The sequence below is a fragment of the Copadichromis virginalis genome, linkage group LG16 (assembly GCF_057382275.1).
Source record: "Copadichromis virginalis isolate Kocher_CV1m ecotype Utaka linkage group LG16, C_Virginalis_male_GT1.1, whole genome shotgun sequence".
Taxonomy (NCBI): Eukaryota; Metazoa; Chordata; class Actinopteri; order Cichliformes; family Cichlidae; genus Copadichromis; species Copadichromis virginalis.
In genome coordinates, this window is record NC_140633.1 from 33,137,968 (window position 1) to 33,210,056 (window position 72,089).

The window sequence follows — 72,089 nt, forward strand, 5'->3', positions numbered from 1 at the left end:
CATGGGTTTCTTTCCATTACTGACGTAGGACCATACAGCTGTACCCCCGTGAACATCACCTTTAGGTCAGGTAGTGGAATATAAATCCTACAACTGCAACATTAATTGTACTCTCGTTATAAAAACAAGATCAAGTCAACTTTGACCTTAATATTTCTTAGTTATAGCTTATAGCTGCTAACTTAAAATTTAAGCCCTTTACCCACTATTTTTAGTGACTGGCTCCAACTTTTCTGAAAAAAATTATTTGCCTTGAGCTACCCCTCGTTTCTTTGGATTTTGCTTCTAAAGAGCCAGACTTTCTTACAACTTTTTAAAGTAGTCTTAAGTAATGGTTCTCCAGGCTTTCTGAAGGTCTTTCTTTCAAAACTGACTACTTTTTCACTCATATTCAAGCCATATCTTGTATCTGATAAGTGTTAGAAGTACTTGCCCTAAAAAAAATAAGTTCCAAATTACACAAGAACTAACTGAAAATCAGTGACAACAGGTCTGATGGAGCGAGTCGTCATGTATGGAGCACGGTGGAGGCTCTGTCACGGTTTGGCACTGAGTTTCAGCCAGTGTTGAGGATCTTATAAAAACCGATGAAAAATTAAAAACTACTGTCATATTTTGATCCACCATGCAATACCAGCTTGCTAGAACAGAATAGCTTTCATATACTGTGTTTCCATGCACGTTTCAGTAAATCACCTCATGTATTTCCTATTTTTCTTGCAAAATATTAAAGGAATGAGGGGTGACTCAAGACTTTTGAACAGCACTGTAGATAATATTTTAATTTGACCTTGAGTAGCCTACACAATACTCCTAACTTCAAACCCATTCAGGACCGCTTTAATAAACTGGAACACACACTCTGAGTAAGACCTTATCTAAACACCCGGACATAAGTAATGCTCCTGTGGCAGAATGGGAGCATATCCCTGCAGGAATCCAACATCTTTTAAGCGTTTATCTGCAGTCACTTCCCACCAATATTTGGCAGGAAGATATACTGTATAAATAAAAACGTAAACGACAGAACGAACAAAGAGCGATGAAGTTTGTCCTCTAGAGCAACTCCGCAGTGATAAACATCTAAAAGAAGCCAGTGAAACTGTAATAAAGTCGCCGCGTGAAACAGTCAAAAACAGACATTATTTATTCATGCAGTAAGAAACACAAAGCAGGCAGCAGCGCATCCATAGGAAAAACATTTTATTGAAAAACATTTTCAGTTTGTAACAGACTGGTGGAATGTGTGTCATTTATCCTCACGTTGAACTTGTTTTAAAGTTTTGAATGTTAAAACCATTTTTCACAGCCTGGCCATCTCATACTGCGAGGAAAAGGGGAGAACCATGACATGACTAAAGAAAACCAGGGGGGACGAACAAACAATGCAAATATAATACTGTGTTACTGACAAACCGGACTGAACTCAAATTATCAACAGAACAGAAGAAAAAGAAGAAAGAAACAAAAAGAAACTAATTCAATAAATATTTATGGTACACACTTATGGCACAAATATGCAGCAGTCAGTTTGGCAACTTTTCTCTCTTTTCTTATTTTTTTTAAACCAAATTACAATGGAAACAGTGCAAAAGGGGAGGGAGTGGGGAGGACACGGGCTTTCCATCGAGCGCTAGCTAAAATACATAGCAAAAAATTCAAATTTTATACAAAACATCTTACTTTAAGAGTTTATAAAAATGATTTTATTGGGTTCTGGTCAATATTTACATAAGCTATTTACCAAAAAAGTAGTATGCTCTGTTTTACTGAAGTGAATTCCATTTTTCTGTACTTTTCGCTTCCATTTACGTTCCTAAAAAGGTGAATAAGGCTATTGTAACAACCCAGGATCCATATACAATACAAACATTAATGTATTTACAGTTTCTTACCTACAGAAGTACGGTGCAAAATTACTGAGTCAAGTGACCAAGGGCTGACCATACGAGCAAGGCATTTTACAGTAGCCTGAGGTGCTTCTCTTAGCTTGCGTGCTGAGACTCTCACGGCGTCGCTACGATATTTCCAAGCAGGTCGGAGCACACCTGTCGACGCTGGGAAAGCGTTAGCAAAGCTAAGAAAAGGACGCCAGATTCAAAGAAACTAATAAGATTGTCATATTCTGCCGCAGACAGACAGCAACTAAACAGCCATTTCTCTTTTCTTAAATACCTGTTTGGGTGTGATACATATGCTTTTTAATTGTTTCATTTTTCACAGTTTACCTTTGTACTACGGCACACGGTCAGAACAGAAGAGGTTCAAATAATACTAGAAACGATGCAGGAACTCAAAGCTAACAGCAGGCTTGTGTTTTGTGGTGTTGGTTTGTTGTTACATCTTTCAGTGGTTAAGAACACTTTCCATGGGTGTTTTTTTTTTTTTTTCCTCAGAATCAATTTAAAAAAATAAATAAGAATTGCATATTTGCAGATTTTGTAGCCTCTCAGAGGCACAAACCTCAGATCATACAAGGCTTGGCTTTTTCGGTGAAATTTGATCATGTACGAATGAGGATGATATATGCTCGGGGGCAGGCCTACGCCAAAGATATTCATGAATGTGAAGTCACTGAAATGCACACGCACACACTCGCACAATCACACGGAGAACATGAGGGGTGTGTATGAGGAGATTCGGGCGCACTGGGTGTTCATGGGAGTTATCCTTTGGGAGATGCTACACTGAGTGAGCGTGGGAGACACAGCTACTCTGCCCTTGTGTACACCAATGTGAGCTATTTAGGGTCAGGTTAACTCTCCTCCCCTGGTCCTCCTTCCCAGGACCGAGCCAGAAAGAATACGGGACTCAGATTAAAACCGTTTACTCTTGGTATTCCTTTAACTATCACCAAAAATATACGCATATAACGGCCGACAACCGTAAACTGAGCCGGAAAAATATGGGACTTAGCGGCTGATTCCTGTATTCTTTCCATTCTTTCCATCTTCGCAGTCAACTTGCTAATAATCTGTTAATTCGTAGCTGACTGAGTTGAAAAACTGTGGTGGTCTGTGGCTGACAACAGATTTTTTTTTTTTTATCAAGTGGGTAAAAATCTGAGACTTGGTAGCCAGTTCAAGGGCCAGTGGCCAGCTCCTGGTTTATTTTACTAAGTGGGGGAAAAAAATCCAGGATTTTTTTGGTAAAAATAAAATATGGGATCCGGTAGCCAACTCCTGGGAAAGAGACACCTCTATTCTGGAAAAAATACTATACTTTTAACCGAGTAAGAAAAAGAAAAATAACGGACTCAACAGCTAACTTGTGGAAAGAATACAGGACTTAGCGGCTGACTTGCGGGAAACAACACAGGACTCCCGTATTCTTTTCCGGACCTCAGCAGGATTCCGAGATATTAGATAATCAAAAACCTAGATTGCATATTGTGCACTTATACCATTAATATATTAACATTACTTCTTCTCCTTACCACCTGACCACACCTGTGCTCTGTATGTGTTTATCATAAATAAATTCTGCTTTTTATTTTTTTGTAATTTTTCATCTTTTAATGTTATTTTTTTAAATGTACATCTATTTAATAAAAAAAGGAAATAAATCGAAAACTCACAATATGGAAATGCTAATGAAGGAACAGTAACGATGTAAGTAGATGTCCCTGTGCTTTTTTTTTTTTTACATGTTTTTTTTTTTTAAAGGAGAGCACCGTTCACACTGATTTGGGGCCATTTATTTTAAGGGGGCCCTTTTATTCATCACTGGACCCCTTGGGGTAAACGTTACAGTACCTAGAGCTGTTTCAGCCAGCTAACTTCTGCAAGATCTCGGGCCTCTTGGACTTTTAATTCCATCACTTCTCCGTGTCAAGGCCCAGATCAGAGGTGACTAAATCTGCCGGGATACAGCTGCTCTCCCATCTCCATCTGTCACTGCGAACCTCTCTGTGGACTGCGAAGAGTGGAGGGGCCAAAGAAATAAAAAATAGGGGGTTAAAAGTGCTGCACTATAATGTGAAAGTCCTCCACTCTTCCCAGAAGCCACCTGGGTTTATTTCTTTTTTGGACACTCTTGCCATTCCGAGTCACCTGAACTATACCAGGATATGAAAAACAGTCAACCGTAAAAGGAGTGTGGGCGGGGTCTATTTTTCTCTTAAAACCTTCAAGTAAGAGAAGTGACAAAATGTGGGAATGAGGTGATCCACACTAACACCCAAACAGTTCACATCGAGAGGTGAGACAGTGTGTCTGTGCCCGAGGGTGGATGTGTGTGCGTGATGGTGGGTGGCAGGATTAATGGGGTGATGTCCGTGAGTCACTCAGGAAAAAGTCCCAGAGAGGATTGATGGGTGCGAGAAGCTCCACAGAGTCTTTTTCCGGCCAGTGAGTGTCAAGGGGCGAGGAGGCCGCCGTTTGGTGAGTCCACGGTCAGACCATATCCTCTTTTAATTCTTCACCTCCTCATTTTATTCCATCTCTTCTCCTTCTCGCTTTCCAAGCAGAAGTCTCTCTTTACGCGAGGAGAAAATAATTCCTTATCTCATCCTCCTCAGAAAACCTTCACACCTGTCTGTCCATCTCCAAAAAGAAAAAAAACCTTCCCGATCCCACAAACACTCCCACAGGAATGCCGGCTGCCGCAGTGCACAACACAAGACAACACTAGGGAAAGAAGAGAACGTCTTCTCTGCTTCCCGGAGAGCAGCAGCAGTGGCGGCGGCAGCAACAGCAGCAGCAGCGGTGGGCTTCACTACAGGGCCGCCACGCGTTCCCGTCCATGCCAAATCAGAGCGACAAGGTGTCAGCAAAACTCCCAGAAAGAAAAATAAAGTAGTGACAAAACATCAGAGGAGAGGAGGAGTTGACAGAGTGAGAGAGAAAAAGAGTGTTCATTAGCAGGGTGTGCCGGCCGCGCCTGCCGAAGCCAAAAACCCGCTCTGCTTCGTGAATTGTTCCAGTTCCTGCTTCCGCCTCAGACTTTGTAGTAGATGTTAGCCGGACTCTGAGGCGGCATCTCCTGAACTATGTAGACCGGGTGTCCGTAGTCACCGCTGACCTTCTCGTAGTGCGGGCAGAAGACGCTGTCAGCAGTCCTGAGCGGGATGATGATGTCGCTGGGCTCCGAGCCGTTATTGTTCCCGCCGCCTCCGCTCCGCTTCGGAGTTGCCAGGGTGCTTAGAGACAGCGTCGCTGCGTGTTGTGGTGAGTGCTTGCGGTGCCGCCGCCGGTACTTTAGTAGCAGCAGGACCAGCACGACGATGATGATGATTAAGATGACGCTGCCAGAGGCAATGGCCACAAAGATGGCCACCTCGGAAGGCATGACGTTTGAGGACTTGCCGTCGCTCCCGTTGTTTTCGTTGCTTTCTCTGGATGCTGGACCTGAAAGAAGAGAGAGAGGAAGGAATGATTAAGATGATGTCAGATTATTTGTCGTGCACGCTTTTTTTTCTCAAAAACACAGAAGCGGTAAAACAGCATATTAAGATCATTTTCATTAGCCCTCCCAAAACCGTAACTATGACTACAAATTTTTTTAAACATATTATAGTCTGCCAGATCCCAGGAAAAGCAAAGAAATAGTCAAATAAAGCATTATTAGTAATACTTCTTATAACCTAATGACAAAAATCCAAAAGCTATTACAATGCATCCAACTCTAACATGACACATTTCTGATTGGCTGGCCCTTATAAACAGTAGGTTTCAACAGCAGGTGGGTGGGGCTTCCGTGCCTATGACATCATACAGATCCAAGAATAGAAAAAAAACTGCAGTCTCTAAACTGAGAGCTTTTTGGCCGTCAGTAATAAGAATTCCCATCACGCATATGAGGGAAAATAAGGAAAAGCAGAATAGCTCAATGTTAAAATCGAAGCTGATAAGGTGTTTCTCTTCACCATGCTGCTGCCATGAGCAGCTGAGAGTGAAGCCTATACACTGAAGGCGTTTCTGTAAAGGTCACATTCGATTGGTGGCCATTCAGATTCAGCAAGTGAAAGCAGCAACCTTGGAAGTAGGGCAAACGCAGCCCGATGGGACAAACAACGGTTGGGGAGACGCAGGCAAAAACGGCACTTAGACAAATAGCATTTAGAAAGAAAAAAACAACAACTTAATTTTCCAGACTAATTGCCCTCGAAGGAAGAAAATCATAAAGAAATATTTGAGGTTATCATCATGGCACATCAGTTATGAAAGCCAAGCTGCTCTTACTCCTAGGGAATAGAACTCTAAGGTGAGCGTGCTCCCAAGAGATCCTGTTCTCGAGATGGGAGTTTGTTCGTGGGCAGGCCAGAATAATCGTGTCCCCTCGTCTGTGGCTACTTCCCATAGGGCCTCAAAGTGCTGTGGTAACAAGAGGGAGGTGGATATGGGATGGCAGGCAGCCCAAAGCAAGGACCCTTCGGTTGTTTTACAAGAGGATTATGCTGCCTCAGCCTGTAGCACCCTGACGCCCATATGCTCCGATAGGATGGAAGGATTTGATATTAAAAAAAGAAAATGAGAAACGAGAGCGAGATGCTGACGTCCACAGAGAGCAGAAGCTGAGCAAGGCCACGCCCTCACTGAACCACGACTGCTTATGTAGGTCAGCTTGTTTTTGTTCTTAACTCCTTCCTGTTTTTTTTGTTACTTCACTGCAGAAATTGCCTGATTGCCCAGTCCTGATTTTTTAATGTATCATTTTTTTATTTTTTACATGGGGAGATTGTGCTGTAATAGAGATAAGAGCTGTAGAAACTTGCAAGAACCGAGTCAGAATGGGTCATTAAGACACGGCAAACAGCAATCAGATCATTTTCTCGAAAAATGTCTCTTAATGTCCCGGGTTGGTGCTGGAGCGGGGCCAGTCTGGAGATACTGTGCAAGTCCTTGAAGGGGCCGGAGATGCCTATCAGTTTTAAGGGCAACATTCAATTACTAGCTGACCTTTCATTCCTTCACACAAACACACACTAACTCAGCACTATCTGCTCTGAGATGGGCGAACAATCATGCGCCCCAAATGCCAAATTGTTTCGATAAATCCTCCCCTCGATTACCTCCCTGTCTCTGTATTTAGAGTAATTCTTACTTGATTTCTCCAGCACGTCGTTGGGGTTGTAGGGCTCCTTGTTATCTGGGTGCTTGGGGGAGGAGGGTACTCTGGTAGGGTCTTTGGGTGAGACGGGGTCAGAAGGATCTGAAAAATGCAGATAAGAAGCACAAGGATTAAACCAGGGCTGTTATAATCCAAATCTCATGAGAAAACATGAATTTTAACTCAAATCCTAATATTTTTCTAAATCTAACAGGATAGTTTTTACTGTCTAAACGTATTAATACTTAAACCTAACCAAAAATTTTTTATTACCAGTATTAAACAGTATGTATATTTTTTACCGAACCGCGTGGTTTTTATTACCTAAATAGTGCCATTTATAATACTTTTCGTAATACTTTTAATGGAGAAATGCAAGATTCATTGCACTGCTCTCTGGTGTGAGAAGCAAGATGTTCCTTAAAAGTAAAAATGTAAAAGTGCATTCATATAAATTAGCAGATTTGAGACTGGAACACAAAAGACATCAAAAAGTTCAACTTTTGAAAGCTGAGATTATTTCACGAACATTCGTGAGACTGTGTTGGTTTAAACAAGGTGGTAAAACTAACAGAAGGAGTAATGCTAGGCTATAAAGAGTTTTTTATTTCTCATGGTGGTACAGCCAAATCTTTTCCACTGATTCCACATAAAGGCAAGCTGTTTTCCCTTCATGACTCTGATATGACTGTAATCAACCATAAAGAGCTGCTAATGGTTGAGTTTTAGCTTCCACAATGAACCCATATGGTTTTAAATGCTGATAAAGTGTCTGTCAGCGTACGTGTTTTCTGGTTTAAACGCCGAACACACACTAAATGACGGAGTCATTCGCCGAGCATCTGCTGTTATAATCTCCGGGCTGAACTCTGTGCCGGAACCGCTCTCTGTCGAACATCGCTTTCAATAAATGCAGTGATTTATGCGGAGCTCGCATCAACATTTATAAGAAAACCATTTTCACCGTCTGTTCTGTCTTTCCTTCGATTAATTCCTCCTGACCCTCAATAGAGAGGGTCGACCCCGGGAAATTACCTCTCTGGTGACAGACTGGTGAATAATTATTGGTCCAATATGTCTGAGGTGTTGCATGCAGAGGCTCACAGATCAGAAAACTGGAAAGCCTTCGACCAGAGCGTATAGGAGCAGATGCTACCAGTGCATGGAAGCATACGGGATTACGTGTGTCTGTTTGGTTGAATTAACTTCTGCTAGATTACATTTCCTGGCCCATCACAGCCCCAGGTGTCATGGAGACGATGCTTTAACACACGAGCCTGCAATCCAACTATGAAATACTCACTTTGTCCCACTTTCATGACAATCTTCATGGACTTGGTCTTGCACACGCCACCCTCCTGGTTGTCAATGCCCTCCATGGTGCCGTTAGATGTTGCTGCAGAAAGAGAAAAAGAGAAAGGTCTGAATTAGCCACCAGCGCCAGGGAAAAATCTGTAGCCACGAACGCCTTAAAGCTATCTCACAAAAACAGCCAAAGACAACAGCAGCAGCTCGGCGGCAAGACACGACTCACACCCCCGTTAATAAAAATCACAATTTGCCGTTCATCACCTCCTACAAACTGTATTAGCTCAAGTAAATGCGACAGTAATGTCTCTAACTGTGCTGACACGGAGGCAGTTAGAAGAGGACTGGGATGAGAGGGCCCATGCTGAAAATTCGGAGGCAGGAATATTGTAAGCCGTAAGCCCTTTATTAAAGACGAACACAGTTTTTAGATAGTGAAAGACATTAAATGCTTCAATGTATGATAAAATACTGAACTAAATTAAAGACAATTAAATGATTTGTTCACAAGTACAATTAAATATTTATATTTTAAAAAACAAAAACTGAAATTAGAAACCAAAGTCCCAGTCCCAGAAGTAAAGCTCGGCTTTTCCTACATATAAAAATATTTCGGCACCCACCAAATAGGTTCTGACCTTCTTCCAAAGGAACATCACCAGGACTGTGGGGTGGGTTTTAATTTACTCCAGGTTGAAATACAATGCTGTTTATTAAATACCAAGAAATAAGAAGAACAGGCTTCTATCTAGCTAACAGGCGTAACTATACGTGGACCGGTCGTCCGTGAGAGCAACACCTGGTGAGGGTGGGGATTCAGAACTCCCTTTTAACCATAAAAGGGAGTTCGGGTAACCTCCAGAAAAATTATATTAATTAAGGCATGAAGTAGTTTTTTAGTGCAACTCCAAGTGGCTACACCCCTAAGGCAAGCCTACCTACAGATTTGCTAAAAGGTATATTCTGGCCAAAAATGACTTCTGGCTCCCTCACAGTAAGACTGACCTTCAGAGCGAGTACCTCCTGATTTTTATATAGCTAATGGCAGTAAATATTTGGATGGCTCTCAAATGAAATGAATTACGAGATCTTAAAAAAATGTTTAGATACGAGGAAACAGGAACTCTGGAAAGGTGGACATGCACAAATATGGCCCACTGCTTCACCTCTCCGCTGCCTCTGGAGGACGCTGGCAGAGTTGCCGCTGAATCACAACAGAGAACAGGCAAACACAGAGAGGAGGATGAAGAGGAGGGGTTAGTGGAGCTTGTGGTCTATCAGGTCAGTAACACAGAGAGCTAACGAGCTGCCGGGGCTTAGTAGCTTGGCTTTCGGCCAGCGCTCAGTGGCCCGCATTCAGCGCCACTTACTCCCTGAAAAACATCATCACATCCCGATCGAAACAGGTCTGAAATTTTAACTGTGCCTCCTCCTCGTCCTTCCTCTCTTTTCTTTTCCTCCCTTGCCCAGGCACCAATCATTTTGATCCAAATCCACTGGATTCAATAAGACGGTGATGAGAGCGGACACAAAGAGCATGTTAACAAGGACTCCCTCCTCCTCCTCCTCTCTGGCTGACCTATGGCTTTCCAGGAGAGTCCAAAAAGCACATTACAGACAAAGCTCCTTATAGGCTCCTCGTGAGAGTGTGAGCGCTGATTTTATAAACCTGTTAGTTCAACACGCTTGAGTTTTAGTATCTTCAACCACCGTGAGGCATTAACTACTGTCACCTCCTCTTCTTCTTCTCCCCTTTTTGCCCCATATCACCATTTAACCCATCGGTAGCTGAAACACCTCTCTTTTTTAAAATAAACCCCTTTGTAATCTAATCCCTCTCAAACACGGCTGCACCAAATAAAAACACACTTCAATCTGGAGTCATTTTAAACTTTTAAATTCTTCTTCTTCCCCTTTAAATGTGAAAACACACACTCTCCGTGTGCCAAGGCTGCAGTCCAGGCGAGCCTGACTTGGATTTAAACAGAATGTGATTGTTGAATCGGCTCAGGCTGGCTGAATGACCAGGCCCTCCTCGGCCAGCCCGGCAATTGGCCACTTTTTCCCACTATCTGGCTAGCATTAACCAGCTAATCCATCCTGCTGGGGGTTTGCTTGGTGGAAAGAAGGAGGGGGGGGGGGGGGGGGGGGTGAATGGGACAGACCCCTCAGAAAATTAATTTAGTCACCAACTACCACTAGAAAGAGGAGGTGCGTGACCTTCGGGAAGCACGGGGAGAGAGAAAAAGAGCGGAAAAGGTCAGATTTTCCTTCAGAATTGGCAAAAGAAAGGCCAGACTGTGACAGCTCGTAAAGTCACACACCTTCACAACAAATGGGAGTCGAAAAGAGTCCTCACTCAGTGAAATCAGCCTCAAGCAAATCCCCCATCCTCACCCTCCTAACTTCATTTTCTCCTGTTTATCAAATCAAGAGGGTGGAAAATCACCCCGTGTTTAACGAGACAGTCAATTGTGAGCTGAGCTGCAATCCAGATAAAGACTGTGAGAGCAGCTCTCAGCTGGTTTTAATTTCTTTTCTCCTAAACAGCGAACAGCAGGAACAAAAATAAGGAAACCTTGAGGGCTCCAGATTTCTCAGCTGACTCTATGATAAGCATGTGATGCTTTAGAGAGACCACGAAGAACAAACTACAGCAGAGGAGGGACAGAAGATAACTACCTGGATTCTGCTGGTTCAGAGCCGCTGTGGTTTGACTAATATGAACACATTAGCACAGGGAAGGATGGCGAAAGAGGGTAAAATAGTTCATGTTCACCTCTCCCCAGTGGGTTGAGACAAACGTGTGACATGGCAGGAAGAAGATGCTGAAAACAGACCTAACTTCAGAAAAGAGAACGTCTAAGATGATCCATCTACAACATGATCATAATCTCAGCCTGCCCGAGTGAGATTCTTCTCTGAAACGACACCGTGAGTTTCTAAAGATGTGCTGCACAATGAATGGCCTCATTTAAAAAAAAATTAAAATAAATAAATAAAAAAAGCTGTCTGAGAATGACTCCTGGAAAAACGATGAAGAGACCCTCAGATCCGGAAACACGGTCGATATGTCATCACTCAAAATGCAGACTGGGATAATGTGGCACTATGAGGTCTTGAAGATCATTCAAAACAAAAATGTTCCTCTAATTCCGGATTTACCACTCTTTTGACATTTCCGAGTCCCGATTTGAGCCTTTCCCCTGATCTGGTTTTACGTAACTCTCAGCAAAAAGATTAATTATTTGTATTTCAGCTTTGTAAAACTGTCCCGCTCATGCTGCCAGATTCCCTGAGTATAATTAATACACAATGCACTGCCGAAAGACAAAGCTGGGCCGCCCATAAATAGTAGAACAGAGACATGGCGGCAGACGGCGGAAAAAAACGATGGATGGATGGATGGATAGAAGATGTGATTACCAGCCGTCGTGCAGGTCACGGGCTGGTTGGCGCCCATCACAGCAGCGTGTCCTAATGGATCGTGACAGGAAGGGTCGGCAGTGACCCCCGGAAAGAGGTCGCGGCAGAGCCGGGTCATCGTGAATATCAACGCTCGCTCACAAATACGATTTTAAAAGCAGAGTGACACGAAAAAGAAAAGAATCCACGTTTTGACGCATGCATTCAAATTCTTTCGATCAGACATTTAACGAGGAAAGTCTTTCTCACGAGAAAGAGGAGGAGAAGGGTGACGGTGGAGTTTTGGCTCCTCCTGCCCTCTTTAGCTCATCTTTCCCTTACTCTGTCTGCTGCTATCCTCCCTTTCTCCCTCGTTAGCTCCCTTTCTGCCCCCTTTCCCTCCACATTCATCTCTCTCTCCCTTTCTTCTTCCTCTTCGGCTCATGTAATCATCTCGCTCGCAAGCTTCTCGGCTGCAGGCCACGCTGCCGCAAACAATCACATCAAACTCATCTGCTCCCAACTGCAGCAGCATTGTGTGCGGCTGCTTCAAAGAGGCACGCAGGCCGATACAGGACACACAGCTGCATCTTTAAACGTATCCGACCAGAAAGCCCCGAACGTAAAGAGCGGCGAGCAGGGAGGTCGAACGTGCCTGTCTAATTTCGGCCGAGCTTTGGCACAATACTCAACGCGAGGCAGCGCTAGCTAATCCAATTGGTTGAGACTCCAAATCTGTGGCATTGGTGCGGGGGCCTCGGCAATTGTGAGAAGAAATGGAGGATTAAACAGCGCTTAATTAATTACGTATCAAGCGCTGCTTTCCAAAACACTAATGAAATGCTCGGCGTGAACTTTCCCGAAGCTGTGTCACACTTCGATGGAAGTCTGTATATCAGTTGACAAACACACACACAGGAGCTTTCAGTTTAAACAAGCCAGACTGCAGGGCTACTTTAGGCCCAGCTATGGCACTTGTCAGGCATGACTCCAAGAAAACTGCAAGTATGGGCCACATTTGGCCCTAACATTCAGTCCATTTGGACCAATTCCAAGTCCAAAGTTGGTCCAGAGGTGGACTAAACGACCTATAGCGTTCCTAAAAGTAGAAGAAGGATGTTTGGAAGTATTATCCTAGATTCACCCCAAACGTGGACCTACACAGGCTAAATGTGGACCTGAATCGGTTTTATCAAGATTAGCCAGATGCAGACCTACTCAGCCAAATCCGGGCAACCTTCAGTTCAAGCGGGGGTTAAGGTTTACAGGAAGTGTTTTGTGGGCCACACCACACCTGACATTTGATCCACGTAAGGTGGATCTGGGCCAAACATTAATTTGTATCTGGAATGGTGTTGATTAGGGTTAAGTGTCAACCCCACATGGTGGCTAATGTGCGCTAAAATGCTCCCAAAAGTCAAGGCTGACATGTGGGCCAAATGTGGAACCACACATATTGTGGACCTACATGGGCTAAATCATGCTACATATCAAATAACGAACACAGATGTCACACCACACCTGACATCTGGCTCATATGAGGCGGATCTGTGGCTCAGGTGCGGCTGCCAAACGTGCCCTGAGTCAGCGCCGTCATTTAAGGCCAAATGCGGGAAAAGCACTTAGCACTGTCTCAGGTGCTGGCTCGCTTTAGCGCTGCAAGGTAATGGCAACTGCACGCATCTTTTTTCTTTTCTTTTTTTGTTGTTGTTGATGTTTACTCGTGCAAAGCACCACCATGCAGCTGTTAAAGCTGCAGAAGTGGGACCAGAGCTAACAGAGGAGAAAAGTGAGGCAATTAAAAGTAAAACTCTCCCTCTCTCCCCTCTTCGGGCTATGTATTAGCATTTTGAGGGGAGCTGTGAAGGGAGGAGCGAGGATGAATCTGCAAGAACTGCAAAATTGGATTTTCCGACCATGTTTTTTAAGAATTGAACTTTCCCACCGCCCCTTTCTCTTCCAACTTGTCGACTCGGCAGGACGCTGAGTTTCTTTAGCGTGAAACTGAAGGATTTAGAGAGCGAGAAGGACGCACAGCGGACGCAACCTCGGGCTCCGCGCTGTGTAAACACCAGCTCATCAATAATTAACATCAGCTTTTGAGGTGGAGGGAGCCGAGGAGGAGACATCGCGTCAGTCAGAAGCCTTTGTAGTCCATGTGCACCTCCTCTAACACCAAAGTGAGCATACAGAAGCTAAAAGAAACATCTAACCTGCTATATTTACCTGAATACAAACCTCACCTGCAACACAGTTCAAGTACCTGTCAGGCATGCCCCACCATGCAAATAACCTGCAGCTATGACCTGTTAGAGCAGCTACTCTTACATGTTTGCTTGAAGTTAAGAGGAGGGTGTTGTACCTGCAAACCTGTTACCTGCACGTTTGTTTTGCAAACATTCGGCCTCCTGGATAAAAAGCAGTATTTCCTGCTCTCCTTTCATCCCCTCTTCTCCCTGCTTTCTTCCCCTTCCTTCACTCAGAAATATGGCCTTCCCCTTCTGTGACAGCTCACAGATGGCAGTGGCAGAGACTCACAGATGGTCCCCCCACCCTCCACCCTCCGTCAGCGCCACACAGATGGTTCAGTCCACCTCCCGTGTTTCAAACCAGGGGGCCCTCGCTAAGCCCCATACCAGCTTCCTCCCAGGATGGTGTTAATGCTGCACATCGCCAGCAGTCAGCAGCCACACCTGCACCCACAGGACTACAACCATCAAGATAATCAAAGATGATTTTACAGTCACGGGAAACAACACCCAACTTTAAATTTAAACGGATCCAATATGTTTATTTAATAGTTGGATTTTTCTTGGAACTTTGGATTTTCCCTAACTTCTCCTGGAAGCATTTCTGTTTCGATGGCCATCTTGGCAACACCTCAGGGCAGTTATTTTAAAACGATGAATGAATGAGGATAAAGCCACAGGTTTAACTCTATGGTAACCCAGACTTAAAAAGTTTGCTGACTTTGTATAAAAACGAACAACATCATCACTGACTGGATTCAAGCTTAAACATTAACATTTTGGCAACTAGCATGTTGTTGATTTTGAGCCAGAAGTGATTATCTAACAAGTAACATGGAAATAAAAAACTGCCACACCTTTAATGTTGCAAACTTTAAGCCTTGATACAATTTCATGAACCTGTACTGTGCAACAACACGATTGGCTATTTGGGACCAATCAGCCACAGTCTTCTTCACCGTCTTTGCGCTGAATTTGAAGAATCTACAGAGATCAAACTAGACTCTGAAATTTAAGGTATATATCTGTTTAAGGTTAACTCCCCCTTTAATTTATGTAAGCTATAATCTACCCCTCTGTGGATACTTACAGATGATGTAGTAGTCCCTTCCCCTGAAGAACTCCAGTCCCCACAGGTTGGGGCTGAACTCCTGAAACTTCAGGGTAAACTTGACGTCCTGGTCGGGCTTGACGCAGTTGAGCAGCGGCGTGTCGGCCTTGGTGATGGTGCAGCTCTCCAGCTGCTCCCTGGGCACCATGTACACCTTGTAGTACTCCACACCCTCGCCAACCCCGCCGTCCACACGTGGGCACACAATGTCCAACTTATCCCCAATCTGGGGGTATAATACCACGCCTTGGCCTGGCACGAATCTGAAAGGAGAGAGGGATGTTAGTGAGGCACCGAAGAACTGATGAGAAGTCATTCATTGTGCACTGTGGATTGGAGTGTTTGCCATTGAGCCTCTCCATACTCACAAAAAAAAAAGAAAAGTCGGTTTAATAATTGATGTGGTAATTACTGATTGTGTCCATTAATTTTGGATGATGAAGGATAATGGAGGAATGGGAGCTGTGTGTGAGTGTGTGTGTGTGTGTGTGGTACAAAGTGACCCCAGTATCTGCAGATAAAAATCACTGAGCTTTTCTGGAAAGAGCGAATAATTAACTGGATAAATGAGGAGAAGGCGGCACGGTTGAGAAAATGGTGGAACATCGCTAGAATACAAAACAGGAAATTAAAAAAAAAAAAGAAAACTGTAAAAGCTCATCTCGGAGTTTCAGCAAATCCACAACAATACTGTCACAGAGAGGCAGAGAGCCTGGAGGGTTGCAGCTGAATTTCCCTAAATTTCTTCCCAAAGTAAAATAATGTTGTCATTTAGTTTCCGAGTGATGAGAGCCCCTGCAGCATTCCAGTGACTACACACACACACACACACACACAGACACACACTCAGAGGTGAAGCCTCGTATTTATCTGCTAAACAAATTTTCCCCCATGCTCAAACACAATTTGGAGCGCTAACCACGGACACCCTGGAGGCTTTTTACGGTGTGCTGCGAATACCGGTGCACGTAAACTTACTTGACATGACTCATTACATGTATTCTCTGCTTGTCATGTATATAATGTGTCTCTCTAATGTATTTTGTATAATTTGCCTAAGGGTGTAAGTGCAGCAAGTTTCCTTCTTAAATTATTTTATTTTTGAACATTAATATGCACAGTTCCTATCAAAAAAATAAACAAATGATACAAAAGCTACTTGATCATTTACTGCATCTTTCTTTTGCTTTTGTTGAAGATGGAATAAAATAATTTAAGGCACACATGGTATAAAATAACAATAAAGAAAATGTGGAATGAATTATTGATATAGAAAAAGTTGCATGAACCAGCAAAATGGTAGAGTTGGGATGGTGATAATGGTATATAGCAATAAAGTAAAGGTAGGATAAAAAAAATGATTGGGTTTGGATAAAGTACCAATACTGTAACGGACACGGTAATATTTTAATAATTCTTAACCCTAAACTATCAACAAATTATTAACAAAAAGATTTTAAAAACAATATTATTTGAGAAATTGCTTTGTTAACGTTCATTCTCATCATGTTTTTCCCCTCACAAACCTGCATCCCTTCATACATATTTACAGTAAACATAGCATCTCTGAGTGAACTCTGACCTCTGCCTGAAGGGTCGGCTCATTTCTGAAGCACTGAGATGGAAAACAGTCCTCTGAGCTCCAGGATTTCAGTTTTTTGTTTTTTTTTCTTTAAAGCTGACTACAAAGACAGGCACCGCAGGGCAGCTGCACAACCTTTACACAGGAGACCTGATTCATAATTAACATATTTTACACAGGAATACGTGTTTTAATGGCTCTGTTTCTTTTCTCATAAGTATACTGGTTCCTTTCTCTATTGCAAATATTATTACATTTTCTAATGCGCATAAATATGACTTTCAAAAAGGAGCATCATCAAAACGAATCGTTATAGTCGAGCTGTTTTTCCCATCCTCCACGACTTCTACGCTTTATTATACGCTTTAATCCTGCAACTTTGGTCTGTTAGCCATCACGTTTAAGTGGGAAAAAAAAACAATGTTAAAAAACAAAAATGTACTTCCATACAACTTTCCATGATCTTTGCCACAGCAATGATCAGTTCTCGTAAAGTCCTGTAGTCACGAAAACATAATCGATTTTCCCTGTTTTTCATGCTAAAACAACATCCAGGACTAAAAACATGGTCTCAGGTGTGAGCCACGTCCTCTCTATCTCTGAATGTGGACTTCTTTGACCTTTTAAACAGGGAACATATTCATTTAATGTACACAAACACCAATCAGGAACATTTTAGACTAGAAAGAACAATAACTGCAGCAACATGAAAAACCCGTAATATCTGTGTCCAGAAACGTTATTCAGTAGTTTAGAGTTTATGACTATTTCACGAATTTCCATGAGACTGCTGGTAATAAAACATCTTCAGTATGGAGAATGACATCTTTTCTCTTAGGCTTAAAAAAATATAGAAATTTGCAAATCTGTCAAGGCTTGAAAGATATCTGCTGTTACTGTACAGTATGTCATATCATATACAGTGGCTGCTTCTCTTCTTCTGCCTGTCTCTATCGCTCTCTCTTTGTCTTTGAAACGTCCACATGCACACACACATACATTATTCCTCTGCATCATCTTCCCCGCTTCCAGTACAAGCACACACACATGCAGTGGATAACTAGGCCGAGCGAATATTTTCTATGCCCCCCGCCCCCCTCCAGAGACACACTCTGTGAAGATACAGTACGACCAGTGGTGGACAGACAGTGAAGAAGAGGAGAGGGAGAGAGGAAGGGTATGCAGCACCATCTGGCATCATCATCTCGTGTGTGGATGTGAGGGAGGATGTGGAGGGAGGGAAGGTCCTCTGAAGAGCCTCGGGGCTTCACTCGAACACAAATACTGTAGAGCTGTGCGCTTTAAAAACATGGACGTGTATATGTGTGTGTGACTGGAAGTGTTCATTCATGCGTGCAAGTGGGCATGTGTGTTTGTACAGGGGTAAAAGCAGGCAGGCATGCATGTGCTCATTTTAAACGTCTATAGGGCAGATTTACTAACAGGCCTGCACCCGTGGAAAACCGACTTTGGGATTTATTAAAGAGCTGCAGTGACGTTAGCAGCTGAAAGGCACGGACACGGTTGTTTTGTGTATGTATCTGAGAGCACAAAAGCTCCCCGTTAACAGGGCATTATTTAAGGCAGATAATGATGGCCAGAAGATCAAAATCAAGGCTTCAAAAACAACAATTAAACCTCCTTTATGCTAGATCAGACTAAACCCACCCTGATTCTAGCTACAAACCTGAAACACGACTTTAAATTCACATAAAATATTTTAAAAACGTGTGTTTTGCCACACACAGGCACACGCCTCCTGAACACACATACACAGATGAAGCGAGTTAATAATTTCCGATGTTTTTCCGATAGCAAATTTGATCAAAACCTCTGTAACAATATTATCAAGCAGGGTGTAGGAACTCCTGCTCTGCTGCCATCAGTGCTATCTCTACAGGAAGCTAGCTACTAGCAAGAAATCAAGCATGACTCAGATATTTAAGAGCCACATGAATACACTGCAACGGCAACATTAAGCAGTTATTAGACCTCGCCGGCTCCTCCTTTTATGCCTCAAACACCCACTTTAGTATGACTTCAGCCCCATAATTTAAACAAATAGCAACACCCAGGGCTACTGTACAGTTTTAAAAATCACAAGCAATCCTGTTTAAGACAACAAAATAAAAACAGAACCCAGCAATTGTCAAAAGAGCATATTACAGTCCATGTAACAGACATTATCTGATGCTTTTATTTGCCACAGTAAAGTGACAGTAAAGTGAATCTTTTTAGGAGATTTTGGACTGTAGATCTAAAATGACCTTTGACATCAGGAAGGTTTTATATTTTTAGTGTTTTACAAAAGCCTAGTTTGAATTTTGGAGGTGGCATTGCTGTTACATTGCTTTTATTTCCCTTAATCTGTAAAAAAAAAAAAAAAAAAACTAGTTACATGCATGTACTCACAGAAAAACAACTATATCTCAAAATAAAATAATAATTAAGGGATAAAAAACTCAAATAATTAATCTTACTTTCTCTTAAACACACCATCAACAAATGCAATGCCTACAGTGAGTTAACGAGAAACTTGAGTCATTTTCAGTCTAGCGGGATCCTTGTCACCACTTTATGCGTTAGCCGGAGGTAAAAACACAATCATCCATCATATTTCAGATAAAGTGCTCATAAAGAGAGAGTTCAGCAAAAAAGAAAACCAGTAGCTGCTTAAAAGGGGCTGAAAAAGAAACACAAAAGGACAACAACACGGTGTTACCGGATACCTGGCCCCCCGGTGGGCAGGTAAGGCCGAATACAGAGAGGCTGATGACAATGCCAAATGGGGACACACAAAAACAAGCCTGCCCCTCCACCTCATGATTGTAAATGCATTTGACCCCCACCGTGCTATAAGGCCCCTCACCCCGTCTATAGTGCCCCCCCCCGGCCATCATAAATATTCCTGAACCAAAAGAGCCCCAAGTATTCTGGCACGCATTCTTCAGAATAAAAGAAAAGAACTTCCACAACATGTTTACCAGCTTATAGGGTGCTGATTTCCTCATTAAAAAGATGACCTTTGACCTTTAATGGACTGCTGTTGTTTCTGCAGTAAAAAGTCACATGATGCTAAACAAGTCTGTTTCTTTTTGACCACGGTGGTTAAACAGGACCTTTACTTCACATTATTTTAGTTTATGTCATTTGATCAACTGGAAATTTGTTATGTAAAGTATGTTTTAATCTACTGCCTCCATTTTAGTCACTGACATGGAATAAAAACAGAAATGCCTTTTCTATGACGGGAGGGAGAAGCTAAGTACTGTTAACGCAGAGTGAAAGCCCTGAATTCAACATGTTACGTAAGTAAAAGCAGTTAACTATTATCCAGAATAACACATTAAAGTATTAAAAGATACATGAAGCTATGACTAGATTATTATCTCACATTAACCCATAAAAAACTGGATTTTATGGTTCATTAAAGGGTTGAAAACTCTGACATCAAAAGCACATTAAAATAATAAATTTACTGTAAAATCACTAATCCAAATGTTGTTTTCGCCCTTCAGTCTGTGTGCAAAAATCTTATTTTTCAAATATATCTAACTAGCATTTTGAGTTTGAAACTGTAATAAACTTGCCTCAAAACACCCCGCATTCAACATGTTACGGCAGTAAAAACATGTAGGTATAATCTCAAAAACATCAGTTAAAGTACTAAAAGACAGATGATGACATGACTGCATTTTTCCCACTTGCGTATTCATTTTAAAAACAGGATTTGAAACTGCAACTAATGACGACTTCGATTATGATTTATCGAATCAACGAATTTTAGTTATGATTCATTAAAATGTTTGAAACTGTGAAAAACACTGTGGTAAGAGCCCTTAACGTGCCAATTTTCTGTCAGATCACTAATCCCCTCCTTTGTTATATGCTATACTCAATGATCTTCACATGTTTGTGTGTGAAAATCGCTCAGAAAAACGTACTGTAGTAAAAATTCAGTATTTTCCTGTGTTGGTGATGTACTGGAGCACAACAAACTACAGCACTTCAGTCATGAAGCGGTGGAGAAAACATGTTAAAGTATCAGGCAACAGCCAAAATTAAAAGATGAAGTAAAAGAACCTGAAAATCCTTACACGTACCTGCTGAACCCACGAACAGGAACTGAACAATAACCGTGCCTTCTCAGGAATCACTCTAAACGCACTTTACACGAGTTTGACAAGAAAAACTGAAACTGATCAAAAGAAAAATGTCCCTGTGACTCAAATGACTGATTTTTCATATCGGATTCATAATAAAACAGGAGTTCCCAGTTTTGCACCACTGGAGCACATTTTGAATTTTACATAGATTTTATTGTTAACAAATGAGCTGATTAGATCCTCTATTAACCGACTTGTCTGTAAACAAGTGAATGCTGTTCATAGTGAAATTATTTAAGAGAACAACGTCTTCATGTTTTCTTTGTGGAAATCTGAATTTTCATTGTAAGCTGAAGCTGTCAGAGGAGTTACGTGAATTTAAAAGTGCAAAGAACAAAAGTAAAGGTGTGAAAAGAAAAGTTCTTAAAGGGCATGTAATGGAGTTCATAACACTACTAACTTGGCCCCGTCTCTGTCTGTTAATCTTACTGCGACTTCCTGGTAAAATGAAAATAAAAATCTAAAAATAAACATCCCAACACTGCCTGCGCCACTGAAACACAACGTCTCAGCCTTTAACCCTCCAGAAAACTGTGGAAAATCTTCTATATTTACGTTTATTTGTTTGATTATTCAGCAAAAAGCAGCTAGATTTCTGTCAGTAATTTCAAAGTTTACAGAAAAGCTTTGTGTCACCCTCACACCAACAATTTAAACCTGTTAAAGTCAAATACTTGCTGTGTGTAAAAGGACCGAGGGTGTTAGGAAGCCGTTAAACGACAGTAAAGGTTTCCTACGGGGCAACAAAACCTGACCAGAGAAACCGGTTTAAATAAAATAATCAAAAATTCTAATCCATACAGCAATAATCATTACTATCACACATACAGCTTTACAAATTCATATTCAGAAGGTAAAAAAAGATCAAAGTCAAAGAGCCAACTTTTCTTTTGTTCCTGTTATAACTGGATACACAGTCAGATTGGAGTAAAGCGCAGGTAAAAACAAATAACACAAAACAATAAACCACAAACACGTAGGTGGACAAGGTGGGTTTTTAAAACAGCGGGAAGAAAAATAACACTTGCATATTTTATATTTAGTTCAACAAAATCACACTGAAGACATTGAAAGCTACAGCTGAAAAGGATTTCTTTCATTTATGTGTCAGAGTTTTTGCAGTTTCTATTGTTTGAGGCACTTAAATGTTAAAATTCATTAAATCTATGTAAATAAATATAAAATCAGAATGGAGTTAGTTTAAAAATATGCACATAAGGCATAAATTAATGATTTTCACTCCTCCCCGACACACTTAGTTTACTTTACACTTCTGTTGTGACAAACTGCCAACTTTTTTACTACTTCACATACTTATCTGTTAAAATACTTAACTATTAAAAGTTTTTCCCCAACAACTGTTAGTGAACAGGCAGAAAATCACAGGGAGAGGAGCTGGATGGAGACCCCGGGCCTCACGGGGCCTCTGTGACGGCGCAGAGAGGAGGCGAGGACAGACGGGGTTCATCTCTACAGCAGCAAAAAGGAGTTCAAGATTTTTAAAGGTTTAACTTTGCTGTGATGAAAGTGACATAAATCAGGCTCACAGGTAGGCGACACTTGAGTGAGTCTTCAAAGGCTTACATCTGTTTTCTCGTTTATCTTCTAAGTGTTTTTAGTGTTTGTGGAGGGCAGGGTAACAAAAGGAGCTCAATGGTAAAAGAAGAAAAACAAACAGAAAGAGGAGCATCCTGTTTGTCCCTCCACTCCCTCTATTTTCAGACTTTCTGGTGGATTTGTGTGACCAAATGGAGCCGCTGACCTCTTCCTGCGGCCCTTAAGTCATGAGCAAACGGCGAGGGGAGCTGGATGTTTAGCTGCAGCGAGGGTTAATCGCCCTCTGTCGGACGAGACGTAGTGGCCTCGTATCTTTCATCTGACCCTAGGCAGCTAAACATAACCATCGTAATCACCCAGAGAGATTTTCATCTTCTTCTTCTCTCCCTGTTCTTTCATTATATAGAGGCAATCACGAACTGCTTCTCCAACTTTTCATCTGAATCATCTTTATGCCTGAGACTGAAATGCTAAATAAACATTGGGTTGGCGTTAAAACGCAGAGGAATCCAGCCAGTATGCTGACACTGACGCTGGAATAACATTGATTTATAGCTGCTGTAATTGTGATTGGTTGAGCATCTGTTTCTCTGACAAACAACGTTGAGGCAACACATAAACCTCCTCTGTAAATATGTCAGGCCAGTATTTATTTATTTTCTAATGTCTTAAAAACTGAATATTCATCAAACACATGCATTTTATTTTTACTTACACTGTATATGTAATCATTCGTGGTTTTATTAAACACCTCTAACACTTAACCAACTAACATAACTAATGACAAATAAAACATGAATTATTTTACACCACTGCCCTCAAGGAAGTAACACTAACTTTAGTCATCTCAATTAGCTTACCAGTCAGACAGTATCAGTTAGCCTGGACTGGTTAAGTTACCTAGGATCAGCTAGGTTTGGCTCACTCAGTTAAGTTTGCTACTATTTCAGTTATCTAGGATCTGTTAAGTTAGCCAAGATCACTTAATTAAAACTGGCTATCTTAGCTAACTGATACTAGTATCAGTTAGCTAAAACAGATTAAGTTAGCTAGGATAAGCTAGGTTTAGGATAATGAAAGTTAGCTAAAATTACTTAAGTTAGCTAAAATAGGTTAAGTTAGCTAGAAGAGGTTAAGTTGACTGGTATCAGCTGGCTTGGACCAGCTAAGTTAGCCAGGATCAGTTAACTAGGATCAGCAAGGTTTGCTAATCTTTGAATTATCATGGTTCAGTTTACCAAAAAGCAGTTGTGTTATTTAGGATCAGTTAAGGATAAAATAAGTTAGCAAAAATACTACTACTAACAATTTTTTAAAATTATTTTCTACTGTAGTATAGTTATATTTCAGTTGCTCTAACAAAACAGACACAAAAACACTAGAATCGGACTCCTCGTCACTCATTCAGGAGGTTTCTGCATCTCTGCGCCCCCACCCTCCGTCCCTCCCTGCATCCCTCCACATTCACAAAAGGACCCTGAGAGGTGCCCCTGTCGCTGCCCGGTCACAAAGGGCCTTCGGGGGCTGCTGTGTAATCTCTTAATGAAGTGCAGAGGAGGAGAGGGAGCGCTTCTTTTACATAAAACCATGTAAAGCAGGCCTCGCTTTTGTTTCTCCCTCCCAACTACAAAATGGATTACCACACGAAGGAGGAGGAGGTGGTGAGGAGGAGGGGGTCATTCTCTTGTTTTTTGGGGGGGGGTTTTGGTGTTGTTTTTTGAGGGCAGTAAAGTAGTAAAGCTACAACAATGAGGCTTAATCCTTCAGATTTCCAACATCCATCCTCAGTTGAATAGTCAAAGAGGAGGAAGAGGAGGCAGGGGGAGCTCGACCTGTTGATGAAGACACTAAGGACTTTCAGGGTGTTATTTAACCCAAGCAAAAGACGGAGAGTTTAAAAACTACCAAAAAAAAGAAAGAAAAAGAAAAATCAGCCAATGAGATCATTGTGTGACCTCTGACCTCTCCACTCAGACACAGGAATACTTTTGCTTTCTCCCCCCCCTCCTGTTTGTCTGCTTATCAGAAGGATTATTCTTAAAGGTCTGCATAAAAATCTGAAGAACTGAGTTTAACTTAGACGTGATGATCTTCCAGAGCTAATCTAGATCCAAATCAGGGAGTTTTTAGAAGGAAACGTTTGACATTTTCAGTCAAATGTCATAAAAACTGACTTTTTAAAAATAATAAGAAAAATAAATAAATAAAACAAACTAATCCAGTTCCTGCAGGTGAGGGTGCTCCTACGTCTTTTTAAAATAACTACATAAATAAAACTGAACTGAAAGTATTTTTACTAAACACTGTCTCAGGTGTGCAAACTTCAAATACTTAAAGATTTAATTTAAAGATTAATCACAGCAATCTCTGAAATAACCCGAAGATAAATAAAAATAAATTAAATTATTTAAAGTGCGCACACACATAAAATAATATTTTTGATCAAGATTAGCCTCTAAAGGTCCAGACTGAACCAGCATCTAAACTGCGCCCTGCACCAACACTCGCCTTAATGAATTTTTAAAAAGCGCATTTTTTGCGCGTCTTTTCTGAAATTGCGCTGATTTTCTGCGTCACAAAGGAACACAGCGCCAGTCAGGTTAAAGGCGCACATTTCCATGACTTACACCTGTTCTAGTGCGACCACCAACCAGAAAACGTTCCCGCTCTGGAGCCTTTTAGCTGCAGGAGTTCGCCCGTGACCAAACGGCCACAAAGACGGGCGCCCCCCGCCGGGCTGCACGCAGGAGTACCACCTCCTCTCTCTCCTCTTTTATTTTTATTTTTTAATTTCCATTAGAAGAGTTTAACCGCCTCTCTGAATATTCACCAGAGCAGAGTTCAACCCCTCTGAGGCCTTTTCTGTCCGTCTGGCAGCAGCGAGGAGCGGCTGGAAGCGTTTGGGGAGCCGCCGGTTCACTCCAACTTCCAGAAAAACTTTTCACGTCCTAAACACATTTACCCCACAAACTAAAAATCCACCTCATTGCTCAGGGGGTTGAATTCACTGTTTTATATTTACCCCCCACACGCACTCTCCTACACACACACAACCCGCAGCAGAGCATCTGAGGCCCGGCGGAGCGTCCCGGCTGCCCCCGCGGAGACTCCCCGCTTCTCGGTAAAACGAAACATTAACATTTCAGCCACTGAAACAGCTCCTGTCCTCTCCCCTGTCACCACAAACACGCGTGGCAGCAGATTATTATCACAACAAAGCGTGAAAATTTAACTTCATCCGCAGAAATCTGCCCCAAACACGCCGCCGTGACGCACGGCCGAGCGGGCCCGAGCCGAACGCTGCGCGTAAAGACGCCCCGACGAGCCGCAAATCTGACACGGATCAGAGTTTAACCTCTGAGAAACTGCGCCGGAGGAGTGCGAGAGCACACAAGCGGGCTATTTTCTAACCAACCATTAACGTGAAGCTCGAAGGCGAGCTGACACGAAGGGTTAACTCCGAAAAAAAACCCCAGCTTTTCTCGCTCGACACGAGACAGAAACCCAGTCAAATAGACCCTGAGAATACCAGCCCAGGATTAAAATCCGAGGCTCTTTGTTCCGCTCCTCTGCGCGCTCATGGGATGGATTTCAGTCTAGTTATTACTATTATAATTTTTATTTAATTATTATCATTATCATTATTATTATTATTATTATTACTACTACTACTGCGTCTGGGGGGGTTTCTGAGCGGCACTTACTTGGTGTTTGTTGTGTTCCAGTAGATGGACTCCAGGATGAGCGCCCGGCACAGGTCCACTTTCAAGGCAATAAACAAAACTCCAAAATAATATCTCCACATCGAGTCCCCCATGGTGAGCCTGTGCGCCTTCAAACCAGCCAAACGTCCACACTGGGAGGAGAATGGGAAAAATAAACAACAACAACAAAAAAAGGCTCCAGAGAGACAGAGAGGGCTGAGGAAAGTGTTTTCAGCTTATATCCCGATCCAGGGGGGATGCGCACGGACCACAAACCCCGATCAGAGCATCTCCAGATGCACCAAAAACCAAACGGCAGCAGTTCATTCGGCGCACAGTGCGTTTGTATTCTCCCCGCTCAGCGCGTAAAGGCTGGAATACATCCCATCAGAGAGCAAATCAATACCAATATAAATCCCTCTGCGTTATAGTCCAGCAAAATCCAGCAGCAGCACAGAAAAGGAGAGATGGCTGGTGGTGGTGGTTGGTGGTGGCTGTTGTTGGTGGTGGTGGTGGTGAGATATTCCCTCTTTCTTTCAGCTGGTGAGCAACAAACTGTGGGTGACAGCAGCAGAGAAATGAGGAGGGCGAAACAATGAGGTCGGGTGGTCAAAATGAAGAAAATGATCACATGTGAGAATGAAAGAAATAAAAGGAGCTGGGATGGAACTTCTCATACTATACACCCCTCCAAAAAACGCACACATTCACGGATATAAACACACACATACACACACACCAAAGTGTTTCTGCTGCTGCGGCGCAATCCTGCAGATCCGTCCTCCCGCAAAATAAACCAAAGCGCGCAGGGAGGATGAAGCCTCAGCGGCTGCTCCGAAACCTGGATGGAAAGTAACTGCAAGGGACGGCTACTGGGAATATTTGCTGAGCATAGGCCCCGCCCCCAGCGGCCGCTGATTGGTCCTCGTTTGGTTGGGGAAGTCAATTGGAGCCGGGCTGTCACTCAAAGAGGGCAACTGGTTCAGTTCAGAGGGGCGACTGTGCGCAGAAATGGGAGCCGAAAACCCACCGACTCACAGTCCAGCCGGAGTCCGTGCAAATTCACCCACATTTTAGCATCAGGTATAAACCGAAAAACGAGGGAGTGCGAGCGTAAAGCTCCTCATCTCACCTTTTTAAAGGTTTACGCAGCGCACCGGAGTCCATGTAAATAAAGTGCGTTTTTGCTCCGCAGCGCGTTCATTGCAAAAGAAACATCATGAAAACATTTGCTCCCATCAGGCTCGTACACGGGACTGTATGTGTGTTTGCTGCAGGAGCTCACACACGTACACACTCACACACACTCGAACTCAGCAGGTCGAGTTTTTCCGCAAGCCAAGAGCGCCCACTAGCGGAAAATCTGCATCAGAGACAGCCGAAGAAAAAGATTTAGGTTTATCTTACTTCTAAATTAAAGTTTAAAAAGGAAAAAAAAGGATAAAATATATAGTTTTAATTAAGAAGGAGTGACTCGGGACAGAGTTTAATGGATTTAAAGGAGGAATTTAAACACTCTTAAAGGTTAAAAGGGAGTTTTTCTATGTGCAGTTTTTTTTGCCCTTTAATAAACGTTTTCCACTTTTCTAGAAACTCAGACTGATTAACATGAGTCATGACCTGCATGTTCACTCTTAGCTGTCATTAAACACGTTCACACCTTTAAAACGTTTTTTAAAGGCTCGGAATGACGTTTCAGGACTCGGTCCCTCCAATGGAGACATTTTAGAGACTGTTAACATGCCCACACTTTGTCTAATTCACTTTTTATATTTTATCTCATACCTGTATATTGACATGAAACACATTCGCACTTTTATGAAAAAAAAAAGGGTTTTACAGGATTAAAGTTTTTCCCCTTTAATAAATAAAAATTCCAGCCTTCTGACATTCTCACAGTTGGTTTAAATAATAAAAACGAGACTTTTTACCCGTTTATTCCCCTTTTATTGAGATTACAAACATTTAACCATTTTGAAACGTCTTTAGAGGCCCCAAACCAGTTTATTTCTCTGTTTCAGGACTTCCCCCTTTAATAAAAATATTTAATATGCTCAGACTTTGCATAATTACTTCTAAAAACATTATTTCCCGCCTGTGTGTTGCCCAGTAAATTAAATTTACACACATTCACACCTTTAAATAAACATTTTCAGGGGATAAAAATTAGTTCTGCTGTGTCCTAGGACTCCTTTCCTGTAATAAATAATATTTTCCAGCCGTCAAACATGCTCAGCCTTCGTTCAATTAACTCTACAAACATTATTATTACTGTTTTATCTGTTTATTGAAATGAAACAGTCACACCTGCTGACTTTTGGTAAACAGCTTCTAATTTAATGAGCACTCCGCTCTGTGAAGTTTTCACACTCTCTCACACTTCACGCTATCTGCGGTTTTAAAGTGGATTGCGGGTGTTTGTTTTGCGGATCTTCACCCGGGAGATAATTGAGGAGTCCCCCCGTCCTCCCCTCTCCTCTGCCGGCCCGGAATCAACACACAGAGCTGCATTCGAAGCTGGATGTTTATTGTCAGAGCTTCACTTTAATTGAATTTAGATGCCGGATGGGCACAGCTCTAAATATGCTTTACTGTATTATTGCTGCTGCACCTCTAGTCTGTGACAAACCTACAGGAAAAAAAAAATCCTTTTCTCACCTGAAAGTCCTCATGAGCAGCCTTTAATCCCCACTATTTGTTTTTATTGATGTTTCTAATTGTTTCTGTTTGAATCAGGACAGAGGAAGCTTCTGCCAGTCTTAAAAGCTCTTCCTGAAGCCGTCGGGCCACGAAAGCATCTGTGCGCAAAGATCAGCCAAAACAAGCGTAAAACACACGCACGCACTTACCAGTGACTGTCTGACACTTAGAAACAGGAGGTCAGTCTGCACAGGATTTAAACTCACCTCTGTTTTTTTCAGCAGTTAAAAGATGTAGGGAGTTGCGTGGAAACTTAATTTCATTCAAGTTTGTGGAAATAAAAGTGGTTTTAAGTTTCGTGTAAGTTCGGTTCAAGAGAAATTCAAGTTTAAAAACACCTTTTTTTTCTTGCACACCTTTACTTTCTTGCAGACAGGTGAGGAGGAAGAGGAAATAAGTTCATTCCAGGTAAAAGGAAACAGTGCGGGATGTGTCTCTTATCCAAAAACTATGAAAACACACTGTCGTTTAAAAACTCCCTCGTTTCACTGTGTTTTAAGGAACTCTACTAAGGCTCAGTTGTGTTTTTACACCCTAAACTTGCTCCAGCAGGTCCGGGCTCCGGTCAGCTGCAGCGGGACACGCAGCAGCGCTCAGCCCGCAGAGGAGCGCACCGCCGCGGGCTGTGGGTCCGCCGGGCACCCGGGTCGGGCGGTGGATGTTTTCGCAGCTTCTGTGACAGTCTCACCGACGTGTGGCTCCAGACTCAGAGGGACCGCCTGACTCCGGCAGGAAGTCACAGTATGAATAAATGAACCAATATTTTATTTAGCTCTGGTTCTGTGCACCGCTTGGAGAGCATTAACAAAAATAACAAAGTAAGTTGTAACCTGCACCTGCAGGCTTGGTTTCGGTTTGAATCATATGAGCTATTCTCACCGCTCTGTAAATATTATTACATTTAAACTGAAGGCTTAAATTAAGCTTTCATCCATTCATGTTTTAATAATTTTATTTAGTGCCTCTATAAAAGCCGTGGAGCCCTAATGGCGCTGCTTTGTTCTGCCTGCAGACACTTGGGTGAGGTCTGAAGGTGGTTTACATGTTTAAACACAGTAGTTATTTACCTCTGACATTTACACTCACAGCACCTTTTCTAGTTCCCGATTTACTTTGAGAAATGAACGCTTATTGTCAAAATATATGTAATGTGCATTGACCATGCTAAAATAATTCAAACTGCATAACATGTGTAAATAAACAGCAAGTCAATGTAACTGTCCATAACCTCAACATTTAAATTTTTTTTTTACTAATTTAAAACTAAACCTACATATTTAATTCTCAGACTGACTTGTGATTTGAGCTTTATTAGTTTGAAAGGAGGTAAACTGAAACAAATGAACTCCCAATTTAAAGTTTAAATGATAATTTAGCTAATCTAGGCCATCTTAAGCTACTGGTGCTAATTTCTTTAAAACATTTATTTTTATTCTTTTTGAAAAAAAAAAAAAAAGAAAAGCACAGAAGCAGCACTTTTAAAGTGCGGGAAAAAAATCAACAAGGCTATAGCTACAGCTATTACTAGCTAACCTAGCCAAGTTATTTAGAAAATAGCAACCAATGCGACATTTGTTTCCAAAGAGTATCCTCGGCCATATAAACCAAATTAAAATGAACATGAATATAACAGCCCATGTACTCATTAAAAAAAAAAAAAAAAAAAACCCCACAAACACAAGGACAGGCACAAAGGAAATAATAAATAAATTATTTATGTAAAATCAGGTAAAACTCCTAATAGAGGCAATTAAGGTCGGCTAGGTTACTGTTCACTAAGCTAATTTAGCAATATTTCGTTCTTTGTTTAGTACCATTTATGCGATATAGAACTGAATCACAAAATTGTTTCAGCAATAAAATGAATCTTTTTTTTAAAGAGGGAAAATGGTCATTTTAGCTAAGCTACAGTGAACGCTATCAAAAGCTAACTTATTTCACTTATTTCACCATCTTTTTCTTAGTAATTAGCTTTAGTGCCCAAACCTAACCAGACATTCAAAACGAATTAAATAATATAAAAATAATTTACTAACAAACATTTTTTCCAGATTGTGTTAGCTAGCAAGACTAAGCTTAAACACGGAAAAAGTTTATTATATCCTGTGAAATCTCAGTGCTTCTTGTTAAAAATATTAAACATTCAAGTAGGTTCACCAGGATAAGCAGTTTGAATCTGCTCTGGGTTATTTGCAGTCTACTCCATTGCTTTCGGTCTCCCAGCTTTCCTGTGCCATAATAATTAAAGATAAATAAATAAAACCTATTTTAGTATTATATTAAAGCTTTAAACTGACATTCATCATAAAAAAAAAGTAGTTTTATTAATTTATTTTTAATTTTTTTTATTTGCATGTTATATTGTTCAGGTGTTTTTCTGGTTTTATGGTACTATGTGAAATCCAAACATTTCCAAATATATTAAACATTTCTAGAGTAAAATAAAGAAAAATGTGGTCTTCTTGTATATACTGTCAAGTTTTGGGTTACATTTTTCCTTCAGCTGTTTTTTTTTTTTTTTTTTTAAATTTATTTTAAGTAAAGCTTTGCTCTTTGGTTTTATGCTTATATTGCTGGTCCATCTCCATTCAGCAGAAAGCACTTTGGGTTTGCCCGTTTTAAAATGGACCGCAGCATTTTGGGTTGTTCCTCCGATTAGCAGAGCTCAGCCTGGTGACCCGAGTTTAGTAACTCGCCACATTAATATCACCATCCGTCACCGCTTCACTTACACCCTCAAACGCAGGTTGACAGTTTCGATTGGATTCATTAGAGTTGGGTTTGAGCTGCATTGAAATGCGGGTTTGCCGAGGTCATTTGTCATCCTCTGTAATCTAGCGAACGGTCGGCTTGCAGCGACCTCACTTGCCGTTACGAGCTGGAAACAAACCAGCAGCTGCAGAAAAATCTCAAATTGCAGCTGCCAACTAATTAGGCAATGTTGTTACAGGGATTTGGTTAACCTGACAGTGATGTATTGACTCGAGAGGAGAAAATGGACCGCTGAGAAAAAAATAAATAAATTTCCAAAGTGGCGCCAACGGCGCCATTAAAATTTGTCACTGATCGGGCTACCTGATTAAAGATGAAACTGTGAAGGGCTGAATTAAATAAGATAGAAGCTCAGGAAAGCATCACACGGGTCAGTGTAGGCATTCAATGGATTTATTGATCTGTTCAGTCCCTTGACAATTGGGGGGAAATTACATGACAAATTCAAAATGCCACAACATAACAAAAAGTCTTTATATACCCACCTGAGGTCAGCCACACGCACACACACTCACATTCACACACACTTAAAACACATCCACGCTCGCGCTGACCTCAATCCTCGTCTTACCTGAACTTGTGCGAATCAGTCCTCTACGAATCAACACTTACCTCGCCCGTTAATTTACTAGCACATGACTGAGGGACAGAACACAGACTGTGGCTTTTTGTCTCCTACACATTTTTATCTTTAACTCGGAGTGAGGAGGGAGATGCAGCACATGATATTACATCAGACAGGAAAATGCCATCTCTCCTCAGTTTCCTGCAGGAGGTTCCGGCAGTTCGATCATGGGCAGTCTGGGAGTCGAGCGGCGGGTTCACCTCATTTCTATTTCTTTTTTTTAAATTGTTCCTCTTAGGACAACATTTAAAAGCCAAAATGCATACGGCAGGCGGAGCTGAAGCAGAGCCACAGAAGAAGAGGAGCAGGATTTTTAAAATGGAGGGCGAGCTGGACGGGAAGTTTGCTGTGCTTTTTAAAGTCTGTGATTTGGTAACCACAGAGTCTGCAAACAGGAAACCCACAGGCCGACTCCCATGCTGCACATGAGCCGAGCCGAGCTAGACAGTCAGATGCCTATCAGGTCTGCCTTTCAGGCCGTAAGAAGAGCACGAGAGTTAAGACTTAACCGGGTGGCAGGGCGAGGGACACGTTAGAGCATCTACATCAAAAAAAGTTCAAGTTTTCTAAAAAAAAAGAAAAAAAAAAAAAAAAAAAAACCAAAACAAACAAACAAAAACAACCCAGAAGCACAAGAGTCATCTGTGCAGCAGGGTGAGGATGAGGAGGAGGGGGCGATGGTCCTAGGGTGAAGAGCTGCCTCCTCTTCAAAGCTGGGAGGGAGCGAGTTAACACGCTGGTTGCGCCCCCCCTTCTTTCAGCACTTCCAAAACGAAGCGAGCGTTCCACAGAGGAGGAGGAGTGGGGCTGAATGATGAGGAGGAGGAGGAGAAAGGAGCTGGATGGGGGAGGGGGATGACTTGCGGACGAAGGGGGAGCAGTCTTATTCTGTGGCCTTCAGGGTGAAGGAGAGCTTGGGCCTGGACTTGCCCTTGCCGAGGATGATTTTCTGCTCCTCCTTCTGCTGCTTCTGCCGGTCCTGCTCCAGCTTCATGCGCTCCTCGTGGATCTTTCTCTGCTCTTCCACAATACGCAACTGATCCTCAGCCTGTGGGACAGACACAAAAAAGGAATCAGGGGGCGGGGTCACGTAAGGCCATGATTACACTTACCACCAGGTCAAGTAAATCCAAGTAAATGAAGCTCCTTAAATGTGCCGTGTTTCCCAGAATATTGCTGCTGAAGGAACTACAACAGGTGTTTGTATTTTTTCCCCCCATACTAACAAATAGTAGTAGTAAGTAGCAGTAAAATTACTTCATTAAATTTAGGCAATAAAAGTTATTCTGTTAGATTTAGCTGATTATTTATTTATTCTGCTATAATATAATAATAAATTATTTATTTATTTTTCTATTACACTTAAACAATGAAATTAATTAATTAATTAATTCCGTATCAATTTTATTAAACAATAAACACGTACTCGTTAGATTGAGTTGTTAAAATCGATTCCATTCAATTTAAATAGTAAATACGACTGAGATTTAGACAACACGTGATTTTACTTTTAGATTATGTAATTAGATTTATTTCTCGTCACCATCATAGAAGCATTATTGTACTGTGTAACTTGTTCTACGGCTCCCTTGTAAAAGCAAAATAAAAAAAACAAACAAAAAACCACAATACACAATTTTGATTGGTCCTAATTTTTTTTTTTCTTCTTAAACATTCATTTTGGTTTTTGAAGTATTACAGGAATGCTGGTTTTCTATAGTTTGACCCTGATTCAAATAAACAAAACTGCAGAATTTATTTTTTCCCTGTCCCACTTATTTGCAGATCCGTTTCCATGGCTGATAACCATCAACTCAAAGCCACTGCGTAGACACTGTTTCCTGCCAGTGGAGTGTTGCCATACCCAGTAATGTCACAGCAAAAAGCCTTAAGGTCTCAATCCGTCCTGATTTTTGGATTAAAGATGTAGTCACGACATTAAAAGCTGATGAATGTCAGTTTCTCAAATCAATCCAATTTTTCAATCCAACTTCAGTCTTTGAATTAACCACTAGACCTCTTTCTGACCCGGGGTCCCTTCATCAAAACCAAATAATGTTTAAACTATGTTCTTGCATGTAAATATGCAACGACTCAACAGTGCAAGGATTTCTAGAACATACACTTCTCTGGGGGGGTTTTGAACATTACTTTGATTTGAAATTTCACAATTTATTTTATCGATACCTGTTTATACAGCCCAGTATCGTGGCCAAAGAAAGCCATTTTCTTGTTAGCATAATTAGAACGTTAAACGTTTTTCCAAATTGCAGAATTTTGCATGTTGATGACAAATTGGAAATTTTTGTATTTTAACTCAAAGAGATCTCTCTCTGAATAAGAGAAGATTCATCACGATAATCAAACAGTTTTCAGTGTCTAGTGCGAGCTGAATATTTTATTCACAAACCCTAAATGAGTAATCTAAATAGTAAGCTAAATAGTTTTGCCTTATTTTTAAGTTGCGTTAACTTTTATGTGTTGATAATGTAAAATTATTGCTGATGGTGAGAACACACTGCTCAGTGGATGCTAACGACAGATAGTTGTGTGTCCATTTTGGCGTACCAGTTTGGCCTGAGCCTCTGCGATCTTGCGGTTATTCTCCTCCAGGATTTTTTCCAGCTCCTCCCGCTTCGATTTTTCTTCTTCCTAAACAAGCAACACGATGATATGTTAGCGCACGAACAGGCCACAAAAGGCACGCACGCACGCGCTCACTCACACACTCACGACAAGTTTGTTCAGCCTCTCACACATTTTTAAAAATCCCTCTAATGCTGCCTAGAGAAAAATTAAAGACTAACACACACCTAGTGCTGCATGATTACACTCATCAATAGAAGACATATATAAAAAAGACAGACAATCAAAGCTGCTGCTGCTTTTTAACATGTTTATAAGCAAGAGAAAAATAAAGGAGGGAATAGTTTTGGCTCACCAATGCACGTATACCATTTTCCTGTGTACCTACACAACTGGTGAAAGCGTTAAACGGTTGAATATTTACTGTCTCGTCCGGACTGTGTGGCCCCTGCAGAGACAGGAGCGCTCCTGGTGTGGGTAGGTAGATATGGGGGTTTCTGCCATACGGCGCCATTCCTCTTTATTACTGATCAGTTTACGGCTTAGCCTGCAGCCGCGGTGAAGGAGTGCAGTACAAAGATGTTTGTCTGTGTTTGTGTGCAGGTGTGTGTTTGTGCAAGTATGTAAGTGTGTGTGTGTGTGTGAGAGAGAGAGAGTGTGTGTGTGTTCGAAGTGGACCCGCCCACGGTACACTTACAGTACAGGACGCGGGTCACGGCTGAGCTGAAAGGTTGCAGGTCAATGCTAGTTAGGAAGGTGGTGTTTCCAAAAAATTAACAAAAAAAACAGCACAAACACATTTCCAAACTGAGCCTACAGGAGAAGCAAGTTGTCAGCACAAAAATAAATCAACACATTTTGTTCCAAAAGCTCCACAAAAATCATCAACAGGTGACACAGGTGAGAGGGGATTAACCTGTCAGGACAGGAAACAGGAAATGAAGCGTCCCTGTAATGTTCCCCTCCCCCAAAGAGTTAAAGAGCAGGTGAGGTGGATTAAAACAGACGTGATGAACATTTCTACACATCGCTGACCTTTCTTCCTAGTCCTGAGGGTAAACAAAGAGTTGGGGGGTACATTTCTTAGCCTATTAGTCCCGAGTCAATGGCCGCTGCGCTTTAGCTGGACCGCTCATTCACAATACTGTGATGTAAACAAACGCCATTTTTCTTAATAGTGCCCAGGGAGGGGAGCCAGGGTTGTTTGTTCTTAGTTTAAAAAGGAACCTTTAGGGCGACTAAGCATCTGAAAAGAAATCAGTTTGAATAAAGTTAAAGGCAAGACCCCAGAAGACCTTACTTAGCAGATGTCCTAGCATCTTTCCTGTGCAAACTCTCACTTTTTGCTGGAAAACAAATTAAATTACAATGTTTTTGTCCATCTGACCTTCATCAGGTATACAGGCTATTACCAACTGAAGACTAACGACATTAATCTGCTTATTACCTTCCAAAATTCAACAAATTCACAGCACAAATCAGGTTTTAAAGCAAAACATTTTGATAGTTAAAACATGAGCAGGAATACCAAATGAACCAAACAATGTCACACAAGTACCAAACTAAAACAACCAAAACAATTGGTATGTGTATATAGTAACAACCATGTAGTGGTTCAGATACCTGAAATGATTAGTTTAGCCTAAATCAAGATAAGCTCCAACTAATAAGCTGAAACTATCTAAACTCATCTTATGCTAAGTTAAGAATTAAAGCCAATTTAACTAATCTGAACTTAAATTCAAGTAGTTTCACACAAATTATTATCAAGTATAATGAGTAAAAGTAAGTTACTGTGCAGTAAGTTGCAATAAGTTCAGCTCAGCTGTGTTCTAGAAGTTAAGCTTTGGATAAGTTAACTTGAGGTAAGTTCAGATAAGTTAAGACAAGTTAAGTTCAGGTAATTTAAAATAAGTCTGTATGTATTAAAATAATACACTTAATCCCAAGAGTTGGAAAAATCCAGCTTTATCAGCTAAATGAAGTTAAACACAGCCTAGCCTAATAGCCTAAAGTGCAATACAATGACAAACATCTCAACAAGGTAAAATTTGGAATAAAAATACTCACACTTAAATTAACAAAAACATCTGTAGAGCTAAAGATTACATAATATAAATAAATAAAAACTGCACTGTGAAATACTGAATTCAAAAGACTAATTACCTGTATTCAAACAAATTAGCTATTCATTATTCAATTAGAAACCTGTGGGCTTTTTTTAAAATGAATAACTAAATCAGTTCAGATCCCTGGCTGATTAAGTGAATAATCCAGAAGTCTCTCTTCCACTTATTAAAAAGTCATGGTCTATACCTTGACTATGCACAGAAACAAGTTAAATAACACGTTTCACACCACTGAAGATTTCCCTGATAATAATTGAACGTAAGATTCGCAGATAGAACGTCTGTAAATCTTACGTTTACTTATTCTGATAAAAGTCGGAAGAAAAAAAACTTTCAGTTTAATAAATATTCCAGCAGTGAGACAGGACTTATGTAACTGCCTCTATAAGTTTTGTTTTCGCCTTGAATATTTTATATCACGGTTTCGATTGTTAGATTCAGAAAAATTTGTTTTGGGGCCCGGGAAAGAAAAAAAAAAATCCACCCTAATAATGGCAGTTACAATGTCAGACTTGTAATAATTGCATAGTATATTTTTTATGTTTTTAAAAAGCCTTAAAAAACAAAAGAAACCCTAAAATAACCACTGACAGGCAGCAATCTAGTTGGTAAAGTTTAATCTTTAAATTTAAAAGAAAATATATATATATATATATACCTTAAATACAAAACTAAGAAATTTGAGTAAACCAGAAAAGAAATGAATATTGTTTTGAAACCCGCCATGGCAAAACTCTCACCAGCAAGTTAGAAATGCACTGCTATCCTCTAATCTCTTTTAAATTATAATTTTTTTTAAACAGAAATAAAATGTCAACTTTTAACCTTTTAACTGTAGCACGTTACATCCTACCAAACTCAGGGTAGACACAAGATAAACACATAAACAATATAATTTTTCAAATACTCGAATGTGTAAAAACATATCACCTTACCCATGATTTCAGGAATAAGTGAAATTTTTTGGATAAACAGCTGGAGAGTTGAGGTAACATGGTAGTTTGTTTCGATTTAAAACCCATTGGATGGTTTTTCACTATGAGAGGTCCACTCACTGACTAATGAAAAGAGAAACTAAGCTAACAGCCTGAAAGACTCCCACACTGAGCTGAAATGCAACTACTGCAAAAAAAAAAAAAAAAAAAAAAAAAAAAAAAAGTGAATGACAGGAATTTCGTTATTATTCTCGTCACTGCTGTTATTATTACTTCAGTAATTTACACCAATGAAGAACATTCATTATACCCTTGGATATATTGATTTGCTTTAGTATCTGAAGCCAAGGTACTCCCTTTTCCTTTTATTCTGAAAGCTGCCACTTCCCTTGAGCACAGCTGCATCCAACTGTGTGAAACTTGTGCCATGGCTGGGTTACACTTTAAACAGTTAAAATAAAAGACCAAAGACCCAGTCAGAGTGGGAAACTGAGAGGTGAAGGGAGCTGAAGGGGTTTGGGTACGGGGTGGTGTAGGGGTAAGGGAGGGGCTGCGTTCCAAACGACCGAGCGTTACCTCTCTGGCCTTCTGTGCCGCCAGCTCGGCTTGCCGCTGCCGCTCCAGCTCTTCCAGCAGCTGCCGCTCCATGATGCGCTTCGCCTCCTCGACGCGTCGCAGCACTTCCCGCTCAATCTCGTCTTTCCGCTTCTCGAGCTCCTCCTCCACACGTTTGGCCACGAGCTCCTCAACTCGCCGCGCCGTCTCCTCCTCGATCAGCTTCTCCTCAATCTCCTGCTGCCGGCTAAAGGAAAGAACAAAAGGTTAGCATGTCGCTAATTCGTGTTTCGGTTTTAAAACGGAGAACTATTTAATTGCTAATCAAATAAACCACACCGAACCGCTTTGAAATATCTCAAAATAAAAGCTTAGTCTGTATTTACCCAAAGCTAACCAACCAGTTTTTAATTCATCATACCTGAGAGTGGTTTTTACGAGCCATACCAAACCCAATATTACAACACAGCTGATCAGGTAAAAAAAAAAATTAACAGAAAGGCTATTGTTCAAATGGATATTTAAGAATTTACTAAACTGCTTTAAACAGCTCTTAAATATACATAATTCAACAATGAGGACATTTTTAATTTCAAATGTGAGATTGGGTGCAATTTAGACTGTTTTTCTGAGTGCTTTGTGGAATTTAGATGGAGGTCACCTGCCCTCCTGTTTATCTTTTCTTTAAACTGTTCTTTTTGTGTGAACAGGAACTTATTAGTAGCGATGTAAACACACACTCTCCACCCTCTCAGGGATCTGGTTTCACTCTGTCAGGCTGTGGAAACCAGAAACTGGACCCAGCCCTGCCCAGCATCCTTTATATTTACATTTGTATGCCCGGTTAATGGGCCCTGTGGCTGTTAGGCAGCAGGAGAAAGGAGACGGGACAGACAGACAGGAAGCCAGGTGTGGGCTGTGTGTTATATTACCTGGAGGCTCTCACACACACAGACACGCACCTGAAAAGCTGCAGTCAACATGGATGTATTTACGGTCACAGCTGTTTCATTAAAATCTGAAATAGGATTATTTCAGTAACGAGGATTAAGTTAACACAGTTACTCAATTTTTTTTTTAAGCTGTGTGTTTAAGTCAGTTTGTGATGTTTAGCTGTTGCAGCAGGTTTTGTGGTTGTTCAATGCGTCCTGATTCTCTCTGCATCCTGTTTAAACCAAATAAGTTTTAAATATCAATAGAATTTGACTTTAAAATAGGCCTTCCTGTTAAAGCCAAGTATCCACTTTTCACTCACATTTGTGTTTCTTAAATTCAACAAGTTGTATTACTTACTTTTGTGGGAGTACTGCATTAATCGAGCAGACTAATGACATGAAGAATAGCTGTTTTTTCACTAATGAAAACTTTGATTTTTCCTCTCAGTGGACCATTGTGTTCACATGTGGACTACAGGGTGAGACATTTACTGAGTTTGGTTTCAGTTGATGTTTTTTAGCTTTTTATTTCGCTTCGACTGCAACTGTGAACTACTGATTATAGCAGTATTTGTACTGAGTGTTTGACCAAAGAAAAGATGGCCAGCTGCTTCAATGGAGATGTAGCAGCTGAGCTTGAAGAACCGCAGGAATCAGCACCTGCATACCTGCTAACACCATGAGCCAAACTGTAAATCGAAGGTTTCTGGTTTGAGTCCCTGTGCAGATGCCTGTATATAATCCCTCACAAAAAAATAAAAATAAAAATCAGCACAACAGAAACCCGCCTTAACTAATAATAAACAATCCAGATGGTTTTAACTGCAGGCATCAACATCTGTGCATTTATTCTCTATAAGAGAAACACATTCTCTCCAAATGTTCAGAGCTACAGCTGTCCAGCTGTTTGTGTCTACAAAAACACTCATTACTAGTACAGCTACAGCTGAAGTGAGATAAAATAATCAATGAGTAAAGTTAATATTCAATAAATCAAGAGGTTTTCACTGAATGTCTCACTCTCCAGTTTATATGTTAATACAATTATCTCTCCAGAGGAGAAATCAAAGTGCTTATTGGAGGAAAAACACTCATTCAACATAGAAATCATGCAAGAGCATCATCAAGAACAATTCAACCCCAAAATACACCTGTGAGGGGAAAGTTAAAAGCCCCACTGCTGGAACTTTATTATTGTATGAACAGTACTTTTAAATTTGCCTTTAAACTTTTTTCTGAGCATCTTTGCTTTAAAATAAAATAAAGCGACTCATCTATACAAGTAGGGCTGCTCAATTAATCGAATTTTAATCTCGATTACGCTCTGGGCTTTCAACGATCATTAAAAATGATTGAGCCGATTATTAGCCTCTCCCTCGTGCTTTACTCTCGTGCTGCTCCGTGTGGCAAATCGAGCGCACCTCTCTGCATTTCAAACCCGTCACAACAATTAAGAGGGCCCGAGGGAAGCTCGGAAAGCTAAGCAGAAGTTATTTGGAGAGGAGAGTGACTGCCGTTGGTTGAAAAGAGAGGTAAAAAAAAAAAAAAAAAACTTCAGTGGTGTGGAAACATTATGGGTTCGCAGAGTCAGACTGGATCAAGTAGACATAGTGTGTAAACTTTGCTACGGTGTCGTAGCTCCACCACAGAGCAACACTGCAAAGTTCACTAAACATAGATGTTTACATTTTTCATTTATTTCTTATATTGCAAACATTTGCACTGTTATCAGTATTTGCACACTATTTTATATTATTTTTTAAAGTCATTTTTCAATACATTGTTATTGTTAACCCTTTAAATCCCTGTAGAACCGGAACCGCGTAAGCTAGCGCAATAATTTGTTTTGCATATGAAACCGGAGGAGATGTACTTACATCTTATGCCATCAGCTTGTCCTAGGTCACAGTTTCCTTCCACATGAAGCTTTGCAAAAATTGCATAAAAAGCGCTTGCAGGAACAAAAACATAATATTCCAGAAACATGCTTTGCCGATCCGATCAGCTGTTCGTAACACTTCCCACATTGAAAAAGACGTCAACGCGAACTATCGCATGTCCGCCATTTCCTGTCCGAAACCGGAGGTGACGTCATTTTCGCGGAAAATGTAGTTTTTTTTACTTGTAGGCCTTAAAAGCCTATACTGGTGTTTTTATAAGTCATGATTGACTCTATCCGGTTGTTCAGTCTGACGTCACTAGCCGTGTCTGGGTCTAAACTCCGCTGCAGGTCCATATATCAAACGATCACTATGGCATTACTGAGACTTGAAAAACTGTCTAAAGTCTTTCATCTTTAATAAAATGATCAGCGTTCTGCTCTACCAGGTGTAACAATTGAGTTTAACATCCAGGCATCCATGAAAATGGAATTTATGAAATTTAACGGAGTTAGAAGTTAGCAGGAAGTTAGCTCGCTAGCTTCTATCTAAATACAATATAGCATGTCCTGACTGCGGGGTTTTGGAAACAAATTAAAACGTACAGCTCTGTTATCACTTCCAGCATAAATGAAGACAGAAAACCAAACAGCAGTGACGTTTGTAGGGTTACTGAAGTTGGGCTAGCTGGTATATAACGATGTGCTACGTGACCGCTAGCGACACAGCTATGTTAGCATAATATAAACAAGCTAACTTTTTTTCCACTCGATAAAAGTTATCGTGAGTGTTCTCGGTGGTCAGGAACAAATGTAATCGCATGCCAGGATGCTGTAAAAGGACCAAACTTCAGCCAGGAGAACAACTGAGATAATCCATCCACAATACGAGGTTAGTCATTCATATACTGCTGCATGGGCTGGGCTGTAGTTACATCCTAAGGTTTTAAAAACTGAGCTTAAATAAATGATTAGCGGTAATAAAAGCTGAGGGAGGTCAACAGTGATCACTGACTGTTTTAGGAGCTTTTTGAGATTCCATCCATCCATCCATCCATTCGCTTCCGCTTATCCTTTTCAGGGTCGCGGGGGGCGCTGGAGCCCATCACAGCTGTCATAGGGCGAGAGGCGGGGTACGCTCTGGACAGGTCGCCAGTCTGTCACAGAGCCAACACACAGGGACAGACAACCATTCGCACTCACATTCATTCACACCTAGTGGCAATTTGGATTATCCAATTAACCTATCCCCACAAGCTGCATGTCTTTAGACGGTGGGAGGAAGCCGGAGTACCCGGAGGGAACCCACGCAAACACGGGGAGAACATCCAAACTCCACACAGAAAGACCCCGGCCTGATGGTGGAATTGAACTCAGGACCCTCTTGCTGTGCGGCAACGGTGCTAACCACCGTGCCACTTTTTGAGATTAAATAGAAGAAAATACAAAACATTAACATTGGGGCAGGGATAGCTCAGTAGGTAAAGTGGTCGCCCCATGATCGGAAGGTCGGCGGTTCGAATCCACTTAACGGCTACCCTGAGGTACCCCTGAGCAAGGTACCGTCCCTACACACTGCTCCCCGGGCGCCTGCTTAGTGGGCTGCCCACTGCTTCACTGAGTGAATGGGTCAAATGCAGAGAAAAACAAGTAATTTCCCCATGGGGATCAATAAAGTATCCATTATTATTATTATTATTATTATTATTATTAAACATGTTAACAACACAAAAGCCATATTAAACGCAGACTACTTTCGGCCCGGAAGTAGGATTCGTCACGTCATCACTTAACAATCGGATACTTTTCTGAATAGTTTCTGGGATGCTTAGAACTTGAATTGCACTGCTGGAAATAGTTTATTTTGATGCACCTGCTGTTTTCTTTGCAAATTTGCATCATAGGATTGTTTTTTGGTTTTCCTGCAGTATATAAAAATTGCTGTATCTCCAAAATAAAACTGTGAAGAAACTCAAAATAAATTCCCTGTTGGTGTAAACTATTTTTTGCAACTTTTTTGTATTTAAAGTTTTGAGGGATAAGCCTCTTAAATTTCTCCAAGTAGAAATATATGTAAAAAAAAAAACAAAAACGATTTTCAATTTTTTTTTGTAGTTTATTACACTTTTTTGCAATTAATGTAGTTACTATGGACTTAATGCATACATATTATTAAAATATGGGCTAGAACAGTTGTATTGATGTATAGCAACTTGAAATGCTCCCAAAAATGGCACTACAGCATGTAAAAATATAATATAAGCTCTGGCGAACTTGGTTCTATGGTAGGTCTTAAAGGGTTAAATAAATATCGTCAAATAATCGAGATCTCAATTTCAGTGAAAATAATGGTGATTATCATTTTTGCCATAATCGAGCAGCCCTATATACAAGTTAGAGCAGATTGTGGGGATTTTGTTTTATTTACACGAGGCTGTGATGCTCCTCGCTCTTCTGGATTTACATCAACTCCACTGCTGTTTGTCCTTTCAGTGTCCTTGTTTTTTATTTATTTATTTGCATTTGTATGTATGCATGCATTCATTAGTGAGCACTCCAGGTGTTGTCAGTACACCCTCAGCTCTGGTTTAATATTGGGCTCAATGTTATTAGATCACTAACTGTGCCAGATTTATCCTCATTCTAAATGCAGGATTTTCAAGAATCTATGCACTGAAATTGATGCCCTGATGTCTGTGGAGAACCTGGAGCTAAACCCACACAGATCGCTTTCTCTTCACTCAGCATGGAAACATTAGGCATGTCGGTAACTGAGCATCAGCATCTCCTGAAGCATCAACATCACTACTGATCTGACCTTCAGTGCAGGTCAGAGAGTCAAATCTCTGCCTGCTGCAGGAAGTTTATGACTGCAGGATTAACTGACAGACCTGCACACCAATAGCCACTCATTTGACATATTTAAACGTTAAAAGAGAATCCAACATGCATTACTTCGTTAGTTCAACTTTACCAGCACGATTCCGGGTTTTTTTTTTAGGGTTTTTTTTTCCAAAGTGAAAACTGCAGGTCAGTGAGAACAACCTCACAATTCTATCATGATGCTTAAAATACGAGTTTATAGTTATGTTTATCTGAATTAATGACGGTAGAACTAGAGGTGTGATCCACCTGAACAGGTAAAGCTTTCCTCTGACAGGCGCTGCGGCCTTTGCAGCCTGTTAGCGTTAGCCAACTAGCTCAGAGAGCTAACGATCGCCATGCAAATGACCGCAGCTAGCCTAGCATTTAGCTTAGCTTGTAGCCGAACACGGGCTGGGGTTCAGTATCGTTATGTAACAGTTTACGTGCCGGTTTCTGTATTAAATATACCCACATCTTCCTCTGTCGCTCCATCTCCACCTTCCTCTCCTCCTCCTCCTTCCTTTGCTTCTCATCAAGCGCGTTCCTCTTGCTCAGTGTCCGGCCGAAGATGTCGATGCGCTCCGGCGGTGAGGCTGCTCTCTCTCTGCGGGACGACGCTGTGTTGGACCGGGATCGGGACCGGGATTCTCTGCGCCGGTTCCTCTTCGACTCTCGGGACTTGGAGCGTTTCTTGGAGCGCTCCCTGTCTCGAGATCGCGACCGGGACCGGCTCCGTTTCTTACTGTGCTTGCTGCTTTTGGAGTGCTTGGACCGGGACGAGCTGCGGCTCCGAGAGCGGCCCATGGTGCCCTGCGGACTGCTGGATTCTACGGCTGATATGTGTACCGAATCAGGCCCTCCACTCCGCCCGCTCCTCTTTAAGCTTCTTATTCACACGAACAGCTGATGTTGCGCTGCTCCAGTGGGTTAATTTTGGAGAAATAACCCTTCAAACTAGCTGTTGTTTTGCCCTACTAACTCGCTTTAAGGAAAGATGGCGGTTTGATGAGTTTTCCCAGCAGGCACCGCGGGCTTCGGGATTTTCCGTCGCTCTTCGGCATTTCCCGCTCAAAGCAAACTAATAGACTGAAAAGACCAGAAACCAGCCAAAACATTTCAACAAATTTAAGTCCTTTATGAATGGGAATATATGATTTGTATATAATTTATACATTTTAAAAAAGTGTAAAATGCATTTTATATAAAATATATAACTGGGATACATAAACTTATCTTTCCACAAGTGAAGTAATCACATATTGAAGGCTTAAGAAAAGTTCTGGCATTCCATTTTGAACTTTGGATTTTAGAAGACTCAATAAAAAGTTTTCTAAACTAACGCATGATTTTATTTTTTTCTCTTAATGAAAACATGTATACTTGTATTTGTTTGTTATTCACTAATGACATTTGACGTGTGGTCAATTCTGGGAGTCTAGAACCAAGTGGGTGACGTTAAGGCAGTTAAATCTATATTTGTATTTAGCCTGTGGTTTTAACATCACACCAACGATAAAGATGACATTTCAACACACAGCTGTATTTGTATTTTTAAAAAACAGCCTGAGTACCATCTGGTATGTCTCCAGTTGTTCTGGTTGTATTGTCAGATGCATACACATTTTTATGTCGCTTATCAGTCGCTTTCTTCCTGCCCCTGTTTCAGCTCCAGTGATCTCTTGATTAGGGCAGGTGTATCGATAGGTTGCTAGACACCAAGTTAGCTTTAGTTTGCTCCTCCTAACAAATAAGTTGTGAAAAGTAAAAAGTGGTGTAATTTCTGACATGTTACTGGACATTGACTGGATTGCATCCATATTACTCTGTGAAGGAATTTGTTATTTCTGTTGATTGAATCCAGTCTGAATCAACATGCTGCTTGGTTTCTTCAGCCTGACAGAGAGGTAATCCAAAATACTGAGACTATAATGAATGGATAAAAATCTATGGCTCTCTTCCACAGCATGTCTCTTGTTTTGCCTACCTCCCCTCAAACCCAACCGTTCACAGCAGATGGCCGCTCCTCCCTGATCCTGGTTCTGCTGCAGGTTTCTTCCTGTTAACAGGGAGTTTTTCCTTCCCACTGTCGCTCATGTGCTTGCTAATAGGGGTCATCTGATTGTTTTGGTCTCTCTGTATTTTAGGGGGTTTACCTTACAATATTGAGTGCCCTGAGCTGACTGTTGTTGTGATTTGGCTCTATGTAAATACAACTGAACTGAAGCAATGGAACCAGACCATCTTCTGCATCATTTACTGGACATGCAGCTGAACTCTTTCTCACTTAGCTCAAAACATATTTTCAAATTTTCATCACCTCATACACAATACTTAGATTCATTTGAAACTCATTGTCATGTCATATTTGCCTCTAATTTTCTGAGTTCTTCACTTTTTTGTAATTTCTGTTTACTTGAGCTCCTTTAGCTTTTTGAACTATTTAGTTCTGTGATATTATGTTTATTTTAATAAGCTAGGTTGTTATTTCCAAGTGTTGATTTTCAGTCATTTTAAATTTTTGAGATAAACTAGTTTTCATTCTTTTTTATAATTAACTGAATTATAAAGGCCTTTAAAGACCCAGTCCAGCTGAACTCCCAACCCAGGCACTTTTCACTCATTTCTCCTCAGTTTATTTTCTTCATGTGGTTATGTGAGGTTTTTTCCATAAATGTTACCACCTCACTGTCATTCAGGGCCTTTAATCTCTATTAGGTTAGTAAATTTAAATGTCATTCAATACCTTTTGTGAAGCTACTGTTATAATATGGGGTTGACACAAAATCCCAAACCACATCATATGTGACCAACTTGGCAGGTGATCTCATTTTTGACAAAAATTAAGTTTAAACAGTAAAAGTTATAAAGAGTTGACTGGACGTGTTGCTCTGCTGCAGGAGCTCGACAGCGATTTGAAGTTTTGTCGCTGTTTGACCTATCTCTAACGTCGCCGTGTCCATTTTTAAAAGCTGTTTTCATGCACTATCAGAGCTGAAAATGACGCTTTTATCCAAGCTTGTAAATATAGAGACACGAACATCAGATAACAGACAGAACGAGGGAGGAAAAAGGAATACCCAACTTGACAATGACACAATCCTGCACGCAACGTTTGCCATCACGCTCTGGCAAAATGAGGCCATTGTGATAACTCTCCCCGGAGTGCTGCGCTCAAAATAAACTGCCATTACTATATTTAAAAACACATAACTCACCAGCCCAGCTTCAAAAAGGTCACACCGCTCAAGCTCAAAATGAAAGTGTTCTTACTTCAGAGGGTTTTCTCTGTTTTTGTTTTTTCTAATTACCTGCAGCGGCATCTAATTTTAGTAGAAAGAAATAATTTGTTCACAGGGAGTCACACTGCGTGCTGCCTCGATTGCACATCAAAAGCACTTTTACTTGTTGTGAACTGAGTTGTCAGATGACTCACTTATATACCCACACAGATGGAAAAGGGCCTTTGTGTTGAGCTGCTGTGCATTCATCCGTGAGCCTGTGGTGTCACATTGAGTATGAGCACTTCCTCAGAAATACAAATTTCCTCTGAATTAAAGCAAAGTCAGAAATGAGGTGATTTTACTGCCACAAATTGAGGGCAAGTCGCAGTTGATCCGTCCAGGAACAGCATCTCCTCCCTCCCTCTCTGCTCCTCGTGCCTCTGCTTGAAGCCAAATAATAAGATAAGATAAGATAAGATAAGATAACCTTTATTAGTCCCACACGTGGGAAATCGATTTTCTTTAACTTTTATTTTAATGATCCGCGGCGTTCTGTCCCACAGATGAGAGGAATTGGCATTAAAGCACCAGAGATGTCTTGTTTTTCACTTGGAAAAGGCAGAAGTGCTTAAAGCCCCCTTTTGATGAATAATAGAAAATGCTTCATGGAGGTGGAGAGGAAAGGAGTTCCAGTGTGACTCCGGTCGGGGGGAGAGGAGGAGTCAGATTGGAGAAGCAGAGGATGTGTAAATGAAAGACTTTGCCTCAGTTTGTCTGCTTTGCTTCTGGGTGGTTTGAGGTGAAAGTAGAAGAAGAAGCAATAGAGTTGGTTTAATGTTTCATTAATCCTCTTTTGAAAGAGTTCAGAGGTAATCTCAGGAGAAGCAGTTTGGATAAGTCACAGATAATAACGTCAGTCAAGGCTTAAAGGTGTATGTGATACAGGAATGTCACCAACTCCTTTGAAGAGCAAAATATCCACTGAAGTGGGCAACTAAAATCTCAACAATGGGCTTCAGTGTCCATCACACCACGATGGGAATAAAATGATACGTAAAAAAATGGGTTTCACACCTGAAAGCACCATTGACTCACCTGCTTTCTTGTCCTGTGGCGTCCCTCAGGGCTCTATTCTTAATCCTCTTTTTTTGTGCCTGCTTCCATTATAATATGTATTTAGATAGATCCATCTTCATTTATATAGATGATGTCCAGTTTTAATAACCCAAACTCAAACTACCAGCAACAGACAACAATACAGCAGGAAATAACATGACAGGCCAGTTAATCTTGTTAGATTTTGGACTACTGATCAGACAAAACTAAGGATGTGAAGATGTCACCGGTTACTTCATACTGAGAAAAGTCTTTGATAAATTAAAAGCTGATAATTGAATGTTATTCAAAGATTATGTGAGAATTAAACTGGGTGGTTTGTAATAGGTAAATGGTACCATGTACAAGCTATGTTGTTATCATCACCATCATCATCATCATCATTATTATATAAGGTCAACTGTCATCACTTTGAATTTTAACCAGTGATGCTCTTTCCACATTTATAGAGGTTAGAAAGCAGCTGTGATGAATCACATGACATCTGCTTGTACTGTATACTTTCAATGTAGTTGGATGAATCCACAGAGAACAACAGCACAGGTAAGCTGATCACAGCCCGTCCACAAAGAAAACAACTGAAATTATCTGACTTATTTCTAAGTTTATTCATTTCCCCCACGCTGTACTGCAAATCCCACGTTAACCCCTGATTACAACCCTTCCTGTTTACATGCATGAGTGGAAACAGTGCTTTCAAAGATGGCGCATGCTGTTGCTTCAGGGGGGAAACCTCTGCTGATCCCATTGATATTCATGTGTTGAGATGAACCTCAGCAACACTGATGCTCAAAGCTGAGTATAGAAAAAAAATTATATTGTGACTCTTGGAGTGGATATAAAACTGTTTTGGTTTCAGTTTTAGCAGAGTTTAAACGTGTTTTTTAGCCCAGAAAGTTTAATGTGGATGTCTCCTGAATTCATAGGGCTGTGAGTCATGACATCTTCATATATGTTGGCAAAGTTACTTTAAAAAATATGAGCTCATTTAGACCGTGTCTCTGAAATGGTGGGATGATTCCTCTAATTTGGCGGATTTAACATGAAATGTCCTTCAAATAATTTCCAGTGTGAGCCGTTCTGTGTCAGACCTGTTTAATGTACAGATTGAAGAGTTTCTTTAAAATAAATTCAGCATTGATCCGGGAAATCAGAAAACCTCCCCGGCCTGCTCGGCTCAAGTTAATCAAAAAGTCCGTCCTTTCACATCAAAGTTCACCCTCTGCTTTCACAGCTCCCCTCTCCTGCCCCGTGGTGGCTCTTCAGGGGCAGAAACACTTAACAAACACAGGATCTCTTTTAAAAAGCCCCGCCACATTGTCACATTGTCATGTTGATGGCCCAGGGGTCCCAGCATAAAGAGCTATTGAGGATGAGGAGGAGGAGGAGGAGGGGAGCCTGAAAGGCCTGAATGAGAGCAGCTCTTTCTCCTCGGGCTGGGTATGGGAGAGGTGAGGAGCAGAAGGAGACAAAAGGGGAGGATGGTGGAGGTGGAGGTTGTAGGAAAGGGAAGGAACTGAGGAGGGAGGACTGAGCAGTGATACCAGGAAACAATCGTTACTCACTCATTAGAGCCGTTTTCTTTTGGGTTAAATGTTGGCGGTGTTGTATTGTAAGTCCTCTCTGGTCCACCTGATTCCCACTGACTGGATTTTTCTTTTTATACGCCCACCTTTGACTGGCTTTAGGCAACAAACACGCTACAAAAATTTACCTTCAGCTTAATTTCCTGCCATTCTAACACAGTCTCACAGCAGTGAGTAAAACCATCATTTCCCAGACTTACTTTTAGATTTTTCATTCTCAGACTGTGAAAATGTCCACGTTAGGAGGCGTGACTCACACCAGATTAAACTATAACGAGAAGCCTGAAAGAGGAAGACAGCAAATAAACAACAGCACCGACGTGATGATCGCTTAATAAAGAACAGCAGGAAGTTTTTTTCTATCTGAACCGTGCAGTTTGTGATTTGCTTCACAGTTTTAGTCATTACTTTTTCATTTTCTCTTGGAAAAAAAATGTTTTTTTTAGGATTTAAGTTGGATGGAACGATCAGATTATTAATAGTTTTTCATGTTATTTGTGCAAAAATACGATATCCGAGAAAACACCTGCTTTTGTAACAACAAAATACAACAGTGGAAAATGTCATGTGGGCAGGATGTGGCCTAAATATCACAGCACACCGGACATTTAACTCATATAAGGTGAACACTGTCAATCCAGGTCAAATGTGACCAAAATTAATCTGCAAAATCTACACCAAACATTCAAGCAATCCACAATGAAGTACATTAAAGGTGAACCAATGCAAGCCAAAGCAGACTCTTTCTGGCTGAGTATTGATCCCTCTTTGTGTCATCTCACTGTGGCGGATAGGTGCTAAAACGTGGAAGCCGTTGATCTTAATAAGGTGAACCCACATGTGCCAGGCTGATTGTGGGTCTACACAGACCAGATGCACTAAATGGACCAAAAACAAGCTAAATAAAGTGAGTCCACTGAGCTAAAACAGGATTTCCAGAGAGCAGCCACATTAGACCAGATCGGGGCTACTTTGGCACTTATGGCTCAGTTACAATACTAACAGATGTTGTGTGGGCCAGGTGTAAAGGGAACCCTGTAAGCCAAGGCCCAATGGAGACCAAGAAAATATCAGATGTGGGCTATTTTGGGGCCAAAGGTGAAAATTAGAAATCTTCTCTTATGATATTCATGAAACTACCAACTTATAAGAGCTTCAGGTTTCCAGTATTACAGATTTGTTTGGTTAAACTTAACCTTTTAGGCCTATTTTTTCTATAATTTTTGCCTATTTAAACAAGCTTGAAACAGCTTTTACTGATAATCCACCCATCCATACATCTAAAAGTTTCATACAAAGAGAATCAGGCCCAACTCTGACCCTAGATGGGTCTCCGGTGACCTGCTGGACAGTGTAGAGGTGAAGACTCTGCAGATAAATGTTGCAAAAAGTACTTTATAACGTCCAAGTCGCCCTGAAAGCCTCCATATAGCCACTGACCAGATGTCCGTGGTCTGACTGACCATTTCTCACAAACGTTCGGCTCCATTCAGACTCAGAAGCCCTGAAAAGAGCTCTCCATTCCCTTCGACTGCCATATGCCCGATGTCCTCCCTCTGACGGTTTGCTTGTCTCCTTCCTCTGAGGAGATATAATTAAGTGTTAGAGGAGCTTCAGAGATGACCCCTCCTGTCACCGCCGCGTATAGATGGCAGCGGCGGCTGTACTGGCGGTGGACAGCGCCTGGGATCATCTTTCTTAAGGAGGGACAGGTGACTGTGACTCTGAGGTCAGGGGTCGGGTTCTTCATCTGAGACGAGTGTCTGCTTCACTTCCTGAAGGTTGGGGGCAATTATCAGGTGAAATTAAAAACTGCGAGCGAATGCAGAGAGGTAGGGCCGTGTTTGCTCAACTGACGAGGGCGAGAAGATTGACAGGAACATGAGCTGCAGCGTGCGAGGGAAAAAGGACTGGACTTAAAAGACTTCCCAGGCCTCCCGAGTATGTGTTTGGTGTCCGAGGGGATGAGATTTACTCCTGCGCCTCTTTCATCTCCCTCCTCTCTTTCAGAAAGCACGGCTGCAGAGTGTGTGCTCGCAGCATGGGAAGAAAGTGCGCTCCTGAGAAACTACAAACAGGAAGAGACACACATCCATCACAGCCAAACGCACACTCACGCTCGCCGCTGTAACAATGGCCGCTTCCTGCAGGCTCGGGTCACAGTTACGTTGCGAGTCGCCGGTTTTTGAGCGCTCGAGAAGGAGCCAAGGTCTTACTCAACACCCAATCGTCACTCAGAGGACTTTTTCCTGAGAACTGCTTTCATATTTCTGCACCCGTTTCCTCCTCGTCATCTTTCAGGAGCGGCTGTAGCTCGCCGCTTTGCTGCTTCTCAATGCAAAACGTCTCGGTTCAATCAGATCTCAGATCTCTATCTGCTCGCAGAGCCGGAACAGCTTAAAACTCTCAAAAGTGGATTTTCTGGCTGCTGTTCAGGAATCACCTCATCGGGACTGACTCACAGGAGCCCGTTTTGATTAGTCTGATGCCTTTAATGCAGCCTTCTTGGCGTCTTTGTCGAGTTTGCTTTGAGTGAAAAGGCGCTGCTCTGTCACCCTCACAAAGCTCACAATGGCTCACATGAATAGATGAGTTTAACCCCTCGTTCCATATGCTCCATACAGGTCATCCCCTCTGACAACAGCTCCCTCGACCTTCTCAGAACAGTAACTTTATTTATGCAAAATTTTACCTTCACGCTATCATTTTTGAGCCCGCAGAGCTTCTTGAGCACACCAGAGAGAAACGTTAGAGCTAAACTGTAACCTTTTGAGCAATTCTACTGCACTTATCTGACAAATACCCTAGGTTGCTGTGCAGTACAGCTCATGCATGGCTTCTTGTTCTGCAGAGAGCATCAGATTTTATAGGAAGCTTCACAAAAACAGCGACATGCCTGATCATCTACTTTAGCGCTCCCCAAAAGGCGACTGAAGAAATGTTCAGTTCGCTCTTGTTGGCTCTGCAGCTGCTGTGACGGGCTGATGACTCTACATGAAAACATGGACCCCGAGCTGCGGCCCACGATGCTGTGAAACACGCCGCAGAGGCAGCGAGTCATTGTCAGCTGAAAAGCCAGCTGTTGATCTCAGCTAATGAGCAGTTTCCTCCTTTCCGGTGTGGAGATGATGATGGCCACACATCAGATGACCTCCACAGGAAAGCAGAGGAGCTGTCAGGTCGATCATCAAACAGCTGCGTTTGCTGCGTATTTATTTATTTATTCATTCATTCGTTTATTTGAACATCAGCATGTTCTGCTGTTGAATTTTGAGTTTACTTCTTATTAAATATTGAAGTGGCTCAGTGATGGTTTGTGAAGGGAGGATTTAATCCTTCAGTCCTTTGTGTTGTTTCTGCAAAGGTCACACTGACAGCAGCAATAAATAATAAACCTAATTTCAATTAATTATAGTTTTTAAATTATTATTTTAGCTTTTCGTCAAGTACAAACTGTTTGATTTGTTTGTTTTTTCATTTAAAAAAATATGCATTTATCGATGAACCTGTCCTTTTAACATATTTCAGGGTAATCCACCACAGGTTACACAAACATGTCATTTTAGAATTAATTTTTTTTTTCATATTTCTTATTTGATTGAATTTATTTTATTTTAATATATTTTATGTTTTTATTATGTGTAGCACATTTTGTAGTATTTTACTTGATTGACTGATATACAACATTTTATTTCCTTCAACTTTTAATTTGTTAAAATACATTTTTACTATTTTATGTATATTTTCACTTTTATTGAGTTTTATTTAAATTCTAAATTAATGAGCTCCTTACTCCATACAGCTTTTTAAACGATGTATTTAGATTCTGAATTGCTTTAGTTCACTTGCTTTTTGCGTACTTGTTTACATTATTTAAAGTCATTCGGTATCTTATTTAATGAGGTATATATTATTCTATTTAATCAGCCATTATACTTAAGAAGATAACTGAAATAAATAAAGTTATCTCATCTTATCTAAGATGGATTGTTGCTGTTTCAGACGACGACTCTGAATTTGTGTTAATAAAAAAAGAAATCCCCGTGTGGCAGCATTCAGTCCTTCGATCTGTGATTTCCTGATCCAGACTGTTCTTAGAAAGTCAGATTTAAAGTATCCCTGCTGTCATCTCTGCACTCAGATTGATAGTTTTCAAACTCTGACTATGTTTTGTGTTATCAGTTTTGAGCTTGTTGACCTCCTGCTTTCTCTCTTTGTCGCCTCTTCCTGGGATTTAACAGGACTTCTCTCTGCTTGTTTAGATTTACGGCCTCCTCGTTCGGGGGTTAAATGTGGTTATAAAGAGCCTGCAGCTCCCCTCCTCCCCTCCTGCCTTCGAGTTGGGTGACTGATGTCCTGATTAAACAGCGAGGGTGATTGATCCATCATATCCATCATTCGCCTGCCTCTGGCTCAGTATGGAGTCGTCCTTTTGCTCCTTTGTGCAGAATTCAAACCTTTGTACCGCACACGTGTGCGCCCCCGGCGAGGGGGTGACACACCTAATTCAATCATCATCATCAGCTCAAATCTGATTCCTTCTGCATGTGTGTTTTAAATGTTGGGGGCAGCATATGTTCACTGTGTGTGTGTGTGTGTGTGTGTGTGTGTGTGTGTGTGTGTGTGTGTGTGTGTGTGATGTGTTCAGGTGTCAAAAGCAGGCTAAGATGTCACAGCCTCTCCCTCTTCCTGTGTTTCCCCCCTCATCCATCTCACTGACAGTGGCAGAAACAGTAGCCTCCCCAAGCTCTCCTGCCGGGCCCTCTGCGAGCAGCAGGAGGCCCCGCCTGCATGTATGGACGCCTTGTCTGGAGGAGAAAGCCTCTTCACAGCCGGGTTAACTTGTTGAGGACGCCCCACCATCTCCGGGTTGACCTCAGTGTGGATCTGAGTCCCAAACCCATTTGTCTGGTGGATAGTTTAACACCTATCTGCGGCCCCTTCACATTTTCCAGAGGTGTAAGAGATACTCAGACAAATGATCCGACAAATCCAAGCGGAACGCTGCCAAAGGAGCAATTTCACCTCCACTTGTTTTATTTTTTAAAAAGTTTGGATTTGGCATAAACCAAAACAGTGTCTTTTAAACGAACAGGAGGAAAAACTAGCTGCTGGTAGACATGGCAGGGATCTGTGGACCTGCTGGAGCCAACTGAGGCTAATTAAACCAACCTCGGCCTGTTTTACATGTCCACCTGTAATGCACACTGGCAGAGGCTGTGGCCTCTGATGTCCTCCATTGTTCCAGTTTCAGAGACCTAACAGTCTGCATTAGGAGGCTGGAGGGGTGGCAGCTGCCTGTAATCACATTACTTTTGCAGTAATTTAACGAGTAACAAATTACTTTCTCCTGGGAGTCAAAACCTGATGTAATGCATTCAAAAAGTAGAAAGTGCAAAAATTCTGTGTAAGGTTGTTGAGACGGAGACTCACATCCTGTCGGGACTTAATTCATTTTATTTTTTGTGATGTAATTTTATTTATTTTTATTTTAGTCACTGGTTTTCAGACTCACAGTTAATAACTCTGTGTGTTAGTTTACTTTATATCTTTGTTTTGTTGTTTTTATTGAATTAATACATTATAGAGCCACAAAGTTTTTATGTTTTCAGCTTTTTTAGTAAGTACACTGAGTTTACATGCAATGACATTTGCTACATGAATAAAATTAGCATTAACATCGACACTGATTCATCCTTCGACCCCTGTGCGTTACAGCAATAATCAGACTCATCCGTTGTGTTTTGTTTTTAATCCATGATCTTTTGGCTCTAAACCAAACCAGTGAGTACAAACTTGAATCTGGACACAAAGCTGCTTCTTCTGGGTTCAAACCCGGCAGCTTGTAGCTACGCAGAACCTTTAGGTGATGTCGTCATCTCTCCGTGTCTGGATTGTTGCAGTCAGTGGATAAAATCACACTTCATCATCAGCTGCTTCAGGTCACTTCACCACTGCGGAAGTTTGTGTTTGGGGAAAAGACACATCACCTTGATAACAAGACAGCCATGTTTAGGGGTATATTTTTACATCTTGCAGATGATGAACCTTAATGAGGCTTATTGACTGAGATTTGAAAGCAGACTTTGGTATTAACTGCTGCCAATAGAAGATGATTAATCTTCTCGTGTTAGTCATGCCTGTCTCTCATCGATTGATTGATTGTTCTTCTGGTTTTTAAAGCGATCGCTTTGGGTTTCCATCCATGAATTTTTAATTTTCTCTTTTGTGTGCTGGTGTATTTGTAAGTTATTGGGAGATATTCCATGGAATAAGGTTTTATTTTTATATACGCTCCGATATTTGGAGCGAAATTCTTCAAAAAGGTTGAAACAGTCGACATGACCTCTAATAAAACAGAGACATCAGCCTTAAATGCCAGTTTGTAGGAGGAAAGAACAAATAAAAAGACCTGAGAGCAGATTTCTCTGTTTGTTTTAACCTGTCTAAAGTGCCAGATGGGTGGAGATAGTGGAAAAACAATACAATACAAGTGCCCTGCATTGAGACAATCACAGGAAAACAATTGAAAATCACTGACCACACACACACACACACACACATTTTTCTACCCCCACTTACATGGGAATCTCAGCAGGTCACAAAAACAGTAAGGACTAATTTGATAAAAGGTTTGGGACCCTGCTGTGTGGAGAGGGAAAGTGGGTAATGAGTTCCAGGCTCAGGAGGACAGGGACAAACGGAGAAAAAGGGATGAGTTAAAAGTTCATCCTGATTTACCTTCAACGTCACCGACGCCATAGAGACAAACCAGGAAGTCTAACCTGAATTAAATCTGACTAAGGCTCGTGGGGGAAGGATATTTTAAACTACAGGGAATTAAGTTGTTTAAACTAAGCAATAAAATCATGGGAAGGACAAAAACATGGCTAAATAGTCCAACAGACACTAGAACACAATAAAAAGCAAATCCGGGAAACAATCAGAGCACGGCACAGTCCGGTCCAAATGGTAGCTTCCGAAAGCTTCCACAGCCAGCGAGCAGTCCCGTCACCGCTCCATGGTGGCTCTAATCAAACCCAGCCGGAGCGTCCGGGTCACTTTTCCCACCGTCAGCGGTGTCCAGCACGCTGCGAACAACAATGGCAGCGTTTTCCTTCATTCTTTTTTTGTCTCTCCTCTAATGTTTTTATGCACACCTGTGAAAGAGCTGATCACACCTGCACCTCTAAATAATTATGCATTCTAAAAACAGCTAAAGGCAAGTAAAATAAAGCAAAAGAAATCGAGTAAAAAGTTTAAAGCCGTAAATAAACGTGCAGATAGGCGTCTTCATGTACCTGTAAGCATAAAGCTGCACATCAGAGATGCAGCAGGAAGCCTTTGCTCGCACAGATCTGTAATTATCATATCAGTGACAGGTAGAAAAAAAGCATTTTCATTTTCTGAGATCAGCAGGCTGATAGCAGCAGAACCAGAGGGCTGCAGACTTTAGGACATGAAAGACAATCTATTCACTTATCCACACAATGGGGCTGCACGCCCCCCGCCCTGATTCATATTCAATATGGAGCTCGCTGCTCCTGCATGAGAAGGCCTCTGCTGTCAGACTCTCTGCTGAAACACTCGCTCCCTCTCCAGGGCGCAACTAAACTCGGGCGGCCCCCTCACCTCCGAAGACAAACCTCTGAGCCCTGCAGGCTTACCTGCTCCTGTGGAAAAGGGCAGGAAAGTGAAGCTCTGTAAAAGCCGTGCTCTGGAGAGCTGTTAGCCAAAGACGCTGATGTTCAGGACAGTAAATTAATTCAGGTGTTTGCCAAGCTTCAAAGATGTGCATGTGCACTCTCGTATAAAAGCCTTGAGGGACAGGTGCGTTGGAAAACTCACTCCCAGGGCCAATGAAAACGCTCCCAATGTTTAACTTGATGTTTTTCCCCCAGAGTTTGAAAAGTTCTCCTTCAGCAGATATCAGCTGAACTTAAACATCCTGAATAGCAGATCTATTCTGTTCATTTTCCAGCTCTGTGTTTTATTTTTGGACTCTACTTCAGCAGCTTTGCATGATTCACAGTTCAAAATAATCCTTCTTTAGTTTAGTTCTCAGTCTTCAGTTCAACCTCTATCTGAAACAAGGAAGTTTATCAGCCTTCTTCCACCTTTAAACCAACTTTCTCGTGATTAGCTACTTCTCACAAAGAGAAGGTATAGGCATAATCCTTCTCTATGACATCACACAGATCAAAGAGTAGAAAAAACTTTGTGAAACTAAGTGTTCAGAGCAGTCTGAAGCCCAAGCTTTGAGCTTATACAAATACTGACCACATTATTGGAAACAGCTTTAGTAATGTTTAATGTGAACATCCACCTTTAGAACAAGAGTTATGCCACCCTCAGCAGGATACTTGAGGGTGTGTTTGCCTGTGCTTGAAGACTTGAAGTCATTTAGGTGCACCTCTCAGGATGCCCTGTAGGGGGAGCATGGATATATCTGGCCTGTTGTGGGAAGTTCCAGTTGCACAAAAAGTGGGTATCATGTTTGCTAGTTTACTCTTTGCTTTTCATGGATGTTCCAGTCTTGTTGGCTTCATTCATTCAGCACCTCCAAATCTGAAGCTGTGGGTTTCATCCAGAACAGGGAGGAGTTTCTGCATCAGTGAAGGAGTTTAAGTTTGAGAGTGAAACAGGAGATTATGTTAAAGATGATCTGTGTTCCCACCCTCACCTGTGTCCTCGAGCTTTGGGTGGTGACCAAAACGAAGGAGGTCACAGATTTCCTGAAAAAGATAAAATAAAAGATGTCTGGGCCCAGCCTTAGAGAGGAGAGCTGCTACTCCTCCACAATGAAAGGAACTAGGTGGGATGCTTCAGTATCCAACCAGGTGCTTCAGGAATGTCCAGTCTGGAAAGGTGATGTCTCAGGTGGTTTGGGAATATCTAAGTGTCTCATCAGAGGAGTTGGAGGAGGTGAGGGAGGACACTCTTTCCTACATGGCTGCCTCTTGAGCAGATAAGTGGTAGAGGATGGATGGATGCATGGATAACATCTGTTTCTGCTCTGTTACAAAAAGGCTCTGATAAAGTCTGTAACACTGACAGTCTGAGGAGGTTTTTGAGGCGTGTGAGTCAGTGAAAGCTCAATCCTGACACACTTCCTGCAGAAAGGAGTTTGAGTCCCCAGAGATCTGAAGGCAGTGACTAATCAATTCTTGTGCATTTCACAGCCCTTTTCTCTTTCACTCCCACTTGGCACTCATCATTTCTTTCCCTCGCCTCCCTCAGACGTCCCCTGACTCATTTAGTATCCTCTTGGTGTTGGAATTTGATTAGTCAGCATTCCCCGAAGACCTCACAGCCACGTCGGGTCGCTCCTTTGGGCCTTTTCTTTCTGCTGTGACTGACGGCTGTATGGAGCGGGATGAGCGCCGTGACTCCGGCTTTTTAAGCTGCTGATTGGGGCGTGCCCAGTGGCCTCATGACACCTGATGAAATGTGGGCGAGGCAGAGGTTTTTAGCACTGTCATGCCAAATAAATGATGCCAAGTAGTCCATTTAAAAGCACAACAGCAAATACAAGAGGTTATTTTTGGGGGGGAGGTCACAGTGGCTCATCTGAGGACAGCATGGTCTAATGATTTTGACCTGCAGTGTTAAACTGTATATACCTTTATACACATATGTAGAGGATTAAATACCATTGAATGCAGCAGAAGTGACCCATACGCCATGCACAGATAGAGGTGCACAAGCTCACTGACAGCCCTGCAATTATCCTTCCTCTGCACCGGCATAATGTTGAAAAATACCAGCGTTCCCTGCAGCAAATATGGCCATTTATCACTTTAAAACTTAATCAAATATACACTAACTACATGCCCTTGATCAAAAATGCACATTTGGCTCCTTTCGTTGAACACTCTTGGCAAACACAAACTGTAAGTTATCTAATTAGCTGGCTGAGAGTCTCCAGGCGCTCTGGATGCCAGGCAGTGCTACTGTAAATACACTTTCACCATCTGGACTGTGTGACTGTCGTCTCTCTGTTTCCTCCGTGACCCGAGGTAGCCTCCTGATAGGTGGGAACAGCATGCCAGGCATTGGACAGCTGTCGCTGTCTTTCATTTCCCTGCAGTGCCATCCTTTACAATCAGGAAGTCCTCACAAAGTTCTACAACACAGAACAAAACTTCAGCTGCTGGCTTTGTGCGTTCAGACCTGTTATGCCTTTTTAAACTCGGCTTGTCAGTATCCGTGTTGCATGGCAGGGTATGCGACCTATCGCTGACCCTTCGGCCACTTTCCTGTCCCAGGTTAGCTGCTCGGCCTCTGGGGAATGCGTGCCACCCACAGCCTCCAGGAGACAGAACATATCTGCCCCGACCTGGGGTAAATCAAGAGTTAACAAGCTCTCTCTCATTAACACTTTAAAGGTGCTGCCTGGTAATAAAACCTGTTCACGACGCCCCTGCAGGCTTCTTCTCGAACCCTGTACTCCCTGTATTTTCTGCAGTGCGTTCACATTTACTGCTATTATAACATTAGTCTAAAATGAACCTCGAAAACACCAGATGACAGGAAAATCAGTCAGTGAGGAGGAGGAGTTGTAAGACCTCTGCTTTCATTTGAGCTTAAGAGACAAAAGCAGCCATCACAGCTTGTGTTAAAAAAAAAAACCTGCACGCGGAAAAACCACGCTAAAAGGTATTACCACGCAGCACAAGTTTATCACAAAAACCACTGACCCAGCTGATGAAAGTTTGGTGAGAAAATGGACTTGACTTGTTTAGCACATAAATATAATAAATGAACTCCTCTTTAATAATTTGAAATGATGTCTATGAACAGGTATGAGATATACAGATAAATTAAGACACAGAAACTACAAACAATAGAGGACACAATATATTTGGTTAACTGTTTGTATATTAGTCACTTTGATCCAAATGATAGCCTTCATGATGCTATAAAAATGTTATGCTAGACATTTGTTTTACAGGGGAGCTACCTGTTAGCAGATGGAGGAAAATATGGATGTTATAACTTATGTTTCAAGTGTTGGCTAAATTAGCAAAAGGCTAATTGTAACTAAAGTCATATTTACACTGATGTTAGTTAGCAGAAAGCTGGTTTAACCTACACTGACTAAAATTTAAGCTAAAGTTAATCAAGTATAACCTGAATAATGAAAACAAAGGGGCGGTTCAGTTAGCTATGGTCTATTAATCCACTACTAGCATGCTAGTAACACTGCATTAGACATGATAAAACAACATTTTTAGCTAGATAAGAACCTTTTCTCTTTTACGATTTCCTGATAAGCTAACTTAAATGTTGTGTAACAACTTTGAGTGACCTAACTAAACATATAACTCAAGCTATTACATAACCGGTTGTAGTTACCACCACTAAAATTTACCTTAAATATGCTAAAGCTTATTACCATCAGTCATATCTAATTACCAAATTTTAATTTACTGTGAAAAATATTAGACTAGCTTTTATGGCTAACATACAAGTTGATCTGAAAACAGCATTACATTAGTCCCAGTAAACTATAAGATTATGAGCAAAGTTAAAACTTATTTGAGCTGATATGTCATGAATGAATGGTGCTGATTTTTTTTTATTATTATATCTGCAGCTCATTTAGAGCCCTGGCAAAGAAAAGCATATTTAAAAAGATGACTAAGCACAATAACTGATGTCATGTTCACACAGGCCAGTACTGCGAAATGCTAAAACATTTTAGCAAAGCCTAATTAGCAATGCAGTGGAGATGTCACACATCTTCCACATCATTTTATTAGCATTATACATCATGAGGAACATGCACTGTCGTCACACCCCACAGCTCTGAAGCCCCTGCAGTTGGATAGAGCCATCTGGCCACGGGATCATACATATTCAGAGAGGACAACCTGACATAACGCCCACAGCCTTACCACCCCTCACTGAACCATAACGTGTCACCTGATATATCTAGATCACCTTTAACTAATCCACTGGCGAATCAGGTGTGTCTGCAGAGCTTCAGTGTTTATGATGTTTCTTTTTCAGGTAGCTAACTGTGTTCAGTAGTGATTTCTGACCCCTTCACTGGAGGGGTGACCACCATCTCTGTAGGGGTCATACTACCATCTGCTACTGTCATACTTACAGTGGATGGAAGTCTCTCAGCTGAGTTTCACTCTTCCTCATGACGAAGAGAAGCTAAATATACCATGTTCTGCCACAACAGGAGGCGGCAGTGATTTAGGCTGTGAGGTGTTATAGATCCAGCACCCCAGTGAACATGAATAATCCCTCAACCAGCTGGCACTGCCCACCATGCCTGTTTCCTTCATGACCAGCCTTTTAGCTGTACACACAGGAAAATAAAGGCCCCAATAGGAACCTTTTACGCATGGATGCTGTGGAAGAACTCTTTTCTTCCACAGCCTGTTCAGGAAAGTCCTGTATGAACCAAACTAGTTCAATAAAGACTCCTGTAAAAACAGTCTGTTCTCACTCTCGACGGTTAACATACCGACGATTTGTCATGTCCCGAGGTGTTCCATGGGAACACGAAAGGTGACCTTCCACGTTCCTATGCTACACACCAGATTGTGGATGAAATCGAATAGACGCTCCTGCAGTAACACACGTTCCAGCCGTATATTCCAGCCCTAACCATAGCCTTATCCCTACTCTTAACCACCACGTTAATCGGGTTAGATAGTGTTTTCCAAAACAATTTCAGTAAAATAAACGTACATGTGTAGATTCATTCCAAACTCGTAATATAGGGACGTGTTGGGTGGCCAAAAGCGTTATTTTATATTTGTCACCTAGCGTAAAATGTTACGCTTTCGGAATGAGAACGTGTTGGTAAAAATGTTTCTTTAGGACTTTTAGAATAAATAGTTCTATATCTATCAAATAAGGTCATCAGGGGTATCTTGAGGTTCTATCCAGAACCAAATGTGGTTCTTTTAACTGTTTCAATAACAAAACCATTTTTCCCACATAAAACCTTGTTTGCACAGCTCTTTTAAAGAACCAATTTAAAGAACTGTTTCCTTAAAGAAGCTCCTAAGGTAGCCTAAACTATTTTTTTTAGAATAAACTATTGTTCAAGTATTTCAAATAACATTAAAATCACTAAAAAGGCATATTTAAAGAACAAATATCTAGACAGGTTCTATGTGAAACTGACTGGTTCTGTAAAAAAATATTTAAATAGGTTCTTTAGGAATTTTTCCTTCAAATGTTTTTACAGAAAACCTTTAGACCAATGCCATAAAAGAAAGAAACACAATGTTTACAGCCCGAGTTTGCAAACCAATGGCAAGTTCTTTGTCCATCATTTATATACAGTGTATGCATCACCTTCCACTCGTACTAATGTGACCATAATAGACTAAGAAAAACACAGAAAGTCCAAAAAATAACGTGACTGTTATTAATTTATTATTATTTATTATTATGCACAACTTCAGAGTTGTACATTTGAACAGACAGCATCTCTGTTTCCCCACAAATCTCCACCTAATAATCAATAACAACACAAACAAACTGTGTTTACTGCTATGATGGATTGTCATCTTTAGGAAAGGCAGTGACAGGCGAACAGCTGTATTTATCCTGCAGAGATTTAATGAAGGAATCCCCACATTTGAAGCAGCGTTGTCCACAGAGCTGCCTCTACATTAAGTCTCTTTATTGATTTCCTCTGTGGAATTTTTTTCCTGCAAGATCATCAACACTGTGACTTTGGGCTGCTCTAAGGGATGGAGGGGAAGTGAGAAAAGAGACGAAGAAAAAGGGGACGAGGAAGCAGAAACTGAAGGTAAAAGATTAAGAGACAAAGGAGAAATGGCGAGGAAGAGTCACGGGATGACAGATGATGCAAGCGGGAGGGATTTGTGGGTAATGAGGGCAAGGAGCAGAGGAGGAGCTGATCGATAGACAGAGGGATCAATCTGTTGCCCAGAGAGGAAGACCGATCAGGATAAAGGGCGCGTTCATCATCAGTACAGGTACAAACACACGCGTGACTTCAGAGGCTTGTTTTAACACAACCCTCAAGCTTCATCAGCAGCTGCAGGTTTCCTCCTGTAAACTCCTGTTTTCACGACCTTGCCGTGACCTCACAAACAATTAACCTGCCAAATATACGAGATAAACCCCTAATCACAACAGGCCTGCTTGTGTGACCTGACTGAACACACACACACACACAGAGTGATATGGTGTCGCGTCGCTGTGCTCTGTCACAACACTGGATGCTCCTGAGATAACAGGGCAGCTCCTCCTTCTCCTCAGCAGCTGTTCTTCACCCAGCTGGGTGGTCACTCACGCAGGCTCGTGGACTTTTAATCTTTTGAGTCGATGTTTGTTTTTAAAATTAGACGATGAATCTTTTATTTTCTGCAGTTCCTGTAAGGTCCACTAGAGGCTCCAGCAGTGAGTCAGTCCCCATAGACTCCAATGTTAAACTAGCCATCCCTGCCTTAACAGCTGCGTGGGGGAGAACGTTTGAATAACTCACCTTTTTGAATTGTGTTAAAGCTTACAGTTTGCATTATTAGGGGCGTGGCCTCTTTGAGTGACTACAGGAAGAAGCTTGTTTACTGAAAAATTCCCAATCATTATTTATTTGAGTTTCATATCATAAAAGTGTGATTTTAATTTGTCTTCGTGGGTCTTATTTTTATTCTTGAAATTTGCTTTAGCTGTTTTTCACTTTTTTTCTATATTTTTCCTGTAAATATGAGGCTTTTTTGTCTATAAATTGTATTCGGCTTTCTTTCTTGTAAATTTTTAAATTAAAAACACATTTAAAATGGACTCTAAGGATATTTCACTAAGGAGTCCACTCTTTCTGCCAGCTTTCCTCTCTAAAGCATTTTTATTTCACTGTAGGTTAAAATGAGCCTCTGCAAATTCCTGACAGTGATTCCAGAGGACGACGCCTCTGGCTGTGCTTGGCAGCTTCTCCGTATTCATGTTTATTACCGTCTGACATCATTTCCTCCCAGTGGTCCCAGCCGACGGCTAATTATAGCAGCAGTATCCGATCTCACCTTTGATTATGAACACTTAAAAAAGCTCTGCAGCCTCTGCAGCTTTTTTTTTGTTTGTCTAGAGTTCATTATTTGAATTTCAACAACTTTATCCAGATGTTGCTACTGCGCTGTGAAATGAAGCCGTTAAAAAATATTTTCTGCTGATTCTTTCTTTTAAATATCGGATGTGAAACATAAAGCATTGACACTGAGAGTATTTAAAGATGTTGTTTGAAGAGTAAAAGCCTGTTTAAGGACCAGTTTTAAATGCTTGACATTAGTGGTGCAATGGATCAAAAACCCAGTAGCTTTTGTAATAGCTTTAGCCCGGTCGGACTGGGCAGCAAAGGGCTGCTTAAATACCGCAAACTCCTCTGCTCCTCATTTGGACCGCTAGCGCTGGCCATAACTATCACTTGACAGACCCACCACGCGCACCACACACATAATTTTTTTTCTTCTTTTTCGAATCTTCGGATCACGTGCATGCCGAAGCGAGGAGTGGGATCGGTTCGGATTACGGCTCAACCGTGATCCGTTGCACCACTACTTGATATTGTATAAAAATAAATATATTCTGCAGCAGATTTAGCTGATACCTCTAGTTGCATTTTACTAACACTTCTTTAATATTTTTTTAATTTTCTCAAGTCATTAACATAAAGAAACTCCGGGTAAATTGAATGTGATGTCTTAATATAGTAGCAGATGTTTTGGGGGTTCTTTTGTGCAATTTTTCCTAAAATATATAATAAAAACTATCAAGTAAAGATCAAACATGTCGAAATTTTATAATACAAATAATTCATGAATCATCTTGTTGCACTGAAGTTAACTTATTTTAAAGGTGGTGGCTCAGGGGGGCCCCAACAACAACTCTTTGCCCCTGGGGCCTCTCAGAAATTGAATCCTGCCCTGTCTGGAAGAGCAGTTAATCAGCACATTACTGTAAACTCAGTAGGGAGGCACAGTGACTCACATTGAGCTGTGCTGAGCACCTGAAACTTTCTCAAGGTGTAAAGGTGGGGAAAAGTCTGAGCCCTGCTGACACTGGAGGTCACGATGCTGCTGAACAGTTGGCACATTTTTTCGCCTTTATCTTCATGTTGTCACTCCAGCTCCGCAGGGTTCCTCACCTTTGGAAGGAGTCCATCATTATACCTCTGCCAAGAAAACCAAACTCCAAAGGCACTTAAAGACTACAGGCCTGTGTGAGTCAGTTGTTAGGGATGGGAACTTTGGGTGTGGACCCACTGTTACAACAGAAGTGTGCAAAGATTTTAGTATGACTAGTTTGTGTTGGGTTCTTCCCATTTACATGAGCCTCTCAACTTTCACAACACTGCTGGTGACTTACTGACTTATCTGCACTGAGGTAACCAGTGTTACCTACACACTCACCTTCACGCTTTAAACCCAGACAAAAACTGCAGTTCCTCTAATGTCCACTTGAGGAGTGTAGGAAAATAAAAGCGCTTACTGGAACTTTCTTCAAAAGGATTTCATGCAAATTTTAGTTCCACAAAGAAATGTTCTCCTTCAAATAACCTTAAGGAAACACCTCAAATAGGTTCTTTGAGACACCGTAAATAGTGTGAAACTCACACCGAGCACTTTCACTTTGGAACACTGGACGCTGATACTTTGAAATGAAATGCCGGCTTTTGTGTGGCCTCTCATTTAAGAATGGCAGCATGTACTGACGTCTTCATAAAAGCACGCACGTGCAGCCTCCTGCATGCATCTTTCCCAGCCATTGTTGTGTTTATGGCTGTATTCAGATGCTCCTGCGGTGGGAATCTCACAGTCAAGAAAACAAAAGACACAGAAAGAAAGTCGCCGCTGTCATCCTTCGAGCTCTGTGGTCACCCTCTGGTCAACGTGTTATTTTCATTACTGGACGGTGGCCAGCTGGCCGCCAACAGACAATAACACGCACAGACAGTGGACACACGAGGAGAGACAAGTTGGAGCTCCGTCTCCAAAACAATAGACATAAATATAGCAGCCTCTGGGAAAAAGAATACAAACGCTGTGTCCATCCCTGCATCAAGGAGCGACGCCCAGTCCTGCGTTTCCTGTTCCCCAGCCCCCCATGCAGAGAGGTGAATGCTGGGAGAGCCTTCCTCCTCCAGCACCAGCCCCTCCAAACCTGAGAAAACTACTTCAGATTCACAGGCCACACTCTTTACTTAGATCACTTCAACTTATTGTTTTGTTGCAAAGATATTCCCAGGCACAGAGAGCCAGTGGACGACCCTAATTAGTGTTTCCTTAGTTATTTGTTTGGGTCCACAACCAATAAGAAGTCCTTCCAACCTCCAAAGAGGCTCCACATCTTCCTGCAATAGCTGCACTGTGAGTCAGTACAACAGTGATTACTGTGGCTGAACTTCGTTACTTCAAAACTGTTGTTTATGACTTCAAAGACTTTGTTAGGGTGCCAAGTTAAAGGCTGTGATTGGGGATGAAAGTTTTCCTGTGATGTCAAAGTTACCACCTTTGTGGAAAACTGAAATTTTAATGTATCAGGTTCAATTTTACTAAATGACACGTTAAATGGTGTTCTTTACCATATTCAAGATGCCCAAATTAGCATCTTTGTTTTTTTTGGGATATGCTAAAAAACAACCAACTATGTGCGTTTAAAATGCTTCCTGCACCCCCTGAAAAAACTCAAAATACAAAACAAAACCCCAATTTCTTGAGGTCTGTTCGGACCCATTCATGAGGAGGTGATGAGTCGCTCTGTGATGTAGTGGTTAACACATTCACGGATCCTCAGTTGGTGTTCCAAGTTTAGGTAAATGGGAACGTTGCATGAGTAATGGCGTCTGGCGTTAAATCAGTCTGCTGCGGTGACCTCTGAACAGCTGAAAAGGCCATTTAGAACATATTTGATTAAAAAAGGATGGATAATTTCATTAAAAAAGAAAAAATCTAAATGAGCAGGTAGCAAAAACAATGACAGATGTTTAATCAGTTATCTAAGCGTTGGGTAAAACCAACCAGCTTAAAAAAATAAACAGCCAACATAACAAATAGCTAAAACTAGGCTAGCTAAGGGATTTAGTCACATCTTCACGATAAAAGTGAACTAGCTAAAATTTTACCATAAAAATTTAATAATTCAGTTTTAATTCGGATACTTGTGTTAAACACTTTTACCAACTTGTGTAGTATGTGATATTTGATAGCTTATTTTTCGCTCAGATAAAATGTGATGTGTTGCTCACACATCATGTGAAAAATAAAGTTTTGAGTCAGGTGACTAAAGACTAAAACACCACATGATTCAGGAGCAGGTAGAACCTCTTTTAGCAGTAATGACTTGCAGTAGTGGTTTTCTGTATGAGTCACTCACATAACAGTGGAGGAATTTTTTCCCACATTTCTTTAAAATGTTCCTTAAGTTTTTTGAAGGTTGCAAGAACTTGTCTATGCAAAGCTCCCTAAAGGTCCCCCTGCAGCATTTCAGTCATGGGGAGCACTGGAATCTACCCATGAGAAACTCAGAGGATGATGGGAAAGCTGGTTAACTCATCTTCTGGTGGCGGGGTAACATCAGCTGTGCTTCATGAAGGATAAACTTGCTGTTTTACATCAGAATAGTCACAATGTTACACACCAAGTCCCATTAACCTGAAATGTTCCACCCGGCACTGTGTCATGCACTAAAACCTTCCAAGATCCATCTTTTTGAGCACTCATCAAGTGGGCGAGAGGGTCTGGTTTGCCCGGGACGGGTCGCATCCAATTAAAACATCATCAGTGAACCAGTTAACCACCATTTGGACTGAGAGAGCCGTAATGGCTTGCAGTAGTGGTTTTCTGTATTAGTCTCTCACATAACAGTGGAGAAATTTTGTCCCGCACTTCTTTAAAACGTTCCTTAAGTTCTTTGAAGTTTGAAGGAATTTGTCTGTGCAAAGTTCCCTAAAGGTCCCCCTGCAGCGTTTCAGTAATGTGGATCTCTGGAATTTGAACGGGCCGTTTCAACACGTTGATTATTTTCTGTTTCAGTCATTCTGTTGTAGATTTGCTGCTGTGCTTGGCATCACACAACATCACACTGGAACGTCCACTCCGGGGAAGATTGTAGCACTGTGATAATACATATGAATGCTCCAGACTGGCAAACTGTCAGAACTTCTGCTTTTATAGATAATCAGTGAGTGTATTTGACTGATTGACCTGAAAACTACTTACCATTAATCCTCTGCAAGCAGAAACAGCCGACTTTCTTCCAGTGAAGAACTTTTTTTCACACGACTCAATTTGTTATATGTTCATTGCATTTATTTTTAGCTGCTGCAGTAAAATAATCTCTGAGCTTTGGGACACATAAAGACCATCTTATGTTGGGTAATGGATTTGGTCATGCGGCTAGCTAAATTAAAACTGGTAAAGCAATCGATGTCGTTGCACCTGGCAGTGAGTACAAGCATGGAAAAATGTGATTTGAGACATAAAGCATTTGACTTGAATAAAAAATATTATGACAACACTGAATTTTATGTAACTATTGGTGCTGGTTTGCAGTTTCAAATCCAATCAGATGAGCACATAATAATAAGCATGTGTGAATAAAAAAGGCTGCGAAATACGACCAGGGAAACATTGGGAACGGTCGATTCCAAAGATTTTATTATGTAAACAGAGACTTAAAGTGTCAGCTTTCTGGAAAAGTTCGTTTTGGTTTGAATCCCTGCGAAGTCGAGCTCGGGACTGAACCCTAGCGCTGATGTTTTTCTCATTGTGCAGCACTCAGAGGCTATTTTGCTGTTTTTCCAGAAGCTGTTTGATCGCCAGCGTGGTGAGGTCAGGAGCTGGCGAAGCTGTTTTAATTCCCATGGTTAGATCATTGGATCACAGCAGTGACTCTGTGGGCCGCTGCTTTCCCCAAACACACTCACACACAATGCAATAACACACCCCGAGCTGTGTGCACATCACTGCAAGGGGAAACACAGTCAACACGGCCTCTGGAAATCAGAAGAAACTGAAAGTCCGGCAGCAGGAGGAGGAGGGGGTGGGTGACGGCGGATCTCCAGAGGCCGTTTGCTGTGGCCTTTGCATCTCTGGGTCACAGGTTCAAGGCCCAGGTGAGGCTAAAAGAAGCAAAAAGCCACAAGACGGACACATCCGACATCCAGAGTACCATCAGCAGACGGCTCAGATTTGTTTGGAAGTCGTTCTGTTTATGGTACAAACTGAGGCACATCCCCAAACAACAATCTTGGCTTCCTGTCACATTGTTGTGTCTCATTTTAAACCGCTCGGCCAAACTCATCTGACTGCAGAGGCATGTTCTGAGCTTTGACACATCGACAAATGGCTTTAATACATCGATATGTGCCTCATCTGAACTGCATTATCCCTTTATTCACTATGAAACAGGATTACCACCAGATCTAGCACTTGTTTACATCCTTTCACACACACTTTTGCATATTGTTATTTATCTTTAAATTAGGATCACATAAAAACAGCACCTTTCAGCAGGTAACAAAAGTATGAAGCTACTTTAATCACTCATCGATCGCTCACGTAGTAGAGGTGGGCAGATCAATACTTTTTTCCTCCATCTCCAAGTTTAGTATGAAGATCACTATTTTTTTTATTTATTTAATGAAACAGTATAACTCAAACTATGAGAAACATCTGAACCTTTTTTTGTTTGACTGTCACGCATTTTATTTCCAGTCTATTAAACATTTAAACAATAGAAGTTGACCCAAAGTGTTTACGAGACAGGCACATCAAAACACACTGATCTCCCCTATACAAGCTGCCTTTATAGGTTAAAAGTAGGGGTGGGTTTCGATAATGGATTTTCCGATTAAAATCGAATTTAGCTTGAATAAAGCGATATCAATTCATTAAATCCTGAATTGATTTTTAAATATAAATGTATTTTGCCAGAAACGCAAGAATCTCACGTTAAACCTCTTAAAACTATTTCAACAACCACCAAACAGCTAAAACAGTAAATGAGAGCAGGTAAACTTCCACACAAAGACATAAACACAAAGCACAGACCCGCCGAGGTATCAGAATCAGTGAGTTGTTGGCTTTCTCACCAGACGGCACGGACACGATCACGCCGTTGGGACTGAAAGCAGAACCTCACAGATTCTGAAGCCGCAGGTTTTGTCTCTCTCCAACCAAAATTGACTGAACCAGCAGCAAAAGAAGATCAAAACTACGGTTTGATGAACTTCATCATGAATTCCCTCTTAGCTGTGCTGTTTTGCTGCAACCACAATAAAATCACACTTCCTGCACAGCTCTCTCTTTCTCTCAGTGTACTTCAATAACAGTTTCCCATCTCAAATCTCTGTTTTCTGCATTATTCGCTTGCTTATTGCTACCATTGTTTACAGCGCTGTCAGACGCTATTTTTTTAAATGACTTAGCCTAATTTCTGCTGCTCAATATCGAAGAAATATCAACCTTTTAAAATTATGCATAATTGCAAAACGCTGTGTCTCTAATCAAACCTCTGCAACTTTGCTCTGCTTCACTGCAGCAGCATCAGGTAATGTTTATATGTTGTTTCATGGTTTTCTTCTGTTTTTGTTCTACTGCAGAATATTTTTAAGGTTACTTTGACACAAAGGCATCTGCTGTGATGCTTACACCTCTGATGAAGTCCCACAAGTGTCATTACTGATAAATGATCAGAATTACAATATTTCTGACTGTCTGTGTCAAAATTGAATTGAATCAATTCGAATCGTGGATCGAATCAAATCGATTCTAGAAATCAATGACGATGCCCCGCCCTAGTTAAAAGTATCGGTAATACCTAAATTTGCAGTATTGCACAGCCTATCGTGGAGTCTCTGCATAGCATCAGGCTCTATGATGACTTCTCCACATTAGTTTCTAACATCTTTGGTAAATGAGGGATTTCAGTTTGCTGCTTTGATCAGCTGAGTGTAAAAATACAGATGTGAACCTTTTAAAATTAAACCTGCAGCAGGGTGAAGTCTGCATGATGTGAATGGCTCTGACTACTTCCTGAATCTGTGTATTTACACAG

At 41.3% G+C, this 72,089-nt stretch overlaps 2 protein-coding genes and 1 long non-coding RNA gene across 5 annotated transcripts; 1 reads left to right on the forward strand and 2 right to left on the reverse strand.

Annotated features, from left to right (window-relative positions):
• Positions 1-1,188: 1,188 nt before the first annotated feature.
• efnb2a (ephrin-B2a) lies at positions 1,189-26,971 on the reverse strand. The gene is made up of 6 exons (XM_085434442.1): positions 26,872-26,971; positions 26,133-26,687; positions 15,103-15,386; positions 8,354-8,446; positions 7,045-7,152; positions 1,189-5,348 (listed from the first exon to the last, which is right to left on the reverse strand). The coding sequence occupies exons 2-6, from the start codon at positions 26,243-26,245 to the stop codon at positions 4,939-4,941; spliced, it is 1,008 nt and encodes a 335-aa protein (XP_085290568.1). The 5' UTR covers positions 26,246-26,687; positions 26,872-26,971; the 3' UTR covers positions 1,189-4,938.
• LOC146691155 (uncharacterized) lies at positions 22,263-30,239 on the forward strand. 2 transcript variants are annotated; one of them, XR_014915548.1, is made up of 4 exons: positions 22,263-22,420; positions 28,869-29,011; positions 29,205-29,240; positions 29,382-30,239. It is a non-coding gene; the product is annotated as an uncharacterized LOC146691155 (long non-coding RNA). The 2 variants fall into 2 exon arrangements; XR_014915549.1 differs by having other exon boundaries at positions 29,385-30,239.
• Positions 30,240-31,979: 1,740 nt separating this feature from the next.
• Positions 31,980-45,145, reverse strand: LOC146691156 (arginine and glutamate-rich protein 1-A-like). Of its 2 annotated transcripts, XM_085434445.1 has the most exons (4): positions 44,586-45,137; positions 38,456-38,681; positions 34,798-34,881; positions 31,980-33,277 (listed from the first exon to the last, which is right to left on the reverse strand). In XM_085434445.1, exons 1-4 carry the CDS (start codon positions 44,915-44,917, stop codon positions 33,113-33,115), a joined length of 807 nt encoding a protein of 268 aa, XP_085290571.1. In that variant the 5' UTR covers positions 44,918-45,137; the 3' UTR covers positions 31,980-33,112. The 2 variants fall into 2 exon arrangements, with proteins under 2 accessions (XP_085290571.1, XP_085290569.1); XM_085434443.1 differs by lacking the exon at positions 31,980-33,277 and having other exon boundaries at positions 34,829-38,681; positions 44,586-45,145.
• Positions 45,146-72,089: the final 26,944 nt, after the last annotated feature.

Bases quoted from the DNA above. Each gene is read 5' to 3' on its own strand.
- LOC146691156 (XM_085434443.1), bottom strand. From the start codon at position 44,917: ATGGGCCGCTCTCGGAGCCGCAGCTCGTCCCGGTCCAAGCACTCCAAA. The intron at 38,682-44,585 runs GTGGGTATATTT...TCTTTCCTTTAG, and splicing joins ATGGAGCGACAGAGGAAGAT to CCGGCAGCAGGAGATTGAGG.
- efnb2a (XM_085434442.1), bottom strand. From the start codon at position 26,245: ATGGGGGACTCGATGTGGAGATATTATTTTGGAGTTTTGTTTATTGCC. The intron at 7,153-8,353 runs GTGAGTATTTCA...TGCATTTTTCAG, and splicing joins TGTCATGAAAGTGGGACAAA to ATCCTTCTGACCCCGTCTCA. The intron at 5,349-7,044 runs GTAAGAATTACT...CTCTTCTTTCAG, and splicing joins CGACGTGCTGGAGAAATCAA to GTCCAGCATCCAGAGAAAGC.